The sequence below is a fragment of the Calypte anna genome, chromosome 3 (assembly GCF_003957555.1).
Source record: "Calypte anna isolate BGI_N300 chromosome 3, bCalAnn1_v1.p, whole genome shotgun sequence".
In the NCBI taxonomy this organism is placed as follows: domain Eukaryota; kingdom Metazoa; phylum Chordata; class Aves; order Apodiformes; family Trochilidae; genus Calypte; species Calypte anna.
The window spans coordinates 65,839,774-65,894,905 of NC_044246.1; the positions used below are offsets into that span (position 1 = coordinate 65,839,774).

General features: G+C 36.0%; 1 protein-coding gene across 3 annotated transcripts; it reads left to right on the forward strand.

Moving 5' to 3' along the window:
* The first annotated feature begins 8,467 nt into the window (after positions 1 to 8,467).
* Positions 8,468 to 54,059, forward strand: FAM184A (family with sequence similarity 184 member A). 3 transcript variants are annotated; one of them, XM_030447747.1, is made up of 17 exons: positions 8,468 to 9,136; positions 11,831 to 11,966; positions 15,697 to 15,878; positions 16,514 to 16,711; positions 20,391 to 20,513; positions 23,423 to 23,584; positions 25,371 to 25,496; positions 25,669 to 25,815; positions 38,204 to 38,416; positions 40,726 to 40,879; positions 41,284 to 41,411; positions 43,683 to 43,867; positions 44,366 to 44,512; positions 47,450 to 47,567; positions 48,234 to 48,338; positions 51,991 to 52,193; positions 53,912 to 54,059. In XM_030447747.1, exons 1-17 carry the CDS (start codon positions 8,483 to 8,485, stop codon positions 53,991 to 53,993), a joined length of 3,063 nt encoding a protein of 1,020 aa, XP_030303607.1. In that variant the 5' UTR covers positions 8,468 to 8,482; the 3' UTR covers positions 53,994 to 54,059. The 3 variants fall into 3 exon arrangements, with proteins under 3 accessions (XP_030303607.1, XP_008495558.1, XP_008495559.1); XM_008497336.2 differs by lacking the exon at positions 44,366 to 44,512 and having other exon boundaries at positions 8,483 to 9,136; XM_008497337.2 differs by lacking the exons at positions 44,366 to 44,512; positions 48,234 to 48,338 and having other exon boundaries at positions 8,483 to 9,136.
* The last annotated feature ends 1,073 nt before the right edge of the window (positions 54,060 to 55,132 follow it).

The following is a 55,132-nucleotide window of genomic DNA, read 5'->3' on the forward strand; positions in this document are numbered from 1 at the left end:
CTTAGGAATGTGTGTATACCAGATGGCAGGGAGCAGAGATGACTGAGCAGACATGTTCTTAGTGGTGCCTCATGAAAAGACAAGGCAGTAGGCACAGACTGAAGCATAAGGAGTTCTACTTAAACATAAGAAAAAAAAAGGGAGGATGGCCAACTATTGGAACAGGCTGCCCAGGGAGGTTGAGGTCTCCTTCCCTGGAGATACTAAAAACCCACTTGAGCAAGGCCCAACATAGAGTCTGTTCCAGCTGAGTCTGCTTTCAGCTGGACAGCTGGACTAGGTGACCTCTGAGAGGACCTTCCAACCTAAGATCTTCTGTGATTCTGTATACAGTTTGTTTATGTTAATGTGTTGAACCATTAAGAAGTTGGTGTGAAATGACAAAACAAATAGCCAGTATTTTGTAAATACTGAGAGTTAGCTAGGAATTATATTGTTCCTTGTATGATAAGATAACCTGTAGGTCACTGGGAGGTATCTCAGTGGCCTACTGCAAACTTTCCCTAGATTCATCTCAGTCTGAGCTTTGAGAATAAACTTGGACTGTCAAATGGTGTAATTTGGGAAAAAGTGACTGTGTTACCTTCTTTTCTTTATGGTTTTTCCTTCCATAAGGTCAAAGAAAAAATAATGTGGAAGCTTAGTGATCAATCCTTAGCTTGAATTTTTATGTTTGTTTTGTTTGTTTTTGTTAAAATCTGCATAATTTTTTCCAGGAAGAGAAATTACTTCTAAGGTAGTATTACTTCTCTACCACCCCTGCTTTCCTCCACCTCTTCTTGCCAAATATAAGAAAATACCTTACATTCTAAATAGTTTAAGTTTTTAATGCTAGCTTCATTTTCCTGTTTTAGTGACTATTTCTACCAAAAGAATGTTTTTTTTTTCTTAAGAAGCATGATAACTTGTCATACATACTCTTAGTTATTTAAAAACCACGCTTCTAGCTAGGCCATGTATGGAAAAATCCAGAAGCAGTCAATAGTTCAACAGCATTTCATGATAACAATTTAGATAACTATTCAGTTTTTGCTGGATGTTTGAAAACATGACACAGGTGAAAGTAACTATGGTTTCAGTTTCAAGGTGGAATAGAATAAGATTTAAGAATAGGTTTTTAGTCTTGTTTTACAATAAAATCAGCTTGAAAGATAAGGCAGGGAAATAGATTTTTGAACGAAACAGGACAGTAATTTTAAAGATTTCACACAATTTTTTCCTATGACTTTTCTATTAGTACGAGTAATTATTACTTAAATATTTGTTTCTGATTAAAAACAAAATTGGTGAAAGTACAGATGTCACCATATCAATAATTTATCAAAGTTTGCCAGAAAAATGGGAGACTTAAAATAGCAATTATATTGACATAAAGGATACTGTGTTAAACCCTTTCAAGAAAAGGATTTATTTCAGAATACAATAGAGGCATTTCCACTCTGTTTTCAGACAAAAAATTGAATCAGCTGACTAATCTTACTCCTTTTATATGAATGTTTTTTTATTCCAAGTTAAAAACCTGTGTGTGATGGATTATGTGTTAAAATGCTTTTGTGGAAAATTTCAACTTCTGTTAATTCCTTCAGGCATTCATCACTTCAGTATCTGTGAGTGTCATCCTTTAGGCCATTTGATCCCACTGAGGAAAACTTGCTTTTGAAATGCCATCTCATATATTTTTGCATCAAAAGTTTTTCTTAAGTAGGCACTCTTTTAGGGATGGATGTGAAGTTCTTTCTGTTAAGAAAAAGAAAGTGTGCAGTGATCAATGGGAAAATATTTTTTCATTTAAAAAAAGTATATGAAAACAGAGAGGGAGGGAAATTTCTTAATTATATTAAGCCTGGAAAAAAATTTCCAGCTTCATTAACTGTGGTTTGAATGCCCATTAATATCTAATTTGATGATACAAAATAGAGAAACTGATAAAGGAAAGAAGAAAGAAAAGTATGGCTAGCAGGTAACTATGGAGGTGGAAATACTGCTTCTGGATTTTTTCTGAAATGTTGTTCTTAAATAATGCTGTTCATATGGGATGAATCAAATAATTTTTAAGTCATAATGTTGAAAAAGTCTGAGAAGCTTTGTAAAGAACTGCTATATCTTGATAGTCTTTGTGTAGCAAAGCTCTCCTTATCAATTAAGCATGTAAGCAGTCTACTTACCTTGATTTACAGATACTGGCCAAATTGAAATATAAGAACTGATTTCCAAGGAGATGTTGTAGAACACAAACTATTTTGTGCTGGTATTTGCTTCCATTCTGACTAACTGACTAAATTTTGAAGCTTTTTTTGTTGTTGTGTTAACACATTCTTCCTAAGTCTTTCTGCAATGTGTTCTTGGGTTATATTGCAATCTGTCAGCATGAAAATATTTGTCATAATCAGATTTAAACTAACATTAAACTCTGTTCTGCCCTAGTCTGCAAGTTGCTTTTACGCTTTGACACAAAAAGCAAACTTAAACAATTAACAAACCTAAATTTCTCCTAATTCCACTTAGAAATAGCAGCAGTTGGGAGCAGCCTAATGTGAATGTGGGGAATTGGATTGCTGAGCACTGTAAGCTTACGTAAGTCCATTAGAGCCAGCAGTGCAAGAGTAAAACAGCTGAGCATTTTGCTCAGATGTCATGGAGCAGCCAAGTGGGGGTGACATGCCAGGTCATACAAAGCAGTAGTGGTGACATCTCCTCTACAACTGGGGAAACAGATGTGTATAATTTGATTTGTGTGGGGTTTTTTTGGCTTTTTTTTTTTTTTGTATGTTTACCTCTGTCTAGCTGCTTCCATCTTTCTGCCAAGGTCTTCAAGCCTGCTTTTTCCTGCTTTAAAAGCTGTTTTGTTTCAAGATTGTGCAGATTATTTGGGGATGTTTTACTCATGAAAATTAGTTAAATTAAATCTGGCCAGCAGGCCACCCATCTGCAGCATTCATTAATAGGCATTTTGGACACTACATCTAGTCAGTGGCTAATGTTATTCAATTAAATATCCAACCCATCTCTCAGTCCTATGCTATTATCTTCAAATAGCTCTTCCCATTTAATCTGTATTTCTTGTTTGTGTGGCATCATGTCTGCTTGCTTTTCATGGGAGTTTTTGTCTTCACTGAAGATGTTCTGGAGGTTATATTGTATTTTGGCACTCCAGTGTTGTATCTGTCATGCATTAGCCAGGCCATGATTCCTTTTTAAAACCTTTCAAAAATGAGCTATTTCATCAGTGTTAAAGTTATTTGCTTGTTTTTGAAGTAACTTTGTTATCCTGAAAACCAAACCAGAATAGTTTTCAGAATATAGGGCTTGCATGTTGTGTTTAATATTTAGTCTCCTTTTTCCTGCTTTTCCATCTTCTTAATAGGAATAACAACTTCATCTCTTCCCCAATCTGACAGTCTAAAGTGTGTATTAACAAGTAATTTTTCCTTTCCCCCTGTCACGGTTTAACACTGGCCCGGCAATTAAACCGAATAACAGACGCTCTCTATTAATCTCTCTCTCTCCTTGATAAAGAAAGGAGAGAGAATAAGGGAGAGAGACTTATGGGTTGGAAACTAAACTACACAACTTTAATGAACAGCAATGATAAATAGGAAAAATTACTAAATATATACAAATATACAGGAAAATGGAAACCACATTCCTCCCTCCTTTCCCCAATAACTCTCACGTCACCACCAAGGCTGTAGGGCAGCCCTGGGAAAGTCCAGGCTGGACTCCTGGAGTCGGCAGCAGTCGGGAGCTGGAGGCAGGAACACACAGATATGGGCTGGCACGGATCAGGACCACAGGCAAACGAATGGACGGGATCCTTCCAGGATGCCGAGTGAAGGAAGGGAAGCAGGAAATCAGGAAATCCAGAAATCCGTCTTGGCCCTCGTGATGCCTCAAATTTATACTGAGTGTGACGTATATGGGATGGAATACTCTGTTTGGTCAATTCTGGCATCTATCTTGTCTGTTCCTACCCAAAGGAGGGCTCAGGTGGGACCTCTGTATCCTCCTGGAGGGTAAAAGTTTTCCTCAGAGCTGAGCAGTGTCCTTGGCTCTGCACACCAGTCTCTAGCAGTAACTATAAACATCAAGTGTTATCAATCCTAGAAGCACACACTGTCTGAGAAACTTGCTGTTAATTTCAGCAAATGCAACTACTTACAAGAGACTTAGCTAAAAGTAAGAGTACAAAACAGAAAATCACCTTTATCCTGGCCCAAACCAGGACACCCCCTTTATCAAACATCATGTGTTCTATAATATCAGCCATGCTTTGTTCTAAGGACCAGAAATGTGTCCAGTAAACCAATACTTTCTACATTTGTTTTTTTGGTTTTTTTTTAATCTTAAATTGACCATTCATTGCTCTTAATACATATATTTTAAATGCTTTGGTATATCTCATTATTTGTTAATGGAAAGGGGAAAAACTACTGCAGCAGTCATTGTAACGAAACATATACTACAGTACAGAATACACTTCTACATAGAAATAATACATAATAGTGCCTGGAAGTTTTTTGATGTTTCTTCTTGATGTTGTAGACTAAACTTCTGTTTGCATTCTACTGCACCTGGGGGATGTGACATGTCTCTGGAAAACCCTTGTTACTTTTTCCTGGTGTGTCTTACTCTTATTCATGTCTGTAGCAGTTCTTATCTACCCACAGATAGCAAGGGTAGATCATGCTCCTTGGTCTTTAATTGATCCTAAAACTAACAGGTTATGCACGAGTAATTCCTTGTTGGCACTGTAGTTCATGAAAAAGTCTGCAGCACTGAAGAAATCTTGGAGTGTCTCTGAAGGCTGTGATGGTTTGAACTCATGGATGCAGACAGCACCAGCACTTGCAGGCAGCAGCACCCCAGCAGTGCTGGGAAGAAGGTGCTTCACCTGAACTAGGCTGAGTACAGTGCTCTGACCCAGGGACCCTCGTGCCAAGTTGAAAATGAAGGTTTACCAGTGGCAGAAGATTGGTGTCTGTGGAAGATGTGTAGCAATAATGTTTTTAAAAAAAAATAGTTATCAGTTCCTGTTTCCATGTAAAATTACAAAGAATGAACCACACACATTTTTTTGAGATTTTCTGTGTTGTGAAATGTATTTATCACTTAATACTAGCATTAAAATGATTTACATTTTTTTAATTAGGAAAAGCATTCCCTTGGGACTAAATTGGTGACAGGAGCAGATGACCAAGTGCAGCTGACCATGCAAGAGTTGGTCAACTTTCTAAGCCATAAAATCTGGTTTGGAGTCAAAAATATTTCTCAGCTAAATAGTAAAACTTCCACCTTTCTGCCATAAACAGTGTTGAACACTGGTGACTGGTTTTATTCTATGTTCAAGACATCAGTGATAATGCAGCAACAGACTTGACTAACCTTAGCATTTAGAATACAACTAAACACTCCAATAATCAATTATTGGCATGAAAAAGGTTACTATTATTTTTACTAACTTATTCTGTTGTAGTTCTTCAGACCTAGGCACATAGTAATTCAGTAGATTCCTATTAATAAGTATGTTACTGTCTTGTGTACAAAGTATGAAGGCCATTAGCTGGCAAACTTAGGTTTTTTGGAGATGGTGTTGTTCTGGGTGTCCCTCTAGAATGGTGTACTAACTGAAAATACAGTAAATCACAATTTAATAGGTTTTTTCCTATCCCTTGTTAAGAACTGCAATATGTGATGAATTTAAAGTGGAGGTGGAAAAAATGAGTTCCTCAATTGAGCAGTTTATGCTTCTCAGTAATATAGAGTTGTACTGAAGACCTGCTATTTTTAAGAGCATTTACAAGCATGCTTACAAAATGGCACACCCTCTCATTTAAAAATGAAGAATGCAAACCTTGCTTTATCAGCACAGTCGCAGGTATTGCAACCTTACTGCTTTCCAGTTTCCAGAAACTTACATGAGCAAGAGCTATTTATTTTGAGCAAGAATTTTAAATGTAATAATTTGTTCCCATGTATTTCAGTTTCTGCTTTCACTTCACTGAAATGCTGTTAGGTTACCTTTGCTTCAGTTAGCAGAGATTTTATTTTTATATTCCTATGCTAATACAGTGCATCAAATTCTCAAAGATAAAATCTTATATAGCTGTTCCATTACTTTAAATATACTGAGATTTATAATAGAGTAATCTGACAGAGCTGGAATTCAGGTTGCTGAAGAAAATATGTTTATGATACAACATTCAATTATATGCATTTTGGTATTTGTTTTTGGTTATGGAATGAATGATGCTTATTGAATTTGTACATATTCAGTGGTTTTTTTTTCATGAAGTAAGTGAGTGATGAGAACTGAAGATACCCCCTGAATCCAGCATTTTGCATCTAGGCTTATTTTTCACTTGGACTTTTCAGTAAGGGTTCCATTGCCAAATCATAATACCCTTGAAAATGCTACATGATTTATATTTTCTGCAGATTGTATTGCTGCGTAACCTGGGACTGGAACACTGCCTGAAGTAAGGGAGAACATTATGGCACTTCTATGCACAAAGACAGCAGTCAAGGGCTGTTTTGAGCATGGGATTTGACCTGTCACCTTCCTTGACTATTGCCAGGAAGGTGACAACTTTCCTCACAAGTTATTGTTAGCATCACCAAAGACAATGAGAATATAGAAGGTTAAAACCTTGGGTGAAGGGCGTTGCAGTGATATTTTGATTTTGCTAATAGAATAGCAGTTGGGTCTGCAGAGATATTAGCAGCAGTAAGAACAGTTTCCAAAACCACGCAAGAGCTAGATTTTTTTCATTCATTAAATAATGTAACAGTTTAATTAGAATAATGTAAGTAAAGCCTATCCTTTTAGATTTTCTTGGCACAAGTGTTAAAAAACAAAAACCCAAAACAAACAAACAAACAAGTCAGAAAACAGAGCTTGTCTTATTACATAGCCAATATCCTGAATCTACATTTTCACATCTGAGAACTCTTTTAAGCTTTGTCACTTGTCTGAGCACCTGACTATAGACATTTCCACCAGTCTTGAAACATGGAAACTGTGCTTGGTGCCAGGAGAGTGATTCTGAGAGGGCCTTCTTCATATTTCTTGGTTTGAGGGCAAGTCAGTGCAATCTTCCTTTGTTGCCTCGTTGAATTCTACCAGAGGACTGGTCCAGGTTCTGTCCTCACACAAAAAAAAAACCCTATGCCCCAGAGGGCATAGGGTTTTTTTGTAGATTCTCAGCTGCTTCTTTGTTGTCCATTTTTGTTGCTTCTTGTAGATTTTTAAGTTGAAAATATACACTAATCCAAAGACTACTTTTTTTCTGTTCAGATGTGTTTTATAGCTCTACTGCCTGTAACATATTTGGGAAGTGTGGGGATTTGCTGGAGTTCTTGGAACATAAAATATTGTATTAAAATAATTTACTGCATGAATAATTTATTTACTGATACTTTACAGACAGGCATACTTACCCATCCCTCTGTACTGTTGAGAGTACTTCCTAGTTAAAAAAACAACCTACCATGTTGTGGTGCAGTTGAAACATCTCTTAGGATATATGTGATTACTTTAGAAATAACACAATGTTTGGCAGTTTTGCTGGTATCACAGCCACCTTGTTGCCTGGTCTCCCCTCACTGTTGGCTGCCCTGCCAGTTAAGTTTATGTTCAGCCGATTTACAAGATGTAAAGTTGGTGAGCTTATGTAGTGAGGGACCTTACACCTTAGGAGATCCCCATACACAGGATGCCTACTAGATAAGGTATCTAAACCAAAATTCTGTCTAGGCAACCAATGTCAACATTTAGGTTTTTTCTAAAATGAAAATTTAAGAGTAGCTATCATTTGGAAAGGAGGAATTTGAGATTTGTATTTTGTTCCAATTTAATTTCATGTCGTACTGCATAATCTGTTATTCTTATACAGAAAATCTCTGTTCAAATTTGTCATTAGGCTATGCTATAAATTTTTTTAGTTTGCTTTTTCAGATGTGTTGAATGTCCTTTTCTCTATTGATATTTATACCATCAACATGCACATGAGGGCAAAACTTTCATCAGGAAGGTTGTAGGTCAAAGTGTAGAAAGAAAACATTCTACAAGAGGTGTAAGACTGTCATAATTAATATGGTCACATTCATAATAAATGTCTGCAGACTATGCAGTCACATTCATAATGTTTCGTGTCTAATTTGTATCATGAAAACATGCCAGGTTGTCAAAGTAACTTTTCAGAGAACCTGGGTATTTTTTCTTATTGTTTAACAGATAACTAGACTACTTTTTCTCTAATAAAATGTTATTCCATGTTTGTAGGTAATATATGCTTTGAACACTAAAAATGATGAACATGAAGCAGCTATCCAAGCCCTTAAGGATGCTCACGAAGAAGAAATTCAACAAATTCTGGCAGAGACCAGAGATAAGATCTTGCAGTATAAAAGTAAAGTTGCAGAAGAAATGGATCTCAAGAGAAAGATCCAGGTTTTAGAAGAGTCACTGGAAGATCATAAAAAGATGAAACATCAAGCCTTGACAGAATTTGAAGCTTATAAGGGTAGAGTTGAAGATATGCAGCTTTGTGCAGAAGCTCAGCATGTCCAACGTGTAGTGACCATGTCAAGAGAAGTAGAAGAGATAAGAAAGAAATTTGAGGAAAGGCTACGAAGCTTCATACAATTACAAGTGCAGTATGAGAAGGACAAGCGTGCAGCTCTGGAAGACTTGAGAGCTGCCCACAGGCTTGAGATTCAAGAGCTTCTGAAGACTCACCAGAGTCAGAATGCTACTTTAAGTAAGGGACAAGAAAAACTAGAGGAATTGCATAGGCTGGAGCTGGAAGACTTGAACAATAAAGTTGAAGAGCTAAGGCTGGAAAGAAAAAAACTCATTGAGGACTATGAAGGCAAACTCAGCAAAGCCCAGTCCTTCTATGAACATGAACTCGATTCTTTGAAAAGATCTCAGCTTTTTACAGCAGAAAGTCTACATGCTTGCAAAGAAAAAGAAGCTGAGCTAAGAAAAGAATTTCAAAACCAGGAAAGTGTGTTACGGAAGAACCTGGGAAAGCTTAAAACTGAATTGCAAATGGTCCAGGATGAAGCTGCCAGTCTACGGGAAAAATGCCAAAAACTTCAGGTGGCTCTTGGTACAGCAGAAAACAATGTTCAGGTGAGACCAATGATATTTTGTTCCCAAGACTCTATAAATTTTCTTTTACTACTTATGCTATCTTTGCATGAGGCTGGTAGGTTGAGGTGATTGCAATGTGTAAACTTAATTTTCTGTCACTTATACTTGATTGTCATCTACTTCTATTTTTGTTTTAGGGGAGAGTTTTTGATCTTCCTGTCAGTTGTTAATGTTCTAGTCATACTATCCAAAGCGTAGTAAACTCAGTACTTGAAATTTTTACTGCTTAAAGAACAGACAAATTCCGAATCAAACCATGTTTCCCTGCCCCAAAGAAAGAAATAATAAATAAAAAAAAGACTAAGCAGTGTCTTTGTATCAGGTCTCCATCTCCTCTCTGACCAACCCTCTCCCCACCCACCCCCACACCCATCCAAAAAAAAAAAAGAAAAAAAAAGAAAAAAAAAAGAGGTGTGGAGGATCTTGGTGACTGGTACCATTTGAGATGTAATGCTGACAAAATGAAATGTTTGCTAGAAAAGTCAAGAAATTTGCAGAAATGTCTTCAGTACAGGAATGTCATACAGACACAGGAATGTCATACAACTGACACTATAAGTATAATTGATTTTCTGTATTTTGTGCAGTTTTGCTTGTGGATCTCATTACTGACTACCTTGCCTAAACATGTTGGGTGTTAAAAAAGTAGATTTGTTGGGAGGTAAGAAAAGACAGCTTTCTGAGTGTTTAAACATATTAGTCTTAGGTCTTCAGTGATGTTTTCACAGATCAGTAGCTGAAATACTGCACTCATTTTCCTATGTACTGGTTTTAGCTGGGATAGAAGCTGGTATGGGGCTCTGTTTTGGATTTGTGCTGAAAACAGTGTTAGTAAGACATGTTTTAGCTGTTGCTGAGCAGTACTGACATAGTGTCAAGGCCCTTCTACTTCTCACCCCGCCTCACCAGGGAGCAGACTGGGAGAGGGGATATAGCTGGAAAAGTTGACCCCAGCTGTCCAAAGGGATATTCCATACCACATGACATTGGCTCAGCAGTCAAAGCTGGGAAAGGAGGAGGAGGGAAGGACATTTGAAATTCTGGCATTTGTCTTCCCAAGTAACACTTCTATGTGATGGAGCCCTGCTGTCCTGGAGACAGCTGAACACCTGCCTGCCAGTGGGAAGCAGTGAAATAATTATTTGTTCTGCTTTGCTTGGGCATGTGCCTTTTGCTTTACCTATTGAACTGTATCTCAACCCACAAGTTTTCTCACTTTTACCTTTCTGATTCTCTCCCCCATCCAGCTGGAAGGAGAGTCATCAAGTGGCTGCATGGGCCTTAATTGCTTACTAGATTAAATCACAATATAGTGTTATTTAGGTACTAAAGTTTCTTGTTCTTAAAGAAGCACAAGACATCCCAGAAATACAAAGACTGATAATTTTTTGTTTTGTCAGTGAAAGTAGAGCTGGGAATGCTGGGCTTGAAGGAAAAAATTCTGTGAAATTCTGCTTGGTTTTTTGGTAGCTGTGCTGAGGCCTGGAGAATAGTAATTTCTGTGGCTAAGCTTGAGTGTCTTCTGCATTTCTAATTCCTCTCAAGTTTTAAAGCCAGAAGTAATATTCATAATTTTGGAGCTGAGATGAACCTTGAGCTTTTCCCATTTATAGCCTACTTCCAACCCAGATTTTGTACTGTCTTTCCTTCTTGTTTAATAGTTACAGGGTATAGTGAAAGAAAACTGCAACCATTATGAAATGTTCAATTCAGAATATCTTTTTCCTCTTTCTGAAGGGGCCTTCCAAAAGATTGTTTCTAACTTTTTCAGTTAACAAAGCAGGTTCTCCTGCCTTTCAGTTGACTGCATCAAGGAGGTGGGCTTCTGGCAAGCTGCAGCAAAGAGGAAACCCACTGTATGTTGATCGTTTCTGCAGTCAAAGAATTTCTCTTGGTTTGAAAGGAAGTGTCCAGTAAAGTATTCACAGCAGTTTTTAAAGTCAGGTCCTGCTCTGAGAATTGTGGGTGAGGTGATCAAAGGAATAATCTGGTGTCAATGTTTCATTACACATTCTGTCCAGTGTTTAGCCCAACTCTGTTACTTGCTTTATTTTCTGAAATGACCCCTTACTTTTCCTTTTGAAGTCTATAGAATAGTATTTCCAATCATTAAAACATAACAAGTTGTCTTGTGTGGCTGAAAACGCATAACCCCACTACCCAAGCTTACACTAATTTGAATTGGTACATCAGGCTTTAAACATACTAAAAGTTAAATTAAACTAATGGCCTAGCTCTTGTTTTATATATGTCCATGTGCAGCTTCATTTGTGTCAGTACTAAACACTCAGAGTTGCAATGAAGGACACACAAACTGCTGTGAACTGCTGTATTCTTCGAAGTGAAGAACTCTCAGATACCAGAAATCAGGTTTCTCAGATGGCTTTTCAAACTCTGGACTGTTTAACCATTTTCATTTTTCACAAAACTTTCTGAATATTCTCTTCTGTTTTCTTGTCATGCCATATATCCAGTATCTTGTAGTGCTTCAATGGTATTTTTGGAAAAAGACATAGTACAAAATGAATGTGATGATGATAGTACAAAATTTCAGCTTTTGTATGAATAAAACCTGTTCTCTGAAGGGTCTTTTCTGTACATTTTAACCTAAAGCTCATTTAAATTTGAACATGATTGTATATAATAAGAGTTGTTATACTTTTCTTTCTCTAGGTTCTTCAAAAACAGCTAGATGATGTGAAGGAGGAGGAGATGTCCTTGTTAAGCAAACACAAGGAAGTTGAAAGTGAACTAGCAGCTGCTAGAGAGCGCTTACAGCAGCAGGCTACTGATCTTGTTCTCAAAGCCAGTATGTATGTCAGTAACTTAATCTGGAAATCAACTTCATCTATTTATTGTAGCCTTTCTTCCTTCCCTTTTCCTGTTAGCTTGTGGAGGTTTAGAGTGCCTAAAAACTGCTCAGTGGTGTTCATAGAAGTTTTTGACAAGTTTTGGTGCCTATGATTCTTTTTTGTGTACTTATTTGTCCAAATATTCTACCTTTGTATGGCATCTTTCAGGACTTGGAATTTCCTGCCTTAACCACACTTGTACAGAATGCTGCTGCTCTGTGTCTGTTCTCCACATAATCACTGAGCCATGATTCCTGTTTCTCCATCTTTTTTTTCAGTTGCTTTGTCTTTTCTCCAAGGGTACCACACTTTGTTTTACACCTACCATCTTGCAACTTAGCTGTTACGGTTTTCTTTATAGCCATTTTCTTTAGTTGCTATATGGAACAGCATAGAAAATGGTTAAAGATTTGCCTGTACACATCTGGGTTTACACTTACTGGCATTGCTTCTCTAGTGAACTGTTGAGTGGTAGGGGAATGGCATGGGCCCAGCTACCTGAACTTGGTTAACTATCCTATAGGTAGAACTAGGCTAGAAATAAGCCCCTGGCTTATCTTCAGCCTTGCTCAACTTGACCAATAGTAGAAATACCTGATTATTTTCCACACAAGTTAGCACAAGCCCAGGGGCTCTTCCCAAATGTCAGTTTGGATAAGGTCACCTTGTTTTGAATTCTGGGATGCTGCCAGACTGTGCCAGTTGGTCTTGGAGCCGGAAAATAATTCACAGTGCTAACTTGCTAATACTGTAATAGTTTATTTATATAATATATATAATAAGATACAATGTTTACTGTTACAGTTTACTATTACAGTGTCTGGTTTTGTAGACACTGTAGTGTCTACTAGTTTTCTAATAGTTTACTATTACAGTGGCTACATGTGGCAAAGCCCTCAAACTGTATGTAAATGTGGCCTGTATCAAGCCTTTATTTCTGTCCTTTAAAAAAATAAAGCAGTTCCTACAGATGAACTGAGTGTGTGAGGAGAGCTTCACACCTAGGACAGGTAGCATAGATAAGCCAGCTCAGGTAGAGGCTTAGAAATAGTCAAGGCTATGTTCAGACAATATAGAGGCCAGCAGGGACCCAAGACTGCAAGGTTTTACTGCATGTACATAGTTAAAAGGAATGAACTTCGTGCTAAGAGCATCTCCAATGGGAATCTGAGTCTTCAAAAAATTCTGTGAGACACTAAAAAAAAATTTAATGACCTGAGACTGTTGCGGAAAAAAACTCTGTTCTTGTGCACTTCTTGACCTGTTGCTGTTTTCTTCCATAGGCAGAAGCATGGGAAGGAAGCATTAGTAACTGCAGTGGTAGTGGTTCAAGGGTTGGACTTGATGATCTCTGAGGTCCCTTCCAACCCAGCCAATTCTGTGATTCTAAGGGTTCAGCTTCAGGTTTCATGTGAGCAAACTTAAATAGCCAGGTGTTTTTTCCAGGTTACTGATCATAAGGAGTCAGCTAGCATGAGTCTAGCACTGGTCTCCTCTGGCACCAAAGTTTTTAGCTTTATCAGAATTTCCAGCGTGTTCACACCATTACTGAGCTCAGTGAGACTGTCAGTACATCTGTGCTTTACAGAACCTTCCTGTCCAAAAAGAACCAGGAGCCCTGTTTAGTTGTGCCACCAATCCCTTTCTGTGTGGTAGAATTAATTGCCAGCATGTTTGGGAGAGGTTTCTGTTGCTGGCCCACTGCCATCTCCTTGAATTTCAGCTCATGCTTGGAAGTAAAAAATCCTTCCCCAAAGAAACTAAATTCTCCTACTTACCATACAAAATATTTACTCATGCTACAGTTTGAGAACACTGAGTTAAGTCTGTTATGGGAAGTTAATATATTCCTCCTCCATTTACCCAGGAATTCTAAACTTAAAAGGAAACTGCAGCATTTCATACCTTCTGTGGTACAGCATGGCAGATTGGAAACCTGTATTGTGTGTTGGTATTGCTAGAACGACAGCTCTAGATCACTGTCTGTGCTTACAATAAAATAGAAGTGTGCATAATACTTCCTGACAAACTTGATATTGCTTTACAATTATTTTCCTTGTTACATTCTAAAATCTGTGTTTGCAAGTCTATTTCTTCCATAGCTGAACTTTTGAAACAAGGGAGTTTTTGAAATGCTACAGAAATTAAGCATACCTGTTATCTTGTTTTTCTCTTCGGTTTTTAGTTTTATCAAACGAAAATGTCAAAGTGACTGTTAGAATTCTTCAGAACTTTGTAAGAAGTTGTGCATCATTTGCAAAAATATTTTTGTAGTGTTTTTCATAGCCAAATTCCACTGTTCTTTCTTTCACATCAGCATCCACAGGCAAGAAAGGTGAAAACTGTTTCCTTTGGCTCATGTCTTGCACAGGTGGAATTGAATCTGAAGGCTCGGGGGTTTTGTCTTGTGAGAAAGCATGACAAGCAGTCCACAGTCTTAGCTGTTTCTTAGCAAATTAAATTTAAAAGCAATACTCTCATTAAAACTCGCCTAATCTGTCATTTTGTAATATTATTATAAAATGGGGGGGTAAAGGAAGAGAGAAGGGAGGAGCAGAGAAGGGAAGTCCAGAAGTTGTGACTACTGAAGAATTATTCTGTGTAAATTATAGTTTATTATACAGATGCTTTCCTTATGTGAAACTGTTAAGGATCTCTGTAGTCCTTGAAAGTCTGCTTTAAAAGGCATATTTCAAACAAGTCTAGGTCATGCAGTTTATGAAAGGGATAATAGGGTGGTTCTATCAAAAGATCCATTCCAACATCAATGTTGTCTTTAGGCATGACTTCAGAAGTTCCCACAAAGATTTTAAAATAGTGGTAGAATATCTGCTGCTTACCTTTCAATTGAACAAACTTAGTATCCTCTCAGTTGCTCAATTGAACACACCTAGAATTGAACACACTCTCTATTCCGAAAGTGGTCTTCTGCCCCTTCTGTTCCAGAGTAACAGAAGTTTCACTGCTGTAGTCAGTGTAATGTAGTGTTTTCAATAATACATATCTAAATCCAGAAGGACAAACATTTCTGAAATCATCAGCCTTTTTTCATTGGTGATGTGAATGGCAGATAGTTATTCTTCCTAGCCTTGTAAAGTTATTGTTAATCTATGTAAAGAAATTTAAAGCTTCTTAATTTACAGGGAGTTAGGTCATACTTTATGATAGAGAAAACAAACTCTGTTATGTCTTTTAGTCATATTATTAGAGCAAAATAAAGTGTAGTTCTGTAAGTTTTACATAGCTTTAGTTGCTATATGTAGCATGCTAGTCAGATTATGAGTATGATGTAACACCATTTTACCACTAGACTTCATTAGTATTCTGCTTTCTGTTGTGTAGTTTACTGGGGCATAAAAATGGGTGATCATAAGTGGGGTAAATTCTTCAAGAGAGATTGTATTTGTACTAGTGTCTGCTTCTGTCTTTTCTTTGGAGTCAGTATGCACCTTTGAACCAGGAAAATGGAAACTAATGCCACTGCAGCACCCAACACTCTACTGTTGTTGGACATTTTACAATAACAATAAAACAGGGAGAAGGGGAGGGGAAACTAAGCATTGCAGTGTAGATCCATCAACAGCTTGTGGTGGAGTTGTACTTCCAGAAATCACTGAAGAATGAGTATAGTGTATTGCAATCATGTGAAACTAATGTAAAGGTTTTAAAGAGCTGTTTTGGTTTTAGGTCACATTGGAATGCTTCAGGCTACTCAAATGACTCAAGAAGTTACAATCAGAGACTTGGAATCAGAGAAGTCTAGATTAAAAGAAAAACTATCCCAGCTGGAAGAAGAAAGAAACTTATTACAAAGCAAAACACAGAGTCTGGACGAGCGACAAAGGCAGCAAATTCTGGCCTTGGAGAAGGTTAAACATCTTATTGGTTTTAGTTGAATAAAAATCAAAGACTTAATTAAGTTTGTATGTTTGCTTGTTTCTCGAGGTTTTTATGGAGTTTTGTGTTTGTTTTGTTTATTTTTTTTTATTAATCTGGTTGGACTGGGACCAGTGGTAGTATGTTGCAAGTGTATTGCATGTAGAAACACACAATGACTTTAAGAGTGTAAAGCCAGAGTAGAGGCAAGTCAGATTAGATCAAACTGCTTTGGAAATCTCTTAATTCAATTTGTAATCTAGTGTGTTAATCCCTGTTACATAAGGCATCTCAGTAAGGAAAAAGCTGAAATGGTTACAGAGTAATTTAAAAAGCTATTGTTTGAAAATACTAAACTGACATTTTCTATAGGCTTAGTACCTGAGTGTTGTTTTCCCAAATTAAGTAGAGGAAAAAAGTAGATTTTGATATGGCTATATTGATTTGAATGGATATATTGGAACTACTATTGTATTATTTAGTCAGTGCTTAGTGTTTGCTCAGTTTGTTTTGTCTGGAAGTTAATTTTTGTACATATATGCCACCAATAATATTTCTGTATTTTTTCTTCCTACTGTCCGGATTTCACTGCTTAATAGAAATAATTTTCTTTTTTTCTTGCTTACAGAAAGTAAATGAAGCAAGGGAGACACAACGTGAATATTATGAAAAGGAGCTGGTAAAATTGCAAGCAAGATTAGAAGGAGAGGCTGCACAGCTAAAGGAGGCTCATTCCAAGACCTTAGAAGAGCTGGCATGGAAACACCATACTGCAATAGAGGCTGCACACAGTAATGCCAATAAGGATAAGAAAAAATTGCAGATGGTAGGTTTGAGGTTTCTTAATAATTAAACATATTACAAAGGCAAATATTAGAGTTTGAACTTTTTACCGTATGGTTTTGTTGTATGGCAAACTTTATTTAGAGTTATCTTTAGATCTGCTGTCCCTCTCTGAGGAAACTGCTCAGCCTTTATTAAAATAACGTTCATCTTCCTAAAAAAAGAACATTTGTACTTTAATTTGTCTGCATACAAAAGAAATTATCAACTCAATACATCTTTCTTTTCAAGTATAGTAGGTGGGTTTTTCCAGTTTGTGACCCATCATATTCAGAGAATTTCATGTATCATCTAAGATCGGTTCTTCTAAAGATGAAAAATTATTACTCCATTTATTGAAAATCTTCAAAAATAGTGCAGAAAGTTATTGTATTAATACTTGGCTATATTTTTACTTTGAAGATAACAGCTCTAACTTGCATCATAAAGTTATGCAAACTGTGTTTCAGCTACTTATTTAAGTTAAATGCTGACACTGAAAGGCTTTTTTGTTTCACCCACAAAATTGGCCTTTTCTTTGTTGGGATAAAAGAACCTACTTTGAATTATTATTTACTAATCTTATTGTATGTATATTATACGCAAATTTTGCCTAATACAGTGAATACAGAATAAATATTGTTTAATTTCAGGCCTTGTTATGCTTATTGCTGTGTTAACAGGAAATATATGAAAACCCACAGTTGTAGTTAGTGTTGTGTGTCTTAACCTTTTTTATTTGCTTTTTGATTTTTTGTTGTTATTTTACTAATATTTTCCTTCTTAGTTTTATTTTGAATAGGTCTCCAAGAATTTTTCATGTCTTTCAGTAATGGAAGTAGTTCTCTATGGCATACATGCATCTGATCATTCAGTTTTATTTCCTTGTAACTTTAAATATGCCTGTTAATCAAACAATGTCTTTAAGGGCTTCTGGAAGTATCTTTCTTTTACATCAGTAAAATATTTTGCTTTATTTTGATTGTTGTTAGAATAATGGAGAGTATAAAACAAGGATATTGTAAGATGTGTGTTCTTAAATAATTAAATTTTAGTTAAAATACAGGAGCAGCTCTATAAAGGAGAAATGTGAAACTTGATTTCAGCAATGGAGAATTTACTATGAAAAGATGTCAGGGTCTAGATCTCAGTATATCCTTATTCATATACTGTCTCCTTTGCCAAGCCTGTCTTGCTAAGTTGAGTTATTTGAGTAATTCAAGGAAGAAACATCAGTCAGTATCAAATGTGGAGAAGAATTGAAAATAGTATGAGTAAGAAGCATAGTAAAGGGAACCTTTGAACAGAGGGCATGAGGATTTATTAGGACTAGAAGACTTCAAAAGGCTTCCGGGGTTTGTAAATTTTGAAAAAAAAAAAGTGGAGCAGAAAAGGAGTATTTAGAATGAGAATAGAACTCAAGAAATGGCTCTACTGTGTCTCTCTGCTTCAATTCTTCCATCTATAAAATGAGCTGTAAAAATGGCATCAGTTCATAGAAGGGTTATGAAAAGAGTTGCTAATAATTTTGCAGTACTGCACAGCTGTACTGACAAGTATCATAAAAGAACTAATTACTCAGTTATCAAAATGGGGTCTAAATAGCACTAGTGAAATTGTACAGATAGCAAATTTCATAATATGAAGGAGAAGAATTGAATAAATCATTTAGCAAGCATTGTTTGCCCCATGTGGTAATTTTTCTGGGCCTGGTGAAAAAACATGGGTTTGAGTTACGTTGTGTAGCATTATGGACCATGCAACCCTCTGTTTTATCACTGACCAACTTCTACCATGAACACAGAGACTGTGTAAGCACTTGATACACAAAGCATTTCATAGAATCATAGAATCATAGAATTGGCTGGGTTGGAAGGGACCTCAGAGATCATCGAGTCCAACCCTTGAACCACCGTTGCGGTTGCTAGACCATGGCACTGAGTGCCACATCCAGTCTCTTTTTAAATATCTCCAGGGATGGAGAATCTACTACTTCCCTGGGCAGCCCATTCCAATGCTTGATCACTCTCTCTGTAAAGAAATTCTTTCTAATATCTAAGCTAAACTTCCCCTGGCACAACTTAAGACCGTGCCCTCTTGTCTTGTTGAAAGTCGTCTGGCAAAAGAGACCAACTCCCACCTGGCTACACCCTCCTTTCAGGGAGTTGTAGAGAGCGATGAGGTCTCCTCGGAGCCTTCTCTTCTTTAGGCTGAACAGCCCCAGCTCCCTCAGCCTCTCCTCATAGGGTCTGTGCTGGAGTCCCTTCACCAGCCTGGTTGCCCTCCTTTGGACCTGCTCCAGGACCTCAATATCCTTCCTAAACTGTGAGGGGCCCAGAACTGGACACAGGACTCGAGGTGTGGCCTCACCAGGGCATATTGCAACACTCTAATTAAGAGCTGGAACTAGCAAGCTACTAAGCTTTAACTTGTAACCCACAGCAAAACATGTAAGGAGTCTCTGGTTTTGGATGAGGAAGGGTTGGCTCCTGTTGATTCTTGGAAGGAGCTGGATGACACCAAGTTGTTGTCTTCTCTCTCCTTTAGGTTTTCCTTAGACTTCTATAACTTTTCATTATGTTCTTTTTCCTTTCAAATTCTTAAGCTCTTAACTATCCCTGTCTCTGCAATCTTACTGATGCCCGCAGTTGTACTTTTTCATGTGTGGCTCTCACCTATGGATAGCCATTTCTAAGATATTACTGATTTCTCAGAAATCTGAGCCCAGGGAAACACAGAGGCACTGAATCAATAGTAAGCCTTGCATTACAGCTAGTGCCTAGCAGGGAGTTTATAAAGGTAGCTGCATAGAAAACCTTGAAATCTTATTTTCTGATTCCTGGCAACTAAATTTTCTTAAAGAATGTGTGGTTTAATAAACTACATAATGTGTTCCATGGGAATATATAGTAAAGGTCTTAATTTAACATGTTTCATGTTAAGCATTTTGTGACAAATTTTTCTTCTGAAAAAACCATTTTGGATATTAATTAAGGTGAAGCATACATTTTTAGTCTTCCTTAGAAAGTTTGACGTGTGTGTGTGTATGTATATATAAAATGCATACAACATAGGATCAGGTAAGAGAAATACAATTAATCCAAGAAAGTTTTTATCAGATGAAAACGGAGGTGTTATTTCATTGTTTCCATATAGTTGGACTTGAAGGCATTTTTTTTTTCTTTTAGTTCTACACAAGTTTTATAGATACGGAGTGGGACTTTTCCCATTTATTGTAAGTCTGAAAAACTTCCAAAGCTCAGTCTGGATTTTAAGGTGTACTATTTTTTGTGGGGATTATGTGTAGGAGATAAATGAGTAAAGACTATAAAATGTCACTGATAATATGCTGGAAAATGTGAAAACTTGTGCAATTGTGAAGGTAGGTATAGTTTTAATGGTTTTGAGAATTAAGTGCAAAATGTAAAACTAGTGATTGCCAATAAGGTCCTTTTTTGTCTTTATTTTGTGATTAATCAAGGATGTTAGATTAGGAAATAAAGGCATCCTTTGGAAAGGAAATACATGTTCATGTTGAAACACTTTAAGGAAAGGATAATTCTTGCTTGAGACCAGGAATGTTTATGCTTGGAGGAGCAATTTCCTTATGGTAAGCCTGTACTTGGCAATGACTATATGGCAAATATAAAATACATATTCTTCCACCCTTCTAATTCCTGAAGGAGTTGGAGCAGCAGTTTGAGAAGGAGAAACTGAATTTGGAGGGTGATAAGAATCAGCTCCGACAGCAACTGGAAAATCTGAAGGAAGAGCTAACAACAAAACTGACTTCTGCCAATCAGGAGGTAAGAATTAACTTTATCGTGTCAACTAAAGGGGCTGTGCACTAGGCCATGTTTTATCAATAATAATCTACTGAGAGTCCAATACACAGCTAGGACTATACTTCTCAGTCTATTTAGTGCCTTATTTCTATTTAAAGCAGAGTGTTCTTCCAACAGAAAGTATTTGACACGCTTCTGAGCTCTGATTTTATTGTCTTTCACAAAATTAACAAAGGAAAACAGATTGAGGTACAAAACAGTTAATGTAAACAGCCTTTATTGTTTTAACTCTGCTTATTTTCTCATTTGGTACACAGATCTCAACACAAAGTATTTCAGTATTCAGGGAAAATGTATTTAAAGTATCAAATGAGAATTTAAATTTAAAGCCATATTTATTTACAATTGACATAACTATAAATTCTAGTCAGATCCTTGACTTGCAAATGATCGTTGTATATTTCCATCAAAAGGTGACGTGATGTTTTGATATATGCAATCAATGTTAAATGTATCATATCTCAATACAGTTACAATTTTTAAGTTTTGAAATCAGCACCTTTTTATAATCAGTTTTTAAACTAAAAAACACACACTATTGATATGAAAACAACAATGCTTTCTTGTCTGGAACCTTTGCCTTTTTTCAAAAAAACAATTCATCAGCTTCATTGTTTGAGTTCAAGTCATACACTTGATTTCAGTGTCTTCTGTAAGACTTAGGCATGAGTTGAAGTCCTTTTTTACAGCACTACTTTTCCATACTATTTGCTATATTGTACAAGTCCTGGAGATAACAGATCTTTGTCTAGTTCTGGTGACTTGCAACTTGCACAAATGTTGAACTTGGTTTAGAAAAAAATGGCTTGTTTTTAATAAATGGGAAAAATCACCCTTCTGAAAGTATATATTATTAAAGTATATATTCTTATAAGCTAATATATATTGATATAATATTACTATATATCTACATTACTGTATTAATACACACATTACTATATTAAAGTGTATATTCTGAATATATACTTTCAATATAATAATAGGTACTTTTGGAATAGTGCCTATGAGGTATATGTGTACCAGACTAGCTAAACAACCTTTAGAGCTCAGGACTGCTGCTCAGTCAGTTGTGATTATCTTTTGAAGTGGAGACTGTACTTTCCTCTGAGTGCCTTTGCTGCTACCTCAGGCTTTGAGAAAGGTGCAATTTGAATCTGAAGCTGCTCTTACTCTCTTAACAGTGTGTTTGCCTACATTGAAGTTGAGGGAACTCATCAAATAAACCCCATCAAATGGGGTTTATTTTTCATTCCAAATGACGAAGTTTTGTTATTTCTTCTGAGCTTTAACTTCTTTTGTATTGCTAACTTTTCTTGTTGCTGGATTAGATCTGAGGAGAAAGTTATTGTCAATCTATAGTAATTCAGCAGGTTTTAATTTAGTTTCTCTTTATCAATTTATCAAATTCATGAGTAGTAAGCTCCTTCTTTGAAGGAAATAAGTTTATATTTTTTAAGAATGAATTTTCATTATCCAACTGCTATCAAGTTCAGCCCTAGAAAATCCATCAGCCCACTGAATTAAGAAAACAGAGGCATGCCTAAGGAATAGATAACTAACATAAATATAACAAGGAATTAGGGCCATCTGCTGTTTAGTAACTGAACTTATTTACATTCCTATGTCAGAATAAATATACTACAGTGTATTTTGCATATTGAGAGATAGTGCACATGTAATATATTTGGGGTGGTCTGTAAATCCAGTCCGTGTAGTACAGGGGCAGCACATTTTATATCACTACTATGTTATCATAAGCACATGAGACAAGTGCCTCACTTGGAACCATAGCTTACTCTTAAATCCCTATTGACAACTGGCAGCAGTTTCTCAATGTCCTCACTGACCTGAGGACTGACCCTGTGAAATGTCTGGCACATTGTTAGCTTAGCTCTTAAGTTTCTTCTGCTGCTTCCTTTTTCTGAACCTCTTCTTTTTGGCAGACTTTTTGATAGCAACTATTTGACCTAAAGGATGAGGAGGATTTGAAGCCTCATTAGGCTCCCTTCCAGTACCATGCTATTTAAGAATAGTGTGTCATCTTAAAGTCCTGTCACAGATTTTTTTTTTGAGAGTTGAGGTTAAGTCAAGATACTAACTTTTTTGTGTTTATCTCAGGATGAGGTTGGCTGTTGACATACCAGATCTCCTTGGTTTCACCACTCACCAGCCAGGACTTCTTAGATTTGCTGCTTGCATCTCTTGACAGAGCAGCCTAAGGACTAGCCATCTCCATGCAAAGGATTTCCTCTGATATTTTGAGGATGTCAGTGTTGTCTTAAGGGCAGTTTTTCATGTAGTTTCTGCTTCAGGTGATAGGCTTTGTAAGGAATTAGTAGTTCTTTGCATATAATGCAAAGGAGCACATAAAGAAGTGCTCAAGATAACATTAGTGTTTCTCTGAAATCTGTCAAGCCAAAGAAATTTGGAATTCCTTGCTGAGAGGAAAGGAGTCATCCCTCTTTTTAAATTCTTCATGAGTTGCATATAGAGGAGATAGAGTACTGGGAGGGCTGTGTGTGTCTACATGTGTGTGTGCACACGTGTGTCTTGAACAGTATTTGCATAGACTTATGCTAACAAGCAGAAGGTTGTTACAACTGTTACCTCTTCAAACCTGCGAAGTAAAGGTTAGTCCTTTCTTGAGGCACTTGTCCCTTGTCAAAATCCTTCCATTTAATTCTTTGATTTTACGATGTTACAGGAATTTGAGAGAATCATTAAACGATATTAAAGGAGACAGATTGTGCAAGTGAAAATTTGTTTAGGTTGGAATTAGAAATCACTGGAAGAAAACCAAACCAGGATGACTTTGCTGCCATTAGTAATAAGTTTGTAAATTACAAGTTTGGGGTTTGTTTCTGTCATAGGTGTGTCGTCTGCAAGAGCTAGTACGAAAAAGTGAACAGGGCCTTGGTACTGCAGAAGGACACATCTCCAGTCTTCAGGAAGCTCAGGAAATACTCCAGAAAGAACTGGAATTAACAAGAGCAAGACTGCGAGAAACCACAGATTCATTGTATAGTGTCGAGGTAATCGTAATGATGGAGAATAAATTGTACAGTCAGCAGTGATCTTGCTGTTGTAAAAAAACCTCAAAAAGTATTACAGTGAATATGTTATTGAAGGAGCTTCATATGTAAGAGACATTTCTCTTTCTATTTCGAAGAGAGAGAGAGAGAGAAAAAAAACCAAACAAACCTGAAAAACTAGGATATATTGGGCTGGCTGTTTCTTGTTGACTGTTTTAGGCTGTTTTCAGAACACTTTTTAGTCTTAAATGGGTATTGCTGCAAGCACATCTTTCTGTGGTTAATATAAATTTTAGCTGCCAAAGTATGTCCGTACAAATTATATCCATAGTTGGATTTTTCAGAGGCTTAACACCATTTCATGAGAACATAAAAAGATGAAGTCTTATACTAGTACTGTTCCAGCTTCATATATTGTTGCAAAACAGGTTTTTTTTTCAGTATGCATGCATACCATATTTTCCTCAAATCATGAGCACGATCCTCGCTACAGGCTGAAATTTAGAATTTCAGAAGATGCTTAGTAGTATAGATATTTGCTATGGTGTCTTGAAAAGTAGCAGATAATTATCCTGAAAATATGAACACCTTATACACCTGAAGCAATTAATTTCTCTAAGAACAAATATATTGCCATTTTACTTTGCTTAGGTGGAACTGGAACTGTCAGTTAATCTGTCAGTAGCTCATTGATTTTAATACTAAGTAAAACATTTCCTTTTTCTTCAATAGTCAATGCATATTTATAAGATCACTGCAATATTTGAAGTAGAGCAGCAAATATTAACAAAAATAAGTTATCTAGCTCAGTTTCTGTGCTGATGGTATTTTCTTAACAAAACCAGCCTGAAACAGGATGATGTTTGCTTGTTGTTCTGTTTTTTTTTTAAAGAAAAAAATCCTCTTAACTATGGTCATAAGATGTGCACCCCATTGCAGTTTATCACTTAATCTGTATTTTTTTTATAATTTCTCTGTGAGTCCATATGAACTACTACATTCTTCTCTCTTCACCTATTATAACTTTTATAAACTCGTATATCTCAGGTTGTTGACAATAATATTTATATTAATGGATTTTTATGTATATATAAATGAAAAAATCCTACAAGAAAATTATCACTTTAAAAAGTCTGAATTTAAATTTAAACAACCATGTTCTCTTCTCATGAATGAATCAAGCACTGCTGAAAAACATTCATGTGAGTATGAATTTTAGGTAGCACCCAGCAGTATTCTAGCATGGTAAAATTTGAACAGAAAATTATATGAATTCTAAAAAGTTTTGTGTTCAGACTGAAAGTTTAGTTCTACCAGGTTAGGTCAGTCAAGAAACAGAAAGAAGGCACACGAACCTTATGCCAAATCCTGGTAGCTCAAACTTTTGAAATTCAAATAATGAATATTTGCTGATTTAAATGAAAAAAAAAATAAATCCCAAGCATGCTTGTCAAAGAACTCGGGCAACCTGCTCTGATTCTGAAGTTAGTTCTGCATACACTGAACTGCACCTGATAAACTTCTGAGGTTCTTTTCAAAATTACTTCCTTTAGAACTGCATCTTGCAGCTTTTTATAGGAATGCAGAATTCTGTTCCAGGAGTAAGAAATAGCAGCAGAAGTATAGACGTTAATTTTGTGTAATTGGGAACTACACACTGAAAAAATTATAGTTTGAGTTTTCTGAGCCAATTGTAACTGGCATTTTTGTTACAAATGCATTCATTTAAGGTTTGAAATACTTTTTTGCTGCTGATAAGTCTCTATTGTGAAGTTTGTGTTTTCAGGGTGAACTAGACCAGGAGAGACAACAGCACGAGGCAATGATTGCTGCCATGAGAGAGGAGGAGAAATTCAAAGTTGACAGGATGGCTCGTGACTTGGAAATAAAATGGACAGAAAATCTTCGGCAAGTTTTAATTTGTTTTTCCTTTTTAAATAAGAAAGTAAATACTTAGTACCTATAGGTGTGATGTAATGTAAGAAGGTTTTGTTCTTTTGTAAGCTTTTCTAATTAGTAACCTTTTAGCTTCTTGCACAAGGTCCACTCTGCATTTTAGTTATTTCACTTTTGCTTTTAGACAGGAGTGTAGTAAGCTTCGTGAAGAGCTGAGGCTCCAGCATGAAGAGGATAAGAAGGCAGCCATGACTCAGCTCTTGCAGCTGAAAGAACGTGAAAAAAATGCAGCAAGGGATGGATGGCAAAAAAAAGTTGAAGATCTTCTGGACCAGGTAAATTTCGTCTCTCAGAAAACTGGAAGAACATTATAATTTAGTTGCTGGTTATTTATTACTGGTTAACTACATGAAATCTGTTGTGACATCTGTCTTTAAACTTGATTGTTATTTTACCTTTCAAGTAATATATGAAAATACCTTAAAATTATATCCGTGTCCTTCTGTGCACTAAATTTGAATAAAACTGTTTCAGGGTTTTTTGGGGGAAGTGAGAGGGTGTTGGCAGGCTCACCTCTTCACTATAAGATTTTTTTTTTCCTAATTCTGTGTTCACCTGTTCTTTTGTAAATATTTACCAGTGTTAATTGTTTGACTTGAAGGTATTCCTGCTCTTTACAATAATGACACTGTACAAATGACTGAAAAGTCAAAATATTCCTCAGTTTATTTCAGCTGTGTCTTCTCTTAAGGAATTTTGAAAATCATTTGGGGATTTTTTTTTTATAAACACAATTTTTAAGTGTAACTTCCATTTATAAAGTGGGTTATGCTACATAATACACAGAAAATACTTGCTTTGCTCTTTTTTCTAAAAACACAATTTCCCATTTTATTGAGTACAGCTGGTGATGAACAAATACGTTTTAGAAATAAGAGAAACAGATTTTGGAACTCATTAAATGACTGCAGTTCCAGGGTGTTTCTGGAGTATCTTTTTGAGTTGCTGTCTAATTTGAGAAGTCTAATAACTGAACATGAAGCTGATTATACATCTTCTTATAGCAACATGTAACAATGTATTTTGCTGACAAGGAAACCTGAGGCTGTAAAGTCTTGTGTCTTAGGCTCATAAAAGCTGGAGGTTTTTAAAGTTCTTGGTCTGTTACTTTTTAGAAGATGAATGTAGTAAGACTTGGACTTATTTGATTTTAAGCTTCACTTACTGCCTTAACCCAAGCTTCATTTACTCTCTTTACTTCTGCCTATAAATAGCATTTTCTCTAGGAAAGTACAGTTTGAAAGGGATGTGTTCAACTCTCTGTAGTTTTAAAATACTTCTAGAACACTTGTCTCTACCTTTAAATACACCATAATAAACCTAACTTAGACTTTCAGAATGGAAAGTGAACAGTTGCAAGTGAAAAATTTTCTTCCATATGGGGCAGAAATTTTGGAATCAGAAAGCCAGCCATAGTAAAGAGAATTTTACTAGAGAATCTGCAGGAAAATGCAATAGGAAATGGTCTGTGTATTCAAAATGGTTTGGTTTTTCTCTTCTTTTCTTTTCTTTTACTCTACCAAAAAGCTGCACCATTCCCTAACAACAGGAGCACCACTGTGCCATGCTCCACCTTCTCCTGCCAATTTGGTGTAATCCACAAATTCCATGAGGGTGATTTCTGTCTCCTCCTCCAAATCATTAATAAGATTACTAAAAGAAATAGGTCCTAGAACAGACACCTTTGGAATTCTACTTGAAACAAGCTTTCAGATAGAGTGAACCTCTAACTGCTGTGTTTCAGTCTGATACAGTTACTTAAACTGTAGGAAAATACAACACAGGTTATCCCCATCTTGAAATGATGCTGGCTGGTGCCTGAAAAACAGAATGAAGAGACATAGCTATAAATGGCAACAGTTTAAAAATCAAGTAAAATAAAGTTCAATTAAAAAGCTTATGCCCCTCAGGTGTACTAAGCTGGTTTGATTGCTTTTAATAATATTGTACCAGTCTACAAATTTCTGCCTTCTAGTAGTTGTTTCACATTTGATAGGTGAGATCTAGCTCTTGCATGAAGGTAATAGTTTTGCTGGTAGTGCTAAGTGGTGCCTCATAGAATGCATGTAGGGTTAGTGTTATGCTAACAGTATAGCTTTGTTATGAGTAAAATTATTCTCCTGAGAGAAAATGCTGTTCAGCTGATTAAGTGCTTAAACACATTCTTTCCATTTGTAAAGCATCACTTCCCATCTACAGTTAAATATGGTTGGTAGGTTAACTAGACCAGCATGTAGAGACCAAGTATGTAGTTCTTATCCTTAATATGAGAAATTCTTTTAGGAGACATAAAAAGAAGGTGCTTTTCTTTTTTTCCCCTGTAAATTGTGCTAAGCATTTCTACATCAGTCCATGTGAGTTTTTTCATGAAATATGTAGCGACTTCAGATGTGCTAGATCTTTTCCATTTCTCTTGGCTGTTTAATGGCTTTTAATGCTTTTCTCAAAAATGTTTTACTGCTGAGAAAGCTTCAGCCGTGGATAAAATAGCAGGATTTTTCATTTTTAAAGCATGAGTATGTTCTCTCTTCTGCCTCTCCCTGTTGCACAGTCTTTAGTTCTGGACAGTGAAATATACAGGTTAAGATCTGTATTCTTTTCATCCATTTCTTCTTGTGGTAGACGTTTTTTTCTGCAATTATTTTGATTCTGGATGGGCTTTGCTATAGTTGAGCAAATATTGGTTCTCCCATATTCCTTACTTTTCAGTAATCATATGTTCCAGTAAAATAAATGTTTTTGCCAGAGTTTTTATCCATTCTTATGGAGCCTTGTACTATAATGTGACCAATTATTTGAGTGACATTCCTCTTTCTAACTTTCTCAACTTCACTCACAGGAAGATACCATCTTCTATTACTGGAAATATTAGAAGTCGTATAGTGAGAATAGACAAAAATATAATAGATATGCTTTTGAGAGCTATTATTTAGTTTTGCTGCTGCAGATATCTCCTTTTTAAAAAAAAAACTTTAGATGTTTCATATTCAGAGTTTGTTTCTGTCATAGTGTGTTCCTTTTTAAACTGTCAAATATGAGAAACTTTTGGTTTACATAAAAATGTATTTCCTTCTGATGTAGGCATTCAAATTGTAATTTAAAAAAAAATTCAAAGACTGACTATACTCTTGTTTATGAAGTAGAGTGTTGTAGAGAAGTCAGAGCTTCTCTGCACATCTGTAAATGACCATTTGCCAGGCTTCTACCAGAGGGCAGTTGTTGCTCCCTCACTTGAAGAGCTGATGTGTATCCACGGAAGCAGAATCAGGAAACTCTACTTTCTTTCCCCAGTGCAAGGATTACTGTTCCACAGCCTGGGGAATCCTTGCTCTAGAAGGTTTGCTGTTGAATGGATGCTGGAAGTTTCTACAGGAAAAAAAACTGCACATACTTTGGGAGTTTCCTGGAAGAAAAGGGATTAGCTTTCAGTGCAGAACAATTCTGACCTTCTAGCTCTCACTGGATATTGTTTTGAACACTGTATGAAGGCTTGTCTGTTAGAGACAGAAAAGTAGATTTCAAGTTAACATCTGCATCCTAATGCTGCTCTTTGGTCATTCTTGACTACTATGACATCTAGTGGATGGTAAAGGGGCACGATTTTGGGCAAGACTTAAAAACATCTTAAAAATCTAAAATGCTGAAATCTGAGAGAATAAAAAGAAAAATCATACCAAAGAGAGAGCAAAGAACAGAGGACACCTGAAATGCAGTTCAGGGTAGAGGTTGTCTCTTTTTTTCTTCTGTTGGTATTTGTTGCTTTCCCAAAGAAGCAGCTCTTGGAAACTTTCACAAAGTGACTACAACTCTCTAAGATCTGGTCTTAACAGGACTGTTCTGCAGCTCCTGTGGGCCCAATTGAGGCTCAAGGGAGCTTTGGGAGTTCCAGCCTAAATCCAGTGTCTGTATACACCCTGCCACTCACCGTTGCCTTAAGAATCAATGCTCCTGTATTCTGAGGGGGAAACCTGCACTTTAAGCAAGTAAAAATCTATTCTGTGTGAGCATGTGAATAATCCTGTAATCCAGAGGCACTGCAGCCCTCAGAGGGCCATCTATGGAGGGTGCTTTCCCCTGTTTCATGACTGTGTGCTTGCACTTCTCACGAAAGAATCCTGCTTGCTCTGGGCTCCCTGTTCTGTGCAGAGGTGTGTGTTCCTGAAGATTGCTTGGTGCATTTATTCTGTCCACATTCTTCACTAGAGTTTTGTCTGAGGCTTGAACTTGAAAACAAATGCCTAACATTCAGCTCTACTCTTTTTCTGAGCCTCTAGTTATGGTGAGCCCATTCAGCCCATACTGTGTGCTCTTCGTTATTTTACTCATTGTTTAAAACTTTCTGAATGTAACAGAAGAAATTAATTAAACATTTACTTTTAAGAGCTACTCAGCAACACAGACAATCAAAAGCAACAGAAGAAAGTGGAGTTTTCAGATTATCTTCAATGGGATACTGTAGGAATGCCAACTAATCTTAGCTTTTTTGCTCTGTTAAGGAATAAATGTATTACTGGATTTCCTTTTCCTCTCCCTTGTGGTTTCTTCTTAGTTTTTCTCTCAAGTTGTTTTGTTCAATTAAATTTAGAAATACCTCAAGGATGAGGTTTAAAGTTATGATATATTTTTCTCCAAAGAAGCTTACCTATCTGATCATAAACTTCAAACTGGAATTTAGTGCTACCTGTTTTTGTTTGGCAGTGTTTGAACTAGTTAATCTGGAATCAAGAATTCTTGATTCTATCTGACAATGCATGGAAAGAACATGAAATTATTAGTGCAGTATGTAATTAATGATGCGTGTATAAGAAAATAGTTTAATTTGGTATTTGGAATTAAGTCTACACTTCCAAAACTAGTAAATATAAATTTAAACTGAATCCAAAAGTAATACCATTCCCCCCAAAAAATTTTAATCCTGTATCACTATGTGTAAAACAAAACAAAAAACAAAACCAAAAACAAACAAAAAAAATCCAAAACATTTTAAGGGCTTTTCTTGACAGATGCTTCTGTGCTCCAGAAAGAATTAGTCAAGGTGCATCTATAATCTTTAAATCCTGACAACATTATGACAAATAGGCAAAATGAAATGAAGCTTTAGCACAGTTCTAAAAATTTTCAAAATTATTAGGAGATTCAAATGATCCTCTTCTTCCTGTGACCATTGAACCTGCAGTTTGTCAGATTAAAAGCAGAATGGGTAAAAAATATGTCAAAATGCTTAGCACTTTAATAGAATCCTGTAACTGGAAAAGAGAGGCTCCATCTTTTTAAAGCAACAAGTTAAGTACCCCACCTTGCAGTAGACTGGACACAGCATATTGACTCAGTGTTACTACAAAAAACAGAAGGAAACTGGGACCAGTTACATCCCAGACATAGTTAAACGTTTCAGAATGACTTGTATATACTTTTTTTTCGTCAACAGAAAACTGCTGAGTTTTGAGAGGGGGGAAGGGAGCTCTAAATGCTGCTTTTTCTTACCAGTCAGGGAGGGTAAACTGGAGCTTTTCTATTCCTAATGTGTCACAAGCCTCAAGCCAAGTACAAAACGTTGCAGTAAGAAGCAGCTGCTTCCCAAATCTCTGCAGAGTCATCTGTCACGTAAGCACAGCACAGCCAGTGACAGAGTATCTGCTGACAGTCAGTCTTTCCCTTTAAACCAGAGATGTATCTTGAGGGAGAATTTTGGTGTTATTGCTATCACTAGCTGGATAAAATGCATTTATGCCAAAGGTTCCTTTAACTTCTTTAGTAGGCATCTCAGAAAGTAGTCTCTTCTCCTAACATCTGACGGATGTGCATAGGTTTTCTTTTTCAGAAAGGTAGCAGCATCTATTTGAAGTAGTTCTTAAAATGAGGCATAGACTGTGTAGCCACCTAGGTCTGCTTTGACACAACAGATAGAGTTAGACCTTCTTCATTTAGGGTCTTGGGTATCACACAGGAATTGCTGTTGCCAGCAGTATGTTGAAAATTCAGTAAACTCTATACTGAAGTCAGATCTTGATACAATTTAACATTGAAACATCAATTTAAAAAAATATTACGGGACTGCTCTGTGGGTGACATGAAGACTGAAGCTCAAACTCCCGGTCAAGGCTTTGTAATCCAGTTAAATGTCATTTTTAGCAATGAGAAACAATTATGTGAGAGAACCTACACACATCTAATAAGCTCGTGTCCTGCAGGAATCAGTGCAACTGGATGAAAAAGTGAAAGTGTCAGTGGTGCAGTACATTTCCTTCTCGAGGAAAACGATACCATTTGTTCACAAAGTATGGCCCCTCTGACAGTCATTGTGAGAGCAACACCAGCAACTAACTGTTGATTACAGGAAGCAAGCACAAAGCTTAGTTTCAAATCTCTAAAGCTATGCTTTACTACAGCACAAGTTGGCCCAACTAAATTAAAAACTCGTCTCTTTTAATAGAGATGTTTTTAGATAGAAGTGGGAATACGAATCTCTCCCCATGTACCACGTGCAAGGTCTTTCAGTCCTGTTGAGTAGCCTGCAATGACCAGGGGGTCCTCAGGAAGCAGCAACCTCTGAGGTGTCCCTCTGGGTCATGAGGAAATACTCCTGGTTAAATCTGAGGCTTAGCTGTGCAAACACTGAGGGTTTGAAGAAGAAGAGAATATTCTACTGAAAAATGAGGCATCAAAGTCAGGTAAAAGCAGAATGGCTAATTATATATATATTGAATAAAGATTTTTTCTCAATTTTTTACACTTCTAAGGAGCAAGTTAATTGATGTGTACATCCTCTATCTGCAAAGCCTGGTTTCAGGGAGAATTGAACAAAGGTTTCTAATAGCACAATACTAACATACACCAATAATACTGAATTCCAGCCTGTAGAAAGAGATTGGTTGTTAAACATATGTTCTCCCCCTTTTTTTCTTGCACTAACCCTCACCATAGAAATACAGAGGGTAATAATTATTCCTGCATTCCTTTTGGTTCTCATCAATTTTTTTTCTCTGGGTCATTGGGCCTTGCTGTGGAAGTAATCATGAGGCTCTTTGGAATTTTTGTGGAATTTCTTAATCTTTCAACCAGACTTATTTTGAAGTCCTCCATTCTTGGTATATGTCCTGTATACTTTTCAATATGGAGCTGCATATGATTATATTGCCACACATTTTGCTGAAATCAGTCCCCATACCATTTGATTACCATATATAATTCTAATTTACTATTCTATCATGTTTGTAGTTTACAAAAATTATTTACTATCTGATAAAGGATTAAAATAATGAATTGTGCTCAGGTTTAGTATTAATCCTACTGAATACCTGTTTGATTTCAGTGATGATTCACCACTAGCTTTCTTTGAAGTAAGGTTGGTTCTAATATTTTAATTATCATTCAGTTATTTATATATTTCAGTTGAGTTCATTATATAAGCACACATTTTGATCAAGATCTCATGATAGTAAATATAATGCAATTTGAAAGTCCTCTTAAGTAATATTTCTGTATGGAAGCATTTATTGCCCAAGTTTACAGTGCTGTCAAGGCAAGAAATTGGATTTTCTTAAATGACCTTTTTAATTGGATGGACTTCAGAATGCAGCTTCCCAAAAGCATTTTTATCCAGAATTTCTTTTCATTGTAGAACATTGCTAACTATTCTAGCTTCATGGCTAAAATCTAAGTACTTAGTTTTACTACAGTGGGACCTAGCTATGTGTGTCGAAATTGAACACTTACTTATCAAGAGATCATCCCTGCTCTTCATGGCTTTCTCTCAAAACAAACCAGACAGATGGGAAAGGAAGTAAGGAAAAAATAGCTGGGTTTGTTTAGATTAGGAATTTCAAAATCTGGTGTTGAAATCAGAGCTGTTTGGTACCTGTTTGTTTTCTTGTCTGATGGAGTATGATGCCTCCTAGTGTTATGCTCTTGCACAGAGAATTGGTTCTTGTAGCTTACAGTTTTAATAAGATAATTTGGGGTATTCCACAATGACATATTGTTATGTTGTGTCTTTTTGTACATTCAGGAGAACAGATATTAATTACTTCTTTTTTTGTATTTTGACAAAGTATTATCTAAAAGTTCCCAACTTACAGGCTTCCAAGCTGGTGTCAGAATACCTGCTGTCTCCTGGAGAAAGCCATCTTCTTGACTGACATGTGCCACAAGGGGAAATGGGTCATGCTGGATTTCAAATTGCTCTCACATCATTTCAGATTACTATTGTGTGTGTGTATGTGTGCCTGTCTGCACCATTCATATATATATATATAAGCACATAAGCATTATGTTTATATATGAATGATGTATATGATTTTATGATCAGTAATATCTCATGGAACTTGGCACTGTGTTTTTATTTTTTGCTTCTCATTACCAATCAATGCTAGTATAAGTGCCATATTAACTTTTTGGTCTTTTTGCTGGAGATTTTCAGGAAGAGTCTTCTATGTACCCATCTCATTATGAATTTTAAGAAAAATGGAAGAAGTATTTAAATGCCTTCTTACAGACTAAACTGGTTCTCTGCCCTATAGCAATGAAATTTGAACTTAAGTAGATGGGTGCATAAATAAAATTTGCTTGTGATATTTTAGAGACACAGATGATTGTTGATTGAGTCCTTATGTAACATCTTTCCTAATAAAAATGCAAATTGGTGTACTTAAGGATTTCTTCCCAAAATTATTGACATAAAGGAGAAAACAGCTAGATAATTTCAAGTGTTCAACTGGATAATAAGGGAGTATATAGTGATGTTAAGTTAAAGAGATAAAGCTATCCTGTACATTCAAACCATAACACAAGAAGGAGCCTACTTTTCCTCTGTGTTTGGTAGTTTATTTACTAAGTCAAAGCAACATATTTATATTTTTTTCCAGATAGGTTTCAACTTACGTTCCCTGATCAAATTATAATTAATGTTCTATGTTTTACTCTCCCTTCCTTACCTCTTTTTCTTTTACTTAGTTGATTTCTGAATGTTTCCCTTTATTCCTGTGATCTTTCCTTCATAGCGGCACTGTCTCGGTGAAGCTTTGCATAAATCTATCAGCAATGTAAGTGACTTGCACTTACAGCTTGTAAAGAGGGCATGTTTGCACTAATAAATCTGCATATCCTGTAGTACTGCTTTGGAGCTTTAGCCTATGAAAAAGAATATGTGGTAATATTTGAGAGGAGAACGTCTGCTGCTGGTTATCAAAAGCTTGTGTACTGCATCCATTCATCTGTATAACTGTCTGTATCACTGGACATCAAACACCCCATACATTGCCATAATATAAGCAGCATTTTTATGTCATTGTTAAAGCAAGCAAGCTTGTGGGCAGTGCAAATGTGTATCGCAGAGCTTTCTACAAAGCATGATGTTGATGCTGTACTGTAATTTGCAGTTTGGCAAAGTACAAGTCATAATAGTAGCCAGAATTTTCTTTATATTTTATTTTGCTTTTCTTTTAAAATTCTTAGTAAAGTTTTAAATGTGCTGAAAATCTTGATTAAACAAATTGAAGATTCAGAGAAGAGTGTTTAGAGCTGTTCTGTTTTGAATCCTCAAAATAAAAAGACATGCAAAGGAAGGCACTAATGTTTTAAAAAAGGTGCTCTTTAAGGATCTCAAAATACATACAGAATGCTTAAAATTATGTGCTCTTCTAAAAATAACTGTCAGATTTTTAATAGTTGACATGCTTTTAATAACAAAAAAGTCTTAGAATGATAGACTGATTTAACTTGCTTGTTAGAATTTAATTCTCATTATTTATTTTCTGCCTAGTCTGTTGATGCAAATAGACATCCCCAGAGACTGATTTATTTCAGGCTGTGGTTTTGCAGTCAGTTTAATAGAGTGAAAGTGTGGACTGCTCTCGAGGAGGGCATTCCTGGTCTCTTCTAAAATGGTTCCTGGCCAGGTGTCAAACTTACCTTGGTCAACTAATTTTAAATGTTTTCTGCATTTCTGAGAGAAAAAGAAAAAAAAATTGTTTTGCCCTTAGACAACATGCTAGAAAGGTTTATAGAAGATATACTGAGAATTATCAGATATGTTTGGAGCAGAAGCCTAAGTGAAAGACAGATTTAGCTTCCAGGCAAAAATGCTTTTTTTTTCATGTTGTCTTAGTAAAAATTTGGCTAAGATAGTGTGGTAGACTCCATTTGAATGTTATCATCAAAGATTTTTTTAGAATGTGATGATAAAATTACCTGTGGCTCTCCAGGACTGAACGAGACTTCCCCTAGAATTGTAGGCCCTGGTGTCTACCAACGGGACAGAGAAATGCTAAGAATCCTGAGAGACAGAGCCATCGTGAAAGGGACAAGGAGGAGTGGACAGAACATCTGTCCAATATCTCAGTGTTTCTGCAGCTCAGAGTAGAAAGAGGATCCGAGGGAAAATCAGAGTTTTCTTCATAAGAGATTTTTAAGCAGTAATTTGTGTATAGAATTCCTACCTAGTGCAAAGAAGTGGAATGGATAATCTCGTAGGACTATGCTAACTACACATTCCTATGAGACTAAAACTATATTTAGGAAGAAGAAAGAACACCATCTTCACAGTAAAGAATTTCTTCCTAATGTCTAATCTAAATCTACCCTCTTTGAATGTAAAGCTATAAGCCTTGCCCTGTTGCTACATGCCCTTGTAAGAAGTCCCTCACAAGCTTTCCCCTAGGCTTCCTTCAGGTACTGGAAGTCTTTTTACATGTAAAACCATATAAACCACTACATAAACACATAATTTACTCTCATTTTATATACCTTATGCTGTTTTGATCTCCTAGTCTTAAAAAGAAATAGTACAAAAGGGGCAAAAGTAGGAGAAATTGTGATGGTAAATATGAAATAGCTTTCATACAAGTAGTGTCTCATTAAGCCAAACCTGTTTAGTGTGGAGAAGGCTGAAAGTAAGGAAATGATGGAGAAGAGCAGAAACATGACTAGAACAGAGTAAATGAAAAGTGAGTTTCTTTTGACTCCTTTCCATTACAAGTTAGAGGTCATTATGTCATATTGGCAGATCTATATGTAACTTGCCACAGGATATTGTGGATACCCAGAGATTTATAGATGCAGGTGGTGGTTGTATTTCATTAATATTTTGTCTGTAAATCTGGCCCAAAATACCTCTCCTTGTTTATGAAAGATAGCTGGGTGCTGGTAGACTTCAGAGTCAAGATCCTTGTTTCCCTTGAGCAACCCACACTGGGCATTTCTGGAGGTGGAACTGAAGATTAGGCAAACCTTTGGTCTGGCACTGTGCAATTTGCATCTGATAGTTACACTTAATGTAAAAAGTTTTACATGTATACTTTAGATTACAGAATATAGTATGGGCCTTCATTACTCCAGTTGTATGTAGCTGATCTGTTGCAAAGTTACCTGATAGATTCAAAGGTATCTCATGTTAATAGAGTATACACAGAAGCTAGAGTATATCTTCCCAGACAGATACCTAGTAAATTTGAAATAAAACAAGACATGCTCATTTCATTCAGATTAATTTGCTTGTTCTGTTCTAGTGCTAATTTTCCTTTTGGTGTATTTTTTTTTTCTAATTGGCTTAAGCTGTATCCTGAAAATAAAAACAAACCCACATGTTCAACAATAATGTTCATGCTGGTATGCTGCTATTAACTTTTTGTTAAGTGGTGGGTTTTCCTTTTCTGTAAATTAGTAAATTGATGTGCAATGTCGTGAATTTATCAATTATTTTAAGATATGCTGAATCAAATGACACTATCACACAGCATTTTTATTTTTCTTTCCTCTTAGTCCCTGTAGCAAAATTCTTTTTTATGCAAGGATATCTTTCCCTTATTTGGCTGTAAAAGGAACACAGGTCAAGTTTTTCCAGTGTTAAAAGATGCTATCTGATGTAAAGAACAAAGTTAATGGTATTCTAAAAAAGAAAATGGGACTTTTTTAGTTTACTCTGAAGTATAAAAATATTTGTTGGGTGAAAAGCATCATTTGTAAAATCAGATATCTCTAAGAAACTGAGTACCCATGACTCAGACTGCTTAGGAATTACATCTTGAAAAGCATCTGAAAAATTGTTCTCAAAGTATTACTGAGCTAACAAACAAACAAACAAAAGGTGTGGGGGAATCCATCAAGTGTAACATTTCATTTGTGATGTAGATTGATATGCTCCTTCTTTTATTTTCCTTTTTTCTTTTTTTTTTTTTAATCAAGAAGATTACCTGTAAGATAGGACCGTATCATATCAAGAGGTAATCAGTCTAGATTTCACAGGATATTCTCCCCTCTCAGCTACAGGATTTTCCTTCCAGAACTGATATTATGTTCCCCTGAGGAATAGTATATCTTAACAACCAAGAGTTGGATTGCAGACCTTGATAGTGTCATTTTTATTGACCTTTATACAGAACCTAGAAGTAAATTTTGATAATTCGGCCATGAAGAATTGTGTTATAGGGAGTGTTGTATAAACTGACTGATGTGATAATTCTTAAGAACTATTAAAATGTAATTATTATATCTCTGAGATATAATATAAAAAACTAATTCAGTAGAGGGATGACATTGCTTGTCTGTCTTTTAGTTCACATTCTGGCTTTAAATTTTCAAGTGTTTTCTTCTTTCATATATTCTTTTTTAAAGAATTGATGTTAGTATTAATGACTAATGAGCATTTGCTGTTCTGTTGTGGGTTAGATCTCCTTACTGAAGCAGAATCTGGAGATGCAGCTTTCCCAGTCACAGAGCTCTCTGCAACAGCTACAAGCCCAGTTCAGTCAGGAGCGACAGAGGCTGACTCAGGAAATCCAGGAGTTAGAAGAGGAGCATCAGCAAAGGCATAAGTCACTTCAGGAAGCCCATATCCTTGCCTTTCAAAACATGGAAGAAACAAAAGAGCAAGAACAAAAGGCATGTTCATATGGATATTCTAAATTATGTAGAGAATGTTACCATATTAGTAATTTATGTATACAGTTTGAATTAAGAAAAGTATCTGCATAATTACTAAGTTTCTTTTTCATCTGATATCTCATAGTAGCATTTTTATCCAGTTAAAAATGATTAAGACATATTGAAAATTATCTCTGATGCTGGCATTGTTCCATGTTTTGCATTATACTCTACTAGAATATACATATAGAGAGGTTAAAATACGATTAAAATGCACATTTCTTTTACTGTAGGTTGACACTGTTATCCATAACTTGATATTCTAGTTTCTATTTGAAGTAGGTTTCTATATATTTTCCATTATAACTGCCTAATTTTGCATGTGTTTTCTGCTATTTCTTGTCTATTTTCTCCCTTTGTAATTGCTTTATATTTTCATAATGTTAAAAATGACATAAATATGTTCTGCAACTTGCAAGATAATTTTCATGTCCAGAACAGTGTCACACTCGAGGTATTTTTTTATTTTTTTTTAAAAAAACCTTGGGTAAACCAACTTTAGAATTGAAATTTTGGCACTGCATGGTACTTAATGGGGTTTCTGGCCTAAGGTTTCTTATGTTCAAATCTAGAGTGCACCTCTACAATGAGTTTTCTCATTGTCCCCACTTAATGTACTTTGGTTCTCATCACAGACTGGTCTTGGAGCACAAAAGGTGTTTGGCTTTTGTTCAACATGAGACCAGCAAGTGTGCACCAGGAGCACTGTACCACATTTCAATAGGGAATAAACACAGTAGGCAGCAGGGAGCAAAAGTCCTCCAATGTGTATCACTTGCTGCTACATTAAGGGGGGTAAAGGAATTTGGCAGAAAATAAACCCCCTTGCAATCCTGCTGACCCTCAGATGATAGAGGAGCCAGAGGTGGCTGGGGTTAGAGCCTGAGTGATAGCCAATTCACCTTTAGTAGACAGGAAAACAAGGGTCTGGACGCACTACTAACACCATGCTGCCCATCCAGTGGTGTTTTATAGGAACTATCGTGGCCACACAGTAGAATTTGGTCATGTTCAATGAGGTTTTGTACCACCAGATTATTGAATAGTGTGATTTATTTAAAAAAAAAAAAAAAGTGTATACAAATCCTTTGGATTTCAGATGATAAATTTACCTTCTGCAAAGTACATGCAAAATACCTAAGCTATGAATAAAGAAAGTGACTCTGTGGAGATTTCCCACGGGAGAGAATGGGGGGCACCTGACCAAAATACATAAATCCCAGGGGTCACTCAGCCCAAAACAGCACATGTAGAGATTTATACTATTAAAGAGACTCTACAGAAATTGATAATATTCCCAGGGAGACACTCAGTCCAGTTGAGTGTTCAAATCTTAGTCAGTGGTGTTGCAATGGTGGGGAAGAGAGGCTCAGCCTGTCACTTGGTTCCACAGGTCAGGGGTATCCCTGCAGTGGCATTTTCCCTGCCATCCTTTCTTCCGTTGGCTATTTTTGTACTATTTTACCTGGCAGGTGGAGCTTGAGTGACTCTAATCAAACATATCTTTGCTATGATTGGTGCAAAGTTCTCTCACTTCACATTTATAGGTGTGGGCAAGAGATGATTCAGAAAGCAGACTCAGTGAGGGGTGGTCCTGCCTTGGAGGCGGGTAGCTTTAAGTGTGGTTTTGAATTATAATGAGAGTATAATGAGCACACTTCACCTGAAGAGCAGCATTTTGTCAAAGGGTGGCAGGTTGTTTGCCCAGGGTATCAAAAGTGCAGATAGCTGGTATTGTTGCCACAGAGCTGGCCCTGGGGTCTCCATCCTGCTCCAGCCTCCGTGCAATTTCTCTTGGAGTTAGCACACTGAGTACCCCCTGATAAGTGCAACATCTAAGGTAGTTGTGGTACAGTAGCCACATTCACCAGCTCCAAATGCTTTACCTGTACTTAAAAAGTACAAATATAGTCTGGGTCATTTCTAGTAATTATTGCATATATTGCACACTAGACCTTTTTAGGGATCTGCACGTTATTGCCTTGATTGATAATGTAAGTATATTCAGTGACTTTTTTTTTTTCTCTTCACCAAATGTGAGCAGAACAGAGATTTTCCTGCACAGATAATCTTGATAACAATCAGCCACTGAAAATGAAAAATATAGTAGTAGTATTACCTAGAGAAGAAAATACGAGTGATATTAGTGTACTTACAATAATTTCTAGAGTATGCCAATGACTGCTTTTTGTTCCCAGTTGTTTAATGTTGTTTTATAAATTCTCTGACCTGGTATAGAACAAATTTTGTCAGTTTTGATCTCATAGGAATTAGAAGAACGTTTACAACAGAAGCACTCAGAAGAACTTCATGCACTGAAAGAAACACATAAACAGGCCATGGAAGGTTTCAAATTGGAGATGGAACAGGAACTTCAGACTCTACGATTTGAGCTGGAGGATGAAGGAAAAGCTATGCTAGGTATACTATTTTCAAATTTTCAAGGAACATTATTTATACTCACACAAATATACATGCATATGTATGTATGTACTTATGTGTGCATTCTAACACTTAAGTGTTTCTCAGAGTCATTCTATGTTGACCTAATTGTTCCTCTTAAAATCAGTATAAGCTTTAACAGGTAAGGCCATACTGTTCACTTTTGAAAAATCTTCCCCTTAAGGTTTTTGGAAGCAGTAGGCAATCGAATTTCATGATAAAGAATGGTTCAGAAGGTAACAGGAATAGAATGACAGAACAGTTCCTTAGCAGATGTAAACAGTGTGTTAGGTTGGCAGCAATACTTGAGGGAGCTGGACTGTTATTGTTAATGAATGTAAAAGTTTCCAAAACAAGCTTTTCTTTTTGTTTATGGTAATTAGCTTCCTTGCGCTCAGAGCTAAATCATCAACATGCAGCAGCAATTGACCAGCTAAGGCACAACCATCAACAAGAACTGGTAGCTGCCAAAATGGAGCTTGAAAGAAGCATAGAACTTGGCAGGAGACAGGTAAGAGGCATTGATGGCAACTGGCTGTAAAATTGTGTAATCAGTACTTGTTTTCTTACAGTCGGAGGCAAAAGCTGTTGTGAACAAACGTGTAATCTTTCACAGTCACTCGGCACCAGCAGATAATGCATCCCTACCAGTTTACTTCAGCTTCCTCACTTAACTTTTACTTCCTCAACAAACTTCATTCGAAGCCTGGTGGAGGCTTCTGAATCAAGGCAGTTATCTCTCAGAATTGTGCACCCAGCTGGGAGCACACTACACTGTCTTTCCAAGAGAGGAAAATGCCAGTTCTCATGGACTTCTGTTTGTCTTCACTTGCCAGCAGGACTCTAAAGAAGAAAAAGCTCTTTCTCTCCAAAGGTTGCTTAAAACCAAATGATTGCTTCAAATTTAAGAGGTAGCTTAGTATCTTTTTTGTTTCAGGAGCCAAACTGGAAAAGATGAATTAGCATCTAAACAAAACAAAAAAGGGGATGTAACAGCTTGCTAGGGTTTCTTAAAAAAACCCCTGTCACACCCATAACAAAAAAAAAAGCTACACCCCAAATCCCAAAGCCAGTATAGAATACATTTCAGCAGCAAACCGTTTCATTCCCTTTTTGCTTTAGTTTTTCACTTTATACGCAATCAGTTTTTCCAGCAGTAATGAAGAATTTAAAGCCTGAGCTCTGTAAAAAGTAAGACAGACTTCTGGGAATAAGAGGACCAGGGAATTACTTTTTTATTTGCATATGCAGTAGGCTTTTTTCAGGATTAATTGACTGGTAGTCCAGCACCAAGGACATGGAGTGGTTTTAGAAATACATTACCAGAGGGAACAGGTTTGAATGTAGCCTTTACACAGAAGTAGAGACAGTCAAAGATGAGCCCTTCTTTTTCTTTTCCTTACTGGTTTAGATGTGTAAAACAGGTAGAGGCAAATATGGTGCTATCAGCAGTGAACGGAAACAGGATCTGTGCAGGATATAGGAGGATATGGTTTCAGCTGTGTGTTGTTTTGGCTGGGAGTGAGACACCTAAAGGAGATGCCAGGAAAAAAAAATTACAATAGCAAGTGTATGATCCAACCAAATACCATGTTCTTTTGACCTTAGTAACTAAGTTACGTTAAATATGCCATGATACACTAAGGAAGAGCTTTAGTTGAACTGAGAGCAAAGCAATTAATTGTGTTTTCCTGTGTTAGAATACTCCTCATCAGTTCATAGGATCAGAGCTGAAATCAGTGCAGACAGGTCTGAGCAGGATTAATATATTTAACATTTTTTAAACTATTTAAATACGAAGATCTCATTTTACACTGCTTTTTCTTACAACTGCATATAGTCATTGTATAGGGAGGTAGAGTTATTTTTAAAGGTCTGTTCTTAATGATGTCCTATAAAGTTTGTGCATTAGGATATATTCATATTTCCTGGGTGCATGGAGGCACAAACCACAATTATACATACAAACACAATTATACATACACTACATAAAATGACTTTGAAATATCTACTGATTTATTATCTGTAAAAACAATGTTCATCAGTTATTGTAAAACTATAAGAAGTGGAATAGATGGAAATGGAGAATTCTTGAAAAGGTTGGGTTTATTTTAGACTTCTTAAAAACTGAGGAGAATCATTACCAAAACCATTGGGGTGGAGTCCAGATGAGTTTCCTTGTTGTTAACTTCATTGGAATTTCTTATGCGAAAAGAATGTCTTTTATTGATTTATTGCACACAATATAAATATTATAGAAATTGTTTACCATGTGTTCTGTGGTGAGACATTTATGACCCTTATATACATACATCCATATATATATGTAAGACAGGAGACTACTGCATCACACTGTTATTGATGCAGGGCATACATCTTGAACTACTTTGTCCCATTGTATGGGGCTGTAAATGGAGAAACAGTTTCTCTGTGTCCTATGCTAAGAGGTAGAAAATGCTAAATGCACAGCTCGCTGGTTCTCAGCAGTGTCTGGGTTTTTATTGTAAGGGTGGGCAAAAGGAAAATGTGCTGAGCTACACAAAATTTAACAGGAAATAACAGGTTTTTAATTTTCTCATTGGAAATTTTGTTACATAACTATTTCCACTTATACATAAAAAAGCCTCCTCAGTTTTAATTTTTATTTTTGTCAGCAACAAAAACTCAAAAAATTGTTAATTGAATGGAAAATTTTTAGCTGTTGTGTTCCAAAAGCAAGTATTGTGCTTCTGAGACACAAGTCTACTTAAAATATTTCTTGCTGCTGCTACTTATATCATAGGAGAAAGAATTTTTGTGCCGAATATCAGATCTACAAGATGAACTGAGACACCGAGACCATCATATAGCTGAACTAGACAAAGAGATCCTGCATCTTCATGAAAATATAAGTGCATTGACCAAGGAATTAGAGTTTAAAGGGAAAGAAGTTCTTAGAATACGCAGTGAATCTAACCAACAGATCAGGTATAAATTTTTCCACTCTAAACTCAAACGTGTATTGTTTCATATATTGCTTTACTTAATTTTTTTTTACTATTTGTAGCTTTTAGTTTATCCTCTTAATCAAGTGATGTTATATATCATTCAATCTTCTTTTAAAAAGCTATGCCCATTACTAATAAAGTTTCTGAATATTACTATGCAGTTAAGCTGCATTTCAGTGATACATTTTGGCATATTTTAGTAACAGTCCATTCCAATGTTGGCATTTGGTGGGTTTTTTTGTTTTTGTTTTTTTTATCGTTATGTTTGTTTATTTAAAAAAGCATTAAAGGAGATGCATTTTCCATGAAATAAGCTAGAAGGCTGGAGGACAGTAAGTAGTTGGTTTTGATGAATCAGTAATTCCTTTTATTGTCTGATATTGCATAAAAGCCATTAGAAGTATGGCAGAAAATCTTGATGAAAGAATGAGTCTGATTTTAGAATAACACTCTTTTTAACAAAAAATAAATTAAACAGGATGCATGAGCAAGATTTAAGCAAGAAACATGAGAAAGAGCTGGATGTCTTGACAGCAGATCACATCAGAGAGAAACAAAGCATGCTGGCAGATTTTAATAAGACCCAAGAGCTGCTCAAGGAAATTAATTCAGCTTTACAAATTTCGTAAGTTTTGTTGCGTTAAAAAAAAAATTCTATGTAGCTGCATTTGAGTGAGTAGTTTGTTATGATGTCTGTAAGTAGCTGAAGATAATTGCAGAGGTGCAAAAACCTCAGCCAACTGTGGATTCCAATCTTGCTTTCTTTCGTCAACACAATTCTATGAGCTCTAGGGGAATTTAGTGAGATACAGTTTTGGGGATTTGAGACCAAAAAAATGTAAGGTAGGAAAGATATTAATCTGTGTAGTGCTTAGAAAATGGAGAAACCATTAGTTCCAATATTTTTTCTCAACCTTAATACATCTTTTTTGAAGACATAATTTTCTTCAACAAGTTTGGCAACAGTACAATTATTGTACTGTAACAATATTTGCTATTACGAAGTTTGATTATAGCCCATGAGTGATGCAGACATTTTAAATTTTGCTAACATAAGGAAAATAATGTCTGAAATGTAGCATTTGAGCACAGTAACAGAATTCTGAGAGTGCCTCTGAGTCAAAATGCCACATTGGGTTACACAACCTCTGTGCAGAAGCAGTGTAGTAATGTTGTCTCCTAGCTGGTGTTTTCCTGTCTTCCATATCCTTCATGCTTTGTCTGTCGTGTAGCACGTTTGATCAGTTTTTGGCTGAGCACTGTGGGCTTTCTGACACAAAATTGTCACTGAGGTGTTTGCATTTGCAGCACAAAGGATTTATGGCAGAGAAAACTGGCTCTACGTATCTGATAGAGAACTTTTTTAAAGTAAATATTATTTTAAAATGGACAATAAAGACCAATGAATCTCATTCTTTTTTGATAATAAGCATTCAGAATTTGTCTTCAGATAAGATGGGTGTAAAATTCTAGTTCTTGCTCCCTTCTAATAGTCCCCATGAACACTCTTGTGCCCTGGTAAATGTGGTGACTTGCCATTCAGTAAATTAAGTGTAAACTACCTCCTGTTTACTGCATTTATCTTGTGAGAGAAACATGCCTATAAAAAGCCACCACTACTAGGTTTTGGAATTTTTTCACCTTAATTTTTCCTCCCATAAGGATGTGTGGTTTTCACTGTCCTGAAATTTTCTGAATTGAGTTGGTTCCCTATTCACAGGCCTGAAGACAGCAAATGTTACCAAAGTTATCCTGACCTGGCTTTCTGTGTATTATCTCTCTCTACTTACACTGAAACAAGGATCTTGTCAAAAGAGGAAACTATGTAAAAAAAAACCAACACAACAAAACCGAGGATTTTTATGCAGCTGTCTCTTAAGTAACTGTTTCCAGGTTCAGGCTCACCTGTAGCATGGCCTTGTGAACATTCATGAAGAGGAGAATCTATCATACAATAATTGAGAGGGGATATCATTAGTTAGGCTCTACAACTGGAATCTATGACTTATGTATTATCTCTTTGAAACAGAAAAAAGAGTTCTCTGAAATATCTGAAAATAAAGTGGCAGCTGTGTGTAACTATGTACTATACCCTGGGTATCTGTATGCAATAGCTTAACCCAGCATAAAACGTTTACACCAAAATTAAGCCAGCTGAGCATATTTCTGTTCTGCTGAGTCAAATTCAAATGCCCTTTCTGCAAATGAAACCAGTCATGTTGCTCATATTCGTAATGTTTTATGTAAATACATTATATAATCTCCTCAAGTTACGTACAGGTTGTTTGAAGGTTATAAATATAGTGTAATGTGAACTGATTTTTTCAGATGCAACTCAAAGTAAAAATCACATAGCTACTTCTGAAGGGAATATTTATCTAAAGTGAGAAATCATGGCTATTTCCAGGTGTCTTGTGAAACTGAGTTTGCGTTGACTTAAACACCATAAAATCATAGATTTTTCTAAGGGTTTGTTGGCGATGGTTGTTTGGGTTTTTTTTAATAAATTTGTTAAGTTTCCTGAATCTGGTCTGAAATATGCTTCACTGAGCTACATGAGGGTTGAATGTATGAGACAAGTATTTTAGTAGTTTCCTTTGGAACAAATGTTTAGCATTGTGAGGATTATATTTATGTCTCAAAGAGATGCAATCATTTGAAATTGTCATGTCTTCAAAACTTGTCTTTTAAGAAGAAACAAGATTTTTGCAGCTACTTGTATAATTCTTCTCTTAGTTGGCTTATTTCACTTCTCTCCTTTAATGCTTTCCCACTGGCATTTCAAATGCTTTTTTTTCAAATGTTTATCAGTTGTGACATTTCTCTTAATCCAGATATCATAATATCCAAGTGTTGCTGCTTTCCTTTTGCAGCACATTCCTTTATTTCATCTCCAATGGTACTCAGCTGATTTCGTGGAGAGGAGTTAAGTTACCCATCAGTCTTCACTGTTCTTGGATACCTTTGTCCCAGTGTGTCCCACATGAACTGAGGAAGACAGTGCCAGCCTTGTCTGTCTGTCCGGTTTCTTCAGTATCACTAGCATGCATCTTTATTCAGAGTAGTCACCTATAAAAAGAACAATGATACTGTTTGGTTTTCTGATCAAGAAAAATAATTACCAGATGTAAAAATTTACATTAGTATTAAATATAATGCAATGTGCTGTTCCAGTATTTTACAAAAGAATCAATCTTAGCTATGTCTTATGTAATTCTGCCATCCGTGTTATGGTTTTGAATGCCTTGTTTTCAGTTTGACTTCCAAGAGGCTTTTTGTTTTCAAACACCTAGTGCTGCATGCACAAGAGGAATGTTACATTTTTTTAGAATTTTTCCCAGATTATTAGTTACTGAAGCAGAGATTATGGTCATTGTTGATTCTTCTTTTTCCAAACCTAGCTAAAGCTGAATGAAAACGTAGAAATTAATTAGAAGTGACAAGAAAGTCATCTTCTGTTTTTTATCCCTGAACTCTCCTTTGTACTTCTCAAAGATGTGACTATTCACTCATCATTTAACACTGGATCAGGCTAAAGGGGGTATTCTTCTTTCCTATAAAGTTTAGAAGAAATGGAAGAAAAATATCAAAACAGAGAATCAAGACCAGAAGATTTGCAGCTTATCTCAGAACTGAAAGACCTAATTGCAGAGCGGGACCAACTCATAAAGAAATTGATTGTAAGACTTCTATGCTCTCTTGGTTTAATATCTTGACAGCTATAAAAGTTAATCTAATTCAAAGTATTTGAAATGTATTTAAATCCCACTAGTGTGTTATTCGTATTCTTAAACACATTATTCATGTGGTTGCAATGATTCATAATAGTAAAACTAATTAGATACAGAGAGTTTTGCACAATGAAGCATAATACATTATTACCAAAACTATTTCAATATGACTTCAATCAGATGTGCCCTATCTCCAATCCTGGAATAAGCTATATAAGAAATAATCTTTTCTCTGAGGTTTCTAAGACCAATTCCCTGATTCACTGAGTTTCCCAAATTCAAAGCACAACATCTAGTCTGATTAGATATGGATTCAGAGGCAAGAAGGAAATCCAAATTGATTAGAGACTAGTCTAGTTAACTATACCAAGTCTGTCCCTGTGTATAATGCATTAGGCTATGCTCACTCCCAAGAGCACAGAACTGCATACATAGAAATTTAGTATGTACATATAATAAGAAAACCAACATATAAAATATGAAATACAATCTTGAGAATCACAGTTTCTTTAGAACTGTAAACATAAATTTATTTGAAATAATGTTATAGCCAGATTTGGCCACTGACTGATTGAAGATGCATAAAAAGAAGTTTCTATATGTTCTTCTTTTTAGGAGGACAAAAAGTTCTATCAACTGGAGCTAGTTAACAGGGAGACTAACTACAACAAAATATTTAATGCAAGCCCTAATGTTGGTGTTATTAATCCATTGGTGAAGGTATGTTCCATGGACTTCATTGCTAAAGTAAAGAAAAATAAATCAAAAGTTAGGATATAATAAAAAGAAGAAATATGTGTGTGTGTGCCTGTGTGTATACATATATCACTCTTAAAAGACATTTTCAAAACAAGAACCATAATTTTCCATTTGTCTTTACTTATTTTTGTGTAGGTTTGTTTCTTTTGTGTCGTTGAGAGGTCCACTTATGTTGTTGTCCTAGTTTGCTATATATGTATAACATAAAACACAGTTCTTTCTCACAAAGCTGCAAAATCAAAATAGAAAAGTGACAGAAAGGTAACGGAGGGCAGGGCTGTAGCATATAAGACAGAACAGTGACACCCATAACCAGTTCCAGTTTCATAATTTTCTTTGTTATTTTGGAAAGTGCAAAGGTCATTTCATTGTTACTGTGGTGCTCCGGATGGAAGAGCATTAGGAAGACAGAGAGGGAACAATAAAGGAAGGGAATAAGAGCAAAAAGGGGAAGGAATATGAAAAGGGCATATAATAAGTCTGAATGGAGAAAGACAGAGTGACACTGGAGAATGGAATGACAACCCAGGTATGGGCTGTGGAGGCAGCAGGAAACAGAAGTCAGTGTTCAGCCTTCTCAGTTGCTGTCACCTCCTACACGAGTGAAAACACTTCTGTAGCAACCTTTTCAGTTCTTCTCATTCTCCTGAATAGCAGCCAGTGAAGGCTGCAAACAGGCATAGTAGTGTCCCTGTCACTTCAAAAGCCAGCAGCATTCCTTTAGGAGGAAGATGAGCTATGGTAGGGTACCTTAATTCTATTTCTTTTCACCACTTCAGGAGTAAGAATGAGTCCTCTGACGTTTCCTTCTTCCCTGTCATAACCTACAGGTTATTTCACCTTCATGGAAAGGGAAGAGATTTATCCCATCTTTAGAGACGGAAGAACTCGGGAAGGTTCTGAAGCAGAGGGTAACCCAAAGGGCACAACATGAGCAGCTCAGACACCTGAAAGCTTCAGTGATCAAGGTTCAGGCTCCATTATTTAAAAGGAGGTCTGGCTCTGTTACTGAGCCCAGGCCGTGTTATTTAGCTGAGCCTTATTGTAGTTTCACATCAGATCAGAATATTTCCCATTGCTGCACATACTGCTGCAGATTGTCAGTATTCTCCTGTGTTTTCCAGGAGCCCAGCATCTCTCAAGACCTTGATTGGATGCCTGATTTTCATGCATAATGGAATAAAAGAACTTAGTTTGGGCCCGGTACAGACAATACTTAGACTGCTAGATAAAATTTTGTTTTATGTGGTAAAGTTTGTTTGAAAACTTTCGAAGTTTGTCTGAAGCACTCCTTTACAAAGGTGTGAAGTGTAACCATCAAGTATGTAAGTTTGTCTTTTGTGTGGAATCTGAAGTGCTTGGAAAAAGTACTTAAACATCAGATTTCCACAGTGATAATATATTTTTATAATTATGCTTCTGTCACTTAAAACTGTTTAGACTTAAAACCGTCTTGTGTGCCAGAACATTTTGATCTCATTTCATGAGTTGTGGACTACGTTACTATATTTTGTCAAAGTATGTACTGTGTTATTGGAGAATGAGTTAGAAAAAACCTGAAAATCTCATTCTCTTTTCTTTTTTTGTAACAAAAAGATAGAATTTATGCCTTACTGCAGGCTTTGCATAATAATGCAAAACTGTAACCATTGCAGTATGTATTACAGCTTTTCGAATTTATGCAATGGATGTGAAATGGATTGATTTATGCCATCAATCTTTTTTTGTTAAATCTGAAATTTCTTAATACTTTGCATGAATTTCATGGAAACAATACACACAACTTTGTCTCTCCAGATGACTGCCTCAGAAGCATAGATCGCTTTATAGACAATAAGATAAAAACTGGTATTTTTCTAACCACTTATGTGAACAATACACATTTTTCAGAAATGAGCCACCACCTAGGAAGCACTCAGGTTTAACTGCAGTGTTTAACACAGTTTTAATTACAGTATATATTATTATATGTTATTGCATTATATATATTGCATTATAATTTAATATATATTACTATTGCAGATGTATTTTACATCCAGTTGGTTACTTTTACCATGCTATTTTTTCCACTAAAATGTTATTCCTTGCTGCTTCAGCTACCACAGAAGTGTATCTCGGCTTAATCCTTTGCAGCTCATGATCTTCCACTGTGGTTCTTTAAAGAGACTCTTTCCTATTCTATCTTTCTGTTAAGTTGTAGAGGGTTTTTTAATTGTGTTTTGAGAAACACATCCACCAGTGTGGCTACAATTAGCAGCATTTGCATCTGCCAACCCTGGAGAGGTCAGGCACTGAAATCAAAGCTTGCAGAGAGCTAAACAGAAGAAAGTACAAACAAACAATACGCCTCTGTCTGTCTCTGGTTGAACTCATGCCCACCCTTGAATAGAGCAGCTCTTCTGTTTCCAGTGGAATTGTGCTGGAAAATATCATAGAAAAACAACACGAGATTCCACTTGCCTTTCTCTTTATTTAGTTCAAATCTGTGTGGTTCATAAGCCCTCAAGGGGTGTTTCTCTGAGTTGCTTTGTTAGGTTTGCATCTATGTAATTGAATGAAAGTATTTATTATATATTCAAATAATGCATAATTCATGAGAGTAAACGAATCCATTCATTCAAAAATCCTATTTTTGGAAATAAGGCTGTTCTAATATTAATATTTTATTGTGGCAATGGAATATTTTATAGAAGTCAGAAAATACACATGGTGTTATGCCACGCAGCTATTTTAAAAAGCCATAGAATTATTTAAAGCATTCCTCTACCTTAAAATACCTATAAAAATAGAGAAGATGAATACTGATTCCTTTGTGTTCTGTGTTACAGAGAGTAAAATAGTGACATAAAAATAAGATTAAGTAACTTCAGTTCTTTGAAATACTAGCAGTAGGAGTATGTTCATGTGGAAAAATGTTCAGTTGTGCCATCTGGTGTCTACAAATGGCATCAGTAGTATCTAAATTAGAAGCCTGGCCTGTTCCTTGTGCAAGAAACTGAGGTTATATACAATAATCATTATAGCAGTATTGCTGTAATGCTTGCTAAACTATGAAGGTGTAATCTCTTTAAAAGAAATATAGTTGATTTTCTAGGTCCCATGTTCCAGTTACCAAAATGTGCCTCAGTGATGGGGTAAAACCCATAGGAGAAATTTACATTTTTCATTGTTGCAATTTCCTGTAATTACATTTGACAGCAGAGCTGTTTCACTGACATCGAGAAAAGATTGAAGTAAACATGGAAGGTTTAGCAGATTAAATGGCAGTTTTGTGGAAAACTTCCTATTGCCAGTGTCATAAACAGAAAAAAATTCATATTGGAAGATCTCAGATAATACATGAATTGATTATTATACTAAGTCATAATGACTTTAAAATCTTGATCAGAAATTTGATTTTGCTGTGAAAAATTGTGGTGTTCAGTTCTGGTCAAAGCAAATACTAAAGCCACAATTGGGGAAAAAAAAAAAACAAAGACAAAATACAATCAGTCCCAATTGCTCTCCTGCATAAAAACTCCAAACCAGTCATCAATACAGCTTGTAAGTTTACAGATGTCCTCATCTATCCCAGTGCAAGAAGCCTTCCTTACATTTGTTATTTTTAATGCAGCAAAAGAAGAAGAATGATAAATCAACAAACAGGTTTGTGAGTGTCCCCAATCTAAGTGCTCTGGAATCTAGCGGAGTGGTGGGCAATGGACATCCCAACCGCCTGGATCCCATTCCTAACTCACCCATCCACGATATTGAGTTCAACAGCAGCAAACCACTACAGCAGCCAATGCCACCCAAAGAGCCCAAGACGTTTTTGAGGTGAGCACTGCCTCACCAAGCTTTTCTTTTGCTTTTTGCTTTTTTTTTTTTTTTTTTTTTTTTTTTTGCTTTTTTTTGCTTGACTCAGGAAAATTTTGCATTCCTCTTGAGCTGAATCCATCTTGCTTAATGAACCTTTCAGAGGTACAATTACTTTGATGGCATTTTTAATTTTTACATTATATTTGTAACCTCTTTATAGTATTCCTTTTTATTGTAGGCCTTGTTGAAATGTGAAGTACTCTCTCACTTTTTTGTAAGTCTTGAACTTTGAAAACCTCTTCAGATACTTTAACAGAATTCATGTGCTTTCAATTGTTTACATATATGAACAATTGTTTTACATGTTTGTGTTATTTAATGATTGTCATTTAGGAATTGATTCTAGCACAGGTTTTTTTTATTCAGTATTACGTGATAAATGTTTTTTGTTTAAGAAAATTATTTTATGTGCTATGTGAATGTTTTGTGTTTCCCTTTTCCTCACCTGGATTTATTTCATAGGGGTAACCTTACTACAACAGGAAATGTGCAGACTTGGATGGTTAATGCTGAGCTTCCAATAATCAAAACTGGCATTAAAACCTCAACTAATTCTCTCACAAATTAAAACAGTGAATTCACTAACTTAAAAATGGCATTTCGGAGGCAGGATTTTAATCTTGTGGCTTGATGTGCCTACATATTAAATGGACTGAAGTGCTCTAATCTGTATTTAATAAGTGCCACTCTCTTACCATTAAGTTGGCACCTTTAAGCAATGTGTAATTACCACAGTTGGTTGTTTGCTGTCTCTTTTTGTTTTATGTGAAAGACCACATACCTAGCAACTACTAATTATAACAGGAAACAAATAATCACATCTAAAATAGATAAGGTAAACAGTGTTTAAAAAAAAAAACACCTAAAAAAACCCTATTATACTGTTGCTTATTTTTTCCTATGCATGTGATGTGCATGAGTGTGCTCAGATACCTGTGACGTGCATGTGCATGAACCCATACACTGCAATGCTGGAGTTTTATTCCAGTTTTTTTTTGTGCTCTGTATTATCAATAATACAGTAGGATTTATTTTCTTAATGATGTTTATTGATAAAGGAACTTAATTGTGTAATTAAAGTATTCACTCTTGCTCATTTTGTGAGAACTTTCAGTGACCAAGGGGGAAACAAACGTTGTTTGCAGTGCAGCAGTTTCTTTTTTCCTAGTATATTAGCATATTTGAAATGTGTGCATGAACTACAATGCAAGTGATATTCATGATCAGCATTAACTATTAAAATAGTGGTGTATTTTTTGTTCAGTTTCCAACCAGTCTTTGTGAGCACATGTCTACGAATATGATGCTCGCATCATATTTCTTAAAATTAACTTTACCACAGGAAAAGGATGCTAAAAGAGGACCTTCTACAGCCACGCTTTTCCAATAAAACCCTTTTTGTTCTTTCTGAAAACCTGCTTATGAGATTTTAAGTAATGTTTTCCAAAATACTGCTACTTGCCCACCTCGCAACGTGGCTTCTGAACTGACTTGTTGATGCTGCTGATGCTCTCCAATGGAGTGGATGATCTGTAGGGAGACATTAAATCACCTCCTGAAGCACACTGATAATGAACCCATGGTCTTTACTGAAGATGCCTTGCAATTTTTCTCCTTTTGTACTGCTTGGGATAATTGCTATTGTTGTTTTCTTTTTTCCCTTTCTGTGAATTTAGCCCTCCTCAGACTGATGCTTCACCAGAGGCTTCACCAGACCCACAGCGCCAGGAGTGGTTTGCCCGGTACTTCACCTTCTGAGAGCTGATCAGTTGTTGTGGCACAGCGTGATGTGGACTATTCATAAGAGCATGAACTTAAGTAAACCCTCATGTGAACAAGCTTTCCTGTAATTTGTCCAACACTGTGAATGAGAAAGTATTTGTCTTTCTGATTTGAAACTGCACTGTATTTCATGTTATATTTGTTGGAATCACTTGACATGGTACTATATAACGTGTGAAATTATACCTATTATTTTTATTTAAAATGGAAGAATCTTTAAACTTTGTAACTACTACATAATAAATTTTGGTAGAACAAACATAATGCTTTCCCCCTTTTTCCTATAAACGTGTTTTCTTTGCTTTCAGGTAAGGCTTTTCCCCCCCAGAGTAACATAACTGCATGGTTACTATTAATACAACTTAAATTGTAAACAGAAAAAAGCATATATATAATCTCACTCTCCAATTTGGGCAAGGATATGCACCCCAATTCTTGATGTGACTTGGTAGCTGTTTAAAAACATTCCCTTTCCAACATTAAAAGGAAGAATGTGAAATAAAACTAGTGTAACTGGTAGCCTTCACAACAAAGTAATTTTGACAAGGGGATTAAAAAAGCCACAAGTCAGGAGCTGTTCACTGGGGGGAGTTAACTCCTTAACTATTGCTTATGAGCTTTTGCCATCCAGACATAGTCAAACATCACTGAGTTTAAGGGGAAGCTGTTCCTACAAGTTACGTATTTCTTTTATGAATATTAAAAACATGAATGAAACATTGGGAATACTGTGCTAAGTATCTCTGCACAAATCAAGAATTTACGTTTTGAGCATTTAGTCCTGCTTTGGATAAAATTCATACATGAAATGGAAAAAAAATGGAAAAGAAAAAAAAAAACAGAAAAAGAAAAAAACAAAAACAAACAAACAAAACCCAGAAAACAAACCACACAGGGGTTTTCTCCATTTGCATATACTACAGATACAGGTCTTTCATTAAAAATAACCTTCCCTTGTCTATATTAAAGCTTTTTCTTCTTCCTAAACTGATATATAAAAATGCAAGTGAGCATGATTCTCAAACCTACACCTCTTACGATGCCAGTGTTGCTTGAGAAATTTGCTGCAGCATATAGGTAACTAGAGCTTATTGTCTTTTTTTTATATTTTTTCG

Bases quoted from the DNA above. Each gene is read 5' to 3' on its own strand.
- FAM184A (XM_030447747.1), top strand. From the start codon at position 8,483: ATGAAACATCAAGCCTTGACAGAATTTGAAGCTTATAAGGGTAGAGTT. The intron at 11,967-15,696 runs GTATGTATGTCA...TTTTGGTTTTAG, and splicing joins TGATCTTGTTCTCAAAGCCA to GTCACATTGGAATGCTTCAG. The intron at 52,194-53,911 runs GTGAGCACTGCC...CTGTGAATTTAG, and splicing joins GAGCCCAAGACGTTTTTGAG to CCCTCCTCAGACTGATGCTT.